Raw genomic sequence first — 72,089 nt, 5'->3', positions numbered from 1 at the left:
AAAATCTAAAGATGTAACTCTTCAAAAAGGTTTTGACTTTTTCAAATGGGTTTTAAGTTTTTCTAAAAGTTATAACTCTTCTGAATGGCCTTCTTGACCAGACATGAAGAGTCTATAAAAGCAAGGCTTTGTTTTGAATTTTCAAATTAATTCATTCTATCAATCAATCTTTTCCAATTCATTCTTTACACAAGCAAGTTTTCCACATTAATTTCTGAGTCTCTTTGAACTTCTTCTTCTTCTTCTTCTTCTTCTTCCTTTTTCCAAAAGCTTTCCAAAGTTTTCTGGTTTTTCTAAACCTTGAAAACTTGTGCTATTCATCCTTTTCATTCTCTTCTCCCTTTGCCAAAAAGAATTCGCCAAGGACTAACCGCCTGAATTCTTTTTGTGTCTCTCTTCTCTCTTTTCCAAAAGAACAAGGGACTAACCGCCTGAATTCTTTTGTGTCTCCCTTCTCCCTTGTCAAAGAATTCAAAACGACACAGTCTGAGAATTCTTTTGATTCTTCCCATTCCCTAATACAAAAGCGTTCAAAGGTTTAACCGCCTGAGAATTCTTTTGTATCCCCATTCACAAAGTATCAAAGGTTTAACAGCCTGAGATCTTTGTCTTAACACATTGGAGGGTACATCCTTTGTGATACAAGTAGAGGGTACATCTACTTGGGTTTGACTGAGAACAAGAGAGGGTACATCTCTTGTGGATTAGTTCTAGTGGAGGGTACATCCACTAGGGTTTCAAAGAGAACAAGGGAGGGTACATCCCTTGTGGATCTTTGCTTGTAAAAGGATTTTTACAAGGTTGAAAGAAATCCCAAGGACCGCAGGTCGCTTGGGGACTGGAGGTAGGCACGGGTTGTTGCCGAACAAGTATAAAAACTCTTGTGTGTTTGTTTCCTTCTTCCCTACTCTTTTACTTTCCGCTGTGCATTTAATTTTCGCTTTTACTTTCTGTTAAGTTTCTCTTCTATTCCATATTCTCTTAACAACAAAAGTAAAAGCCTTAAAAGAGTAATTTTTAATTGGTAAAGTTTTAGGAATAATTAATTCAACCCCCCCTTCTTAATTATTATGAGGCCACTCGATCCAACACATAAGAATCCATATAAAATACGCTCAATTTGAATGGGGAATAAAATTTCTATAATTTCTACAAAATGTCCTTTTTGTTGGATGTTTTATTTCAACCTTTGATGCTTGTTTTGTGAACTGGGAATGGTATGTGATTTTGAGGAACATCTATGAAAACTAGACATGATAAGCTTTGAAAGTTGGGTCACTCATTTTAATTCACTATTATGATTAGGAAGCTAATTAAATTATGGACAAGTATGTGCAAGGGATTCTTTTTGTTGTCTAGTTTGAACATGTGTTAGTAAATTGATTAGTTCTCTTTGTTTTGTGATCTTCTAATAATGGGTGATACCATTTTCAAAACTAGACACATAAGTCTTTCTATGGTGATAATGTTTATGAAATTCCATTGAGGTATGATTAAGATATTGATTTTATAAGATGGTGGTACTGCATTGTGATAAAGCACAATATATGCTACTTTTTTTTATTTATTATGAATTGTGTGGATTTTTACTTGGGCTTTGGGATACAATTTCATGAACTAGATTCATATTTCTAATTGGGTGATCTTAATTGATAATTTAATTATGAGAAAAAATTGATATGATAATTCATTAAGATAAGTGATAAATTATAGAGTATTAATGAATAAAAACCAATTAGTGAAATAATTGCTTCCACACTTTATGACTTGGTTTAAAGTGATAACTTTGATGGCATGTGACACTAGGTATGGTAACTTGAATGTAGAATGTTGTGATGTTATGAACATGATATGGATATGAATTTACTCTCATGTTTTATGTTTATATATTGATTAGTTGTGATGGTATATTAATATATTATATTATGTTATCATCTGCGCTTTGGTTTCACTTTAGGGTGTCTAATGCTTAGCATGTAGAAAGCTGAGGTTCATGAATTCATTGTATTTATGGTAATGATGTTATAGGTTTGCTTGTGTGAGAAGTGGACTTATCCACTTGAGGGACCATAGTAATGGTACCCAAATGGAGTGAAAAAGTTAATGCTCCTTCCTCTCGTTGTATGTGCGGTGAAGACTTGTGAAGTCGGCGACTCAATGAGGGCAGCATATGCAACATAGGAAGATGAAAGGAAAGGGAAAAGGAATGAGGAAATTGATGTGATGCGGGGTTGGAGAGATGGAAGTGCCTAAGGAAAAGGATTTATGTATACTCGGTAAAGGCATAGTCCTCCAAACACTAAGGGATGATTAGAAACAACAGATGACTTACAGTGGGTACACTAGGGGATGGTTCGAATGGTTTAGAGGAACCTAAGGCAATGAAGAATGGTGATAACTCGACTAAGGATGTTAGATCCATTTAGCATAGAGGACTCATGGGCCTTACTCAATATCCCTGACTGGAATGGATTCTTATCCATGGTTGAGAGAAGTGTATTGCTATTGAGCAGAATGTGAACTTCAATCATCATCAATTATAGTTTATAAGACCATTAGAGTGAACAAAGCTTAATGGCAAGTTGGGCCTGGGATAAATAAAAAATGTGATAGACATGTGGACTAAGTTACCATGATATATTTGTTGTTAATGAACCACAAATGGTGGTTATGCAGGTGGGTGTGTATTAACTCTTTGTTTGTGGCTGCTAAGACTCCTTACACCAACATTTTCATGTTTGAATGATGAGCATCAGGACAGATCTTCACTTGTGGGCTAACATCTTTGGGTTTTCTTCATTGGGTTCTCATTGGTAGGTTCACTTTCATCTGGCATGTACCTTCTCGATGGTGTGGTTATTTTGTAGGGCTTGGATAAGTGACTACTCTAAGACTTTGGTTTGTCCACTTTTGTGTATTGATTTGAATATACCTAGGTTTCAACAACTTTATGTGTTCGATCATATTATTTACTTACTACTTGTGTTGGATACTTATTTGCTAATGTCTGAAGGTCATAGAGGCTCATCTCATACCTTTATATATATATATATATATATATATATGTATGTATGTATGTATACATGCATGATGTTATTTCAAAGATGCAAGATTTTATATGTGAAGTTTAACTATTTACTATGTATATCAACTCATGCATGGTTTAAATGAAACAATGTCTAGTAAATATGTATGTTGCATACGATTTCAAAATAGACCGCTTTCTTTTCAAGATGATAAAGTTCATTAAAAAGAAAAGGGTTGACGAGCCTTCGTGAAAAGTTTTACTTCAATAAAAAATGTACCATATCTCTCCCTTATTTGTTACAACATTTATGAAACCAATTAGAACTCACTTATTTATAAAGATGAATAAAAGGTATTTGAAGTGTATTGGTAAACCCAAATTTTAGGGTGTTACATTAGTGGTATCAAAAAAATTTGTCCTATCAACACTGGGTGTGGACTGTCCATGTTTGTGTTGTGCGCTTTTACATTTTTGTCGAGACAAGAATATGAGATCAATGATTGTGTACACACTTGAATTTTTGAGTAATGAACTGTTTGAATTGTTTTTGTTTATTGGTGTGTGTACACCTTAAATGGTGAATGATAACAAGTGTTTGTAAAAGTATATTCTCACAATGGTTACTATGGTAGCAATGTGGTATTAGTTAATCAATGTATGGATTTGAGATGTAATGTCATTAAAAGATATACTGACACCTTAAGGATGTGTTAGTATAGAAAAAGCCAATAGTAGTGTGAGATTAGCTAGATATTAATAAGCTAAAAGGTAAAATCATTTCCTTAGACTACTACTTATCTTGAGGAATTCTCAAGATTTCATCACCTATAAAGGTGATAAGGGGTTGAGTGTAATGGAATGGTCCATAGTTGGTGATAAAATCATTTTGTGATATGTGGTCATCTCGATCTACTGAAGGTGAATATATATTTCGTGTTGTCTTTTTATTCACATCATGTGTTCATGAAAGGTGTTTTCTATCACTTTTTTCGTGTGAACATGAGTCAATCGAACGTATTCAGAGTACTCTACTTTTAGTAGGTCATTACCCTTGAAAGTATTCTATCCTTGTTCTTATAAGAGTCAATGATCTCGTACAGAAGTGTATCCTAAGTGTTGATGTTCTTTTAGAAATCATGTGGTGACATGGGCTTTTACAAGTGGATATGCTTCTTGTGAAGATGAATTGATTGAACATGTTTTGTTAGTTATTGTGACTTTGAAAAGTTGTCATAAGTACATGTTCTCATTTATAGGAATACTTTTGACACAAAAGATCCTTACATTGTCACACCATTAGCCTCGATACCCTTTCTTAGGAAATACAATGGGTAAAATATCTAGAAGACCCATTTATTAGTCACTAAACAAAAAAAAAATATCAAAGAGGAATTACGTTACATTGATTTCAATTCCTTGAGATACAAAAATGTAGCTCACTCTAAAATTAATTAATGAAATCAAAATAATTAAAGAATAAAGAAGCTCAATCATTCCTTATTAATTAATTTATATTTCTTGCTTTCACAACTCATCACTTTTATTACCAATTAAGCCTTGTCTTTTTGTGCCTATGGTGTGCGGGAATGTCACGAAAGCAAGGAATCCCAGTAACTTCAATCCAGTCAGTTCCGTGAAAAAACTTAGATGCTGAGAACCAACGTGCAGCTTTTGAATTGAGATTCCAAATCCCAGCCCATTTCACACGTTTAGATTTGTCTGAACCCGGGCCACTGTCGTGGTACTCGGCATAGAAGCAAGTATTCATACCAGAAGGACCCTCTAGTCCTTGCCATGGCAAATACCCATCAACATTAATCAAATCATCAATGTAAGTGTCCATGATGATGGTCCTAGAGTAATTCTTCCATGGACGAGCTAGGTAAGCCTTGTTCTCAAATCTCACAGAGTAGAACTCAGGATCAGACACAATGGATCCCCCTTGGATTACTATTCCAGATGGTTGTTGTATCTCTTTTCTACCTTGTGCAGTCACAATGCATTGTTGGTTCTCCAATGGCTTTCGGACCACGAAAGTGCAATTTTGGAAAATAGCAAGTGCATTACCAAACACAAAGTCAATGGTACCTGAAATCGTGCAATCTCTATAGAATTGACGCATGGTGTGTACATAAAGAGTGTCCTGATACCCATCCATTGAGCAATTGTAGAAAATGGACTTATCTGCTTGGACTCTTAATGCTACTGCTTGATGCTTTTGTGGTCCAGCAGAATTCTCAAACCCCATATTGATGGCCACAAAGTAATCTCCTTGAATAGCTGCATGCTTAAAGTAATTAATTTATTTATTCAAATAATAAAAATTCTTTGAATTACTAATGGTTTATATTTCAATTTTAAAAAAAAATTGTTTAATTAAATTTTATAAATGTCTCATTTATTAATTTAATCATTTTGGGGTGACTTAAAGGTGTTTTCAAATAAGAACTATGGACCTAAAATTGTTAAGTAGGAAAAGGACGTTTAATTTCAAAGACTTTATTTAAGTTTATGAATGTGACATATGATATTCCTATATAAACTTAAAGAGTTTTATGGAGAAACTTATCAAATTTATTTTTTTTAATCTCATTTTATCAACATTCATTACTTAGCTTCTGAATAAGGTTTCGTTTAATAAATTTATTTAATAAGTTTTTAATTAAGTATTTTTTACCCAAATTCATAGGTACTATAAATGTAGCATTTTTTTAATCTCATTTAGGTAAGCTTCACCATGTGGCTCATGAGTAAGGTTTCATTTAACAAATTTATTGAATAAATTCTTAGTTAAGTTTTTTTTACTCAAATGCACAGGAGTAATAAGTTAATTAAGTCGATAATCATGAAAAGAGACATACCAACAGTGGCAGTTCTGTAAGTGTTTGTTCCATCTATGAAGTTTTTGTTACCAGTTATTCGTGTCTTTTTTCCACCTTCACCAATAAACACCACATGGGTCATTTTCTTTGTAACCTCAACATACTCTTGGTAAACGCCTTCCTTGATGTAGATCACAAATGGCTTTCGGTTTTCCTTAGGCACTTGCTTCAATGCCTCATTGATGCTTTCGAAATCCCCACTACCATCAATGGCTACAGTAACATTAGGCTTGTGTCTTAATAGACTTTCATTTTCATTAAGGAGTCTATGTTGATCAACCCACACGGGAAGCTTAGAATCTTGAAGGAGGCGACGCCTAGATAATTCTGTGACATTCCAATCATCAACAGTGTCAGCCAAATTCGTTACAATGGCAAGGGCATTGCTGCTCATATGCATGCCTGCCGTCAACAAATCCTTCATCTTTTTACCAGCGTCACTAGTGGTGTTCTCAAACCCATCCAAGCAAGTATCTTGGTATGTAACTGCACCACTAAGCCAAACTTTTAAATTCATGAGGATTTTGTCGATATTTTTCAGGTCAAACTCACCTATTCCATCAAGTGACCTTGTTAACTCCTCAATAGAAAGATCCATGAGTTGCTTGCATGTGTCAAGTGCCATCTTGGCTCTGGGATCCTCCTCAACCTCATGCAAAAGATTAGTTTTTTTGAGTTTATCGCCAATTTTTGTAATGGTGATGTTGAAGACAATTTTGATAAGTTCTTTTGGATCAGTGGTATTTCCAGCCCTGGCTATGAGGCTTTCCTCACATTCTTTCTTATAATTTGTGGGATGGCAAAGGGTTTGGACGGCTTTTACAGAAGAAGCAATTTTTGTGTCCTCATTGTTGGAACCATTCTCACTAACATTGACACCAACTGTGACAGCCACAACCATCGCCACCAACAATAAGGTTGAGACACCAATAATGGCAATTCTCTTTCCTCTCTCCGCATTTCCCTCCGACATTTTAAGTAGCTCCTGTCATAAATGAATATTAATGTAAAATTAGTTAATGTGACAAGTAACATGATCATAATATTATTTTGCACTAATTAAGAATGATCATGATTTTAAACTCTAAACATGAACTTATAAATCAAAATCTAATAATAATAATAAAGTCACAGTTACATAAAATATAAATATATTGTATTCCTCAAATTAACTTGTATGTTAATTTATGCACGCACTATGCAAAACAAGGGGCTTTGCGTAGAGAAGTGAAGGGAAACGGGATCGTTGGGGCGATGGCTACTCTTTGACAAATTCCTTCGAAGAATGTGTTTCTGCAGTTAGGGGATGCAAAGTAAACTTATTTATATACACGAAAAAATGGCATTTAATAGCTAATAGAGTTGAATCATTCAAATGCAATTTGTGTTTTGTTAAAATGTCAAAAATCATATTTTCTAAAAAAAGAATGGGGGAGAGAGAGAACACACGTAAAGGCCACATTGTGTATATAGTTAGCCTTATGACTTATTTCTAACAAATTTTATGCTAATCCATCAACTTATACCCTTGAAAGTAAATAGTTATTTATATACACGAAAAAAACGGTAGTTAACACCTAATGCAATTGAATCATTCAAATGCAATTTGTGTTTTGTTAAAACACCGAAAATTATTTTTTCTAAACTAAGAGAGAGAGAGCATGTAAAGGCCACATTGTGTATATAGTTACCCTTTATGACTTATTTCAAACAAATTTTATGCTAACCCATCAACTTATACCCTTGAAAGTAAATAGTTATTTATATACACAAAAAAATGGTATTTCACACCTAATACAATTGAATCATTCAAATGCAATTTGTGTTTTGTTAAAATGCCAAAACTTATCTTTTCTAAAATAAGAAAGAGAGAGAGAAGAAGATAAAGGCCACATTGTGTTTATAGTTAGCCTTTATGACTTGTTTCTAAAAAAAATTATGCTAACCCATCAAGTTCCATGAGTTACATTCTATTAGCAATGAATGCGATAAGAGGAAAGGTCTATAGTTAATACTACTATATGCAGTGTCTCAAACACGGGTTTTACAAATTGATCTTTTTTTTTTTTAACTTTGGTTCTCTCTTACACGTCTGCAATAAGAAAATGATCAAACAAACAATTTTTTATTTGAATATGAAACAATTAATTTAATAATTTTATTATATATCATTATTATCTTTATATAAAAATAATTTATCTTTTTCATATGCATACACTTTGAAAATGACCTCAAAAGTTTAAAATTAAGGAAAAACTTTTGTTTGTACACAAACATTTCCTTAAAACAAATTAGCTGGCACTCCATAAATATCTAACTATAATTTTAAACTATAGTAAAATACACTAACAATCCATGAGATTTCGTGAAATTACATTTAATTATCCTAATCTTTTTTTAATATTTATAATAACCTCCCTTACAGGGGAAGATGGTGCAATGTTCTTCGAGCAATTAAGGGAGTTAGTGTAATGTATAAGGTGTATCAATATATACTTTCAAAAACTTAGAGAGTTAGCATAGGAATAGATAAAATTAGGGAAAATTTGTTTAATTTCACAAAACTTAAGGGACAAATAGTGTAAATTACTTTTTAAACTGAGATGTTTATTTAACATGTGTCTTTTTAAACTTTAGGTGTATCAGTATGAATATTCATATTGTTGATATTAATATTTTCAACAATATGAATATTAGATATAACATTTTTTTATTTTTCAAAATAAGTTTTATTAGATGTATGATTCAGGCTAAGGTGAATCACCTTATGAGTGGTGTATGACAAAATATTAAAATTGATTTGATATAGAAGGTAATTTTAACAGGTAAAATATGGATAAAATTGACCTGAAATAAAAAAATTTATTTTTTTTATTTGACCCTTGCCACTCTGTGATTTTTTTTATTATAAGTAAAATATTTTTTTAGCCTCTCAAATTTCTAAAGTTCAGTTTTAGTCCCTCTAAAAAATTGTTCATTTTTTTTCCTTCTAATGTTGAAATGTATCATTTTTTATCTTTGATGTGGATTGGATAGTACTTTATAGAGAGATGAAAAGTGGTTTAAATAATACTTGAGGGGATAAAAAATGATGCATTACAAAATTAGAAGGACAAAAAACAAACAAAAACATTTTAGATAAACTAGAACTAAACTTCAAAAATTTTAGAGAGAACAAAAACATGTCTTGCCCTATTATCACTTTGTCTCTTTCACAATGAAAAACTAACACTCTGAAGCACACAAATTCAAACTCAGATTCAGGTTTCATTTCTTCTATTAATAATGATTGATTAACAAATTTCAAACAAGTTCCAAATTTGTATCTACTAATAAAAGAAAAATACTGAGATTCTTCACCAAATTATTCATCAACGAAGTTCCTCCACTAGGGATTGATGTGAGAAAACCGTGAGTGCATAGAAGTCTAATCAAGTAATAATATTGAATCTGCAGGGATTGCGTTTTTAGACTTAACAATTAACACAATTAAATAGAAATCAAATAATTGAGAAGAGATATAGAGTTGATTTGGAAAAGATTTAGAGATTTAATTATAAAAGTATAAGTATAAGATAAAGATAAAAGTAAAAATAAGATAATATTTGGTTTAAATAAAATTCAGATTTAAAAAATTCTACGATCTGGGTTTCACACAAAGACTCTTGTTTAGTTAATATATTAATCTAATGTGATCTCCATTCTCTTTCAAGAAACAGAGATGTGTCTATTTGAATTAACTTCAACAGTCATGGTATTATGTTAATCTAAAATCATGCAAAATGGAAATCAGGTGTTTAACATGTATAAATTGCAATAAGAGAAGAATTAGAAGATAAAGTTAAAGAAAACTTCAAAGAAATTAAATTGACAATAAACAATTTTCAAGGGTTAGAAAAGTGAAGAAAAATCAAAACTCTCCTAAGTCGCCAATGTTCAAGTCAAAACCCTTCTACAAAGTTTTCCTAAGCTATTAAAGAAATGGCTAAAATTTGTTCAGGCCCAATTACACTAAAAACACACAAAATAAGAAAATAAAGTCGCCCACTAAATGGTATGTCTGTGTCTGGATGCGTCACCAACTTGATCAAGAAATAAGGGACTTTGCACGCCTGTGCTAGATTCATCAGCCTAGATTTTTTCTTTTTCTGTCAAGAAGAATCCCTGACAGCCAAGTTTGATCCTGAAAGTACAACATGTACTAGAAAAGCTCCATTTACCACCAAAGGTCAAGTCAATATGGCCCCTGTACACATGAAAACACCCACAACATAACAAGTTCGACAAAAAGTATAAAATACAATGAATTGAATAGAAACAAATACCTAAACAACAAATAATGCAAATAATCCTAACTAAAAAGCTTCATAAATAAGGACTAAAAGCAATTCATCATGGCTATGTGAAATAGCAACAAGTTTACTAGACAAAGATAGGATTTTTAAAAGCAAGCATGAACATCAATATGTTACATCTAAAACTATTTGAAATCTGTTTTTTTTTTACAATTTTATAAATAAAATCATGACTAGAGTGTTGGGGAAAAACACACACCTCTTCATTATACACAAGGATGAGAAACAATACATAAAAGGAAAACACCATAAGAAAAAAATAATAGATCACACATTAATTTAATGTGGTTCAGTCTCTTATGTCTACATTCACACATATTATTTTGTTAACGTGATTCAACCTTAATGCCTAAATTCACACATATTATTTTGTTAACGTCATTCAACTCCTAATGCCTACATTCACAACTTTTTTTAAGGTGATTTAGGCTTTCATCCATACATTCACAATCTAATAAAAAAAATTAAGGATAAATTTGTAAACTCTCTTTTCACACGACACCCCCCACCCCCGATCAATTTTGCTAGGGAAAGTTTATCTCCCTCTTGTGAAGTAAAAGTCTCTTTGGGGGGAAGGGGTTGAGGTTACCTAAATTAACTTTTATTAGGGATTTTGATGGAAGCCCATCATTTTTTCTTGTCACTATATTTAGCTTTTAATTACTTTTTTTTCTCAATGCTTGATTAGGTTTTCATAGTTGAAAATCATTGCCTTCATTCCATTAGGACTCTTAACTAAGATTTAATTAATTGTTTTCCCCCCCATTTCTGCAATTAGTATACTGCAATTGTTCAGGAGAAAAAAATTGTTGATCTAGGTCTTAAAAACTTGAAATACTTTTTATGAGATGATATAAAATGTATATGATGTTAATTTTGAATTTCACATAGAATTGGGTTTGGTATCTGGACTAAATTTCCAAAACAGACGATGTAAGGGGTTTGCTTGTAGCCTATGATACAAGTTCTACTTTTGTTTGTTTCTTTTCTTGTTTCCCTTCTGCATTTCCAGCTTTATAGTTTATTATGGATATACACCCCTGATTTGTTACTGAACATATTCTTGTGCAAGCTGAGAGGAAAAAATGAGAGGTTCAAGTATGTGCTGATTTGTTATTAAAACTTGGTTTGCATTGGACCTTTTGATAAAAATATTTATGATGATAATTTGCATATATTGATTTGAACAAATTCTTTCTCAGTTGATACTCTAGCCAAAGGGTTCAATTACTTGCTAGTTGTTATTGACAGAATAGGTTTTCGGTAAATATTTATTCTTGAAATTTTTCCTATCACAACATGACTAAATCGATGTAATGTTCCATGTTGTTTCCTTTCTTAGGTTGTAATGAATACAAATGACTATAGTCTTCCTGTTAATAATAAACTAAAGGTGTCGTCTAAGGTGAAGTAGCTAATTAGGTAACTCCAACCAACATCAGAAAACTAAATTCCGTTTAGATTCATTTTCAAAGGTTTAACAGTCAAATAAACACATTTTCTAAGGTTCAACAGTTTGATCAAACACTCCACCGAATCACCCTTAGTCTAAATTAACCTTACCTTGGGTTTTAATGTTTACTTAGGCCTATTCAAGGTGGTTTCTTGTTTTTAGTTTTGAAATTCTTAAAAAACAAAATCAATTTTAGTTTTGAGTTTTGAGTTATGGTTTATTCTTTGCTTCTAGTCTCTAAAAAGATGTTACGAATTGAAGATATATAAAATGAGTCAATCGTTTTATCTTAACTTGTTCTAATATGAAATAATGACAGTGGTTGAGGTAGCAGGTGGGAGTGGGGACGGTGATAATGATGGTGTCGATGGAATGGTGGTGGTGGTAGTGGTGATGGTGGTGGGGGTGGAGGCAACAACGGTGGGGTGCGATGGTGGTGGAGGTGGTGGCAACGGCTATGGCGGGGGTAGGGTGATAACAGCGACAATGGCAAGGATGATGGTGGTGGTGGTATGGTGATGGTGGTTAGAATGTAATTTTTAAAATTAAAAATCAAAATCAGTTTTAGTTTTGAGTTGAGTTTTAGTTTATTTTTTGTTTTTAGTTTTTAAAAAGATATTATGATTTGAAGATAAATAAAATAAGTCAATTGTTTTATATTATATCGTGTTGTTATAAAATCATGACGGTGACAGAGGTAGCAGGTGGGAGTGACGGCGGCGGCCGATAGTGGCGCTAATGGCATGTTGATGGTGGTGACGACAGTGGTGGGGCTGAAATCGTGGTGGTAATGCAATGGTGATTGTGATAGTAGTGGTGGAATGATAATTGTGATGGTAGTAGCAGTGGAATGGTAATGAGTGTTTTAAAATTCGAACCGACTTAATCGATCGAACTAATTCGACCACGACCCTAAGGTATGGTTGGGTCGAATTGCCTATCAGATCAACTATGCATTGAACTCGGTGTAACCCAATACGACCCGATCAGGTTTGCGATTAAACTGGTGACACACTGACCTAAGTCAAGTCACACCCAAGGGAGGAAACACATCAAGTCATGTGGGTCAATTAAGGTTGGTATAAAATTTTAAATTTTTTTAATAAAGGTCAAGTCATGCTGGTTTATTAGTAACTCATTGGTTCGATCATTGACCCAATCACCCAATGCCTTGGCCGGGTCAATCATTGATTCAGTTTTTAAAATTATGGGTGGTGGTGGGTGGAATAGTTGCAATAACGACGACAATAATGATGGAGGTGATTAAATGGTGACGATAGTAACGAGGGAATAGTAATGGTGGCAGCATTAGCGATGGTAGTCACGATAGCATGGTAGAATGGTAGTGATGACGGCGACGACAATGATGGAGGTGGAAAAATGATGGTGGCGACAATTATGGTGGTGGTAGTGAAAGCGAAAAAGACGAGGTGCAGTAATAGTGGCGATGACAATGTCGATGGTGGTAGAATGGTGAAGACGATAATGGTGTTGTCAATGTGGTGGTGAGACAGTTAGACAGGGTGTGATGGTTGTAACGGTGGTGATGATTAGACTATGTTTTTTTAAACTAAAAATCAAATTCACAATATATTTTCTCTTGATTTTCATAATAAATGTAAAGCTGTTTTGAGATTAAATTAAAAATCAATTCAACTCCATTTTTGTCAATACATTTGGTTTTGAACATTATATTTGAAAACCAAAAACCAAAAAACTCAACCACCCCAGGTGAACCTAATCCTCCTTTGAAGAAAATACCAAAAACAGCCAAGAAACCACGTCAATATAATTAAGTATAGATTATTGTCCCAAAATAAGTTGTTCATAATCGCGTGACATCTAGAGGTTTTTTTTCCATACTTGTTTTCAAATAGTTCAACTTTAATATTAGCATAAAAAAAATCTACTTTAATAAATATTAAATGAGAAAAATGTTTTTATAGTAAATTGTTCATTTGAGTTCACTCAAAATGCAATTACCAAGTTAATAAAAAACAAGTATTGAACATTTTATTCGATCATTTCCACATCAGAACTGAGCCTTTAACAATTCGGCATACACAACATACAAAAACTGGAAAAGGGCAAACGCGGAGAGAACTGTGTATTAATTATAAATATCTATTCTGTTTCAATTATGGAAAAAAGTATATGTAACTCAGTAAAACATTACAGTATCGGATTAACTACACTACAACATTTAAGGGCAAAATCCCGACATTAAGGTGCCGTTCACTCTGTTGCAATCTTCGACTATCTCTAAAGTAACCTCAACTTTATCTGAACTAATTCTTCAGCTTGTAAAAGATTGTTTCAACTCCGTGATCAAGGTTCACCGCAGCACCCAAGGCAGACACCATAGCAGATTCTACTCAATTTGGCATGAAAATATTCACATTTTCTGAACTGAATGATGCCTAATGTATGAAACAAAGTAATCATCGTTAATCAATGTTCCTTGAAAAAGATGGCAATGGCATTGAGCCTTGTGGGTGAAGGATCACAAGCACACCAAACATCCCAAGCATTGGAAGAACAAGAAGCCACTTCAACAGTTTATAGTAGTGCATATGGAATGTGAGAGAGAAATCATCAGAGAAATACAGTCCATTTCTGTCAACCATCTCAACCAAAACTGTTCCTGTGGTCCTTACCGACACTGTTGGCAGCTTAATCCGATATTTACCAGGTTGATCATAGGTATTGTTCAACTTTATCGTTCTCTCTCCTTGGTAATTACCAGGTACTAGCAAGGAAGTCTGGTGAATTTACATGGCATGAAAGAAGAATGGCACATAAATTGAGTGCTTCCCAAATAAATCTAAAGAAATTAATTTGGTTAGGAACTTACAGTGACTTTGTATGGTCCTTGATGCCCAGATGGGTATCTGTAATTATCTACAATCTCAATTTCCACCCAAAAGCTTTTGCCTTCCTCATCGTGGAATGCCCTAGAAGGATGAGTAACATAGATACCTTCACGATTGTAACGATTTGCAACATTGTTTCTTCCTTGACTAGGCAACCTCCATGCCTGAAACAACGTATAAAGCCATTCAGTAACAACCAAAGTTGTTTCAATGATCAAATTACAAACATATCCTGCCTTTAGGGGATGATGAGGAGACGGGGTTGAGAAGCAGAAGACATTGCCATTCATAGTTGTGACAATTAGATCAAGATCATCCCCACCATCAACGTTGTCTGCCAAGACCATGCTATAACTGTAGAAAGAATGGCACATAACTTCAAGAAAGTAGGACAGAAAGCATATTCAAGAGACAGGTTAAAGAATCTCTTACGAAGTTTCACCAATGTCAACAACATCAGCACATCCAGTAGGTCCATCAATGAGGTACAAATAACCATCAAATGATGTGGTAACAATAGTTAATCCCTTCCTTTTCTCCTTGTGTTTACTTAAATCGACTAGAAGAACTTGATTCATTATTCTTCCATGAGTTGGATATGGATACCGCCCAATAGATGACCCATCCCTGCCATCAAGAACATGAATCTTCCCAGATAGTGTAGGCACAACAAGTTCAGTATGGCCATCTCCATCAACATCACCAACAGTAGGACCCTAAGGAAAGTGAGAGACATTCTCAATCAAACATTAGACAAATGAACCGCCTAAACGGTTTCTACTGCAATGCAAATGTGTGGAAGGAGTGAGATAAATATGATCAAATTAAGCAAACCTAAAAAACATTAATTGGTTCAGACGAACACATTGTCTAAATTAAATCTAATGTACCTACATAAAGTGATATTCGCGAGTATTCTATAATCTATCATCAGCAACACATTTGTCTAACAACTTGGAAGCAAAGTAACAGAATTCAAAAAGTAAAACCGATAGCTCTTGAGGAATACTGTGAAGACCTAGACTAAAAATGTTTCATTGACTTTGTTCACTTGTCTTCTAATAAGATAAAAGGACTTGCTCTATTGACCCTTTGGAAGTCCAAAGATCCCTTCAAGATCAAGTCTAGTGTTGAAGAGAATAATATATGATGAAATTAGTAGTCAGCAGCACCTCTTATTTATAATCATTTCAGATTGATTTACATTAAAGAGAAACAACAATAACAAGAAATGTAACTCCACATAATACTAATAGCCACTATGCCATACATATTTCCTAGGAATATAAAGCTTTCAACTTGTTGGGATAGAAGACTAGAAGTTTTGAACTTTTGTTTTTAAAAACTTGTTTTACACTTACTTTCTTTTTAGTTGGAACTTCATCATTTGTTTATGTCAGCTGGTGCCTGTATTATTAGTATTTTTTTTTAACGGTCTTGTTGAAGAACGGTAGCTTTCAGGTTTGAGGAAGAGTAAATTTGTCAATGTTTTCTGAGAGTGGATGGTTTCGTTGGAGGCCAAGTCTTGGCATTCTGAATCTGCAGATTCAGAAACAAAATGTTATTCCAATAGTGATTGAACCTGTGAAACAATACTATGTGATATTTGTTCAAGGCTTTATGGGAAGAAGTAGCAAGAGCACCATGGGTTGTATAAGAAACTTCAAAGAAAATCTTGATTATTTCCAAAGAAGCTTTCTTAGCCTAATATTGAGGTTGATGCTCTAATAATACCACGATGCAAGAAATACTTTGAACAGTGTAGAGCAGTAATTCTGGGTTTGGGCATCATCACTTGTTCTTCCGTTCCCACATCCCACATCAAAACAGTCGAAACCTCTCCTTTCTTCTATTTTTCCATGTTGAACAGGGCACGTGGATGAACAATACAACAGTAAACAAAGCATGCAGATGAATAGTTTGCTATTAACAGCACCATGAACAGTTTGCTATTCATACACTATTTGCAGTGTTGTTCATAGCAATTGTTCATCCGCATGCATTGTTTAGTGTGGTACTATTCATCCACACCATTGTTCATTGTGGTATTGTTCCTCCGTATGCACTATTTAACATGGCCAACCTAGAAGAAAGAATAGGTTTATACTATTTTTATGTGGAAACAGAAGAATTGGCAATGAACCCCAAATCTAGAGATTCATGTAGACCATATGACTGTTTTCAACACTGTTCAAATTATTTCTCATATCAAGGTATTATTAGAGCATCAACCATATTTGAAACCTCAACACTCATAATCCGTAAAAGCTTCTTTGAAAATGATCAAGAATTTCTACAAAGTTTCATATCCAACCCTCAGTGCTCTCGCAAATGCTTCCCATCAAGCCTTGATCAAATATCACATAGTATCATTTCTCAGGTTCAACAACTCTTCGAATTACCTTCTGATCCTGAATTTGCAGATACTACGTGCCAAGAGTTCCCTTTCACTTTAGTCATTCTTGTGGATGTGATGGAAGATGAAGATAGTGTGCAATAATAGAAGAATCCATGCAGCAATGTGTCATAATGATTCCAGCCTCCAACGAAGCTGTTGAAAGAGCCGCCTTATTTGCAGACACCCCTTAGCCTGCCGGCCTCTTTGGGTGTCGCCTAAAGTGCAAACTTGAGGGTGGTGGTTCAGTGGTATATTCCCACAAACTAGAAATATGACCAAATTAAAATATTCAAGTGGGGGCAACCCTCGTCTTACAAGTCAGTTTTATAGGGTTGAGTTAAGCTCATAACCCACATTCTAAGAGAAGCCATCCACTCTAAACACATTCACAGATTTACCTTCCTCAAACCAAAAACCTACAGTTCTTCTTCATCATTCGTCAACAAGGCTGTTTAAAAATACTAATAATAAACACAAGGAAAGAAAGAGAGAGAAAGCATTCACAGATTTCCTCTTCCTCAAACCAAAAAACTACGATTCTTCTCCATCATTCGTCAACATGACAGAGAAAGAGAGAAAGAAGTTTTTAAAAATAAAAGTTTCATACTTCTAGTCTTCTATCTCGACCAACTCCCATGTCGCACTTGAAAATTATAAGTAAGCTTATAACGATTTACAATTTTCACAAAAGGAAGTGAACCAAACATAGAAGTGGAGTGATACATCCACTTCCCCTTATTTATTTTTCTCTACCTTTCATCTTTAAAATTCAATATTCATCATTTTGACATGTATAACTACAGTCTACGTTCATTCTGTAATTATTTATCCCATCAATCCAAACAATTCTAAAAAAATCCTATATCATATATATTGATTGCTATGTAAACAAGAATAATTATTGACCACATACTATAATACTCCATTTTTTTAAAATAAATTAAAAAAAAATAAAAATAAATAGATTTTTAGAAAAATAATAAGATTTTTGTAATTAAATAAATAAGGAGAAATAATTTTATTAATTAAAATAATAATTCTAAGGTAAATAAAATAAATATATATTCTTAGAAAATAAAAAAAAATGTTTTATTTATTCATTTGATAGGGAGTAAAATAGAGTTCTTTTTTATAAAATAATAAAATAAAATAAAAGAGTAAATAATAGGCTGAGAATACCCTAGTTATAAGTAGAGACATATTAAGTCAATTTTTATATTTACGATATGTTTCTACGCTCTCTCTTCTCAAATTCGTTTTTCTTTTTTTCTCTTCCAAAACTCTCTCTTTTTCCTGCATACACCCAATCCCGTCTTAGCAAAACTACGATCCCATATTTGTTAACCGTTGGATCATTATGAAATTTGAACATCAGGTTCGAAACTCATTTTTGCACATCCCCACCTTTGGGATATGCGAAATAATGTATGTGGTGAGAGAAATATCTCTCGCATAGAACTCTCTTTTTCGCACATACATTCAAACTTATCCCAGTAAAACTACGATCCTGGACTCATTAATCATTGGATCGTCGTAAAATTTGAACACCAGGTTTGGAACTCTCTTTTTCGCACATACATTCAAACCTATCCTAGTAAAACTATGATCTTTGACTCGTTAACCATTGGATCGTCGTGAAATTTGAACACCAGGTTTGGAACTCATTCTTGCACATCCCCACCGATGGAATTTGCAAAATAATGTATGTGGTGAGAAAAATGTCCCACGCACAAAGACAGTGAAATGGAGGTTCCAATCTCTTCTCTCTCTCTAACGCTTGGAAATCCTAACAGAGCAACCAAGGGAAAAGCTTGAGGAATCTTAGGAAACCACTGAAGACGTCATTATCGCTATCGGACTACACACGTGAGTCTTCTTGGAAGTAACGGATGAGTTTATGGCAATTAGGTTTATTTTGAGATGTTTATTGTATTGTAATTATTCTTTTATGATTATAATTAGGAGATTGTTGTGTTTGACAGACCAATTGATGTCCTGATGCGAATTGGTTGATAAAATTGAGTGTTCTTGGTGTTTTTGTGTTTTTAACTTATGATTTTGATTCCTTTAATTTTGATATGATTATGTAAAATTGTTTGAGGTTCCATGTTGTGAGAAATATTGTTGTATAATTTATTTGTGTTTTGGACAAGATTTACTAAATTAGCATGATAAGTTGTTATATTAGGATCATGAAATTGTGATTGCAATTATGTGTAAGGGATAAATTGAAGATGTAATGAATTGTGAGATACATGTGTATTGAGATATTGTATTTATTGAGTTGTGAGCTATGAACTATGTAATCACACAATTGTAAAATCCTTTAAGAACAATGAGTATTGTGATGGGATCCAGTGTAGGAACTCGACGAGTTGAATCACTTTAAGGCGTGACAAGTTAAAATGATTTTGAAAACAATTGAGTAGTTGTATGTATTGCATAGTTCATAGGTAAAGTCTATGTTTATACCATATATATATTAATATTATGTGGTGTGTATATGATTCATGAGGTGTGATAACATGTTACTTTGGAATTATACCATTGTGATTGAGATTGATTATATCTGATAAATTGAGTATGTATTGAATTGTAATATACATGTGTATTGAGATGTTGTGTGGATTGAGTTGTGAGGTATGAATCATACAATCACACGACTGTAAGAGCCTTTAAAAGCGACGAGTTAATGCGTGATGAGTATTGTGATGGGAACCACTGTGAGAACCCAACGAATTTAATCACTTTGAGGTGCGACAAGATAAAATCATTTTGAGAATAATTGAGGAGTCGTATGTTTTGTATAGTTCATAGATAGAGTCTACGTGCTAAAATGTTTTCTATGTTGGACCTGAATCAGAAGGGAGAAACCCTGACAAACTCTTCAGAGTCTAGGCCTTGGAATAAATACACCTGGTTTGAGTGTTCCTTTAAGTATATATCGATCCCACATGGTTGGAGTATTCTCGCAAAACAACATGACTCTGACCGATTTTCTTATGATTTTACCTAGTAAGAGTTATCTGATTTACAAGTATGTGGTTTGTCTTGTCATATATTCCTAGGCGCCCAACGAGATTTCTCACTAACATGGTATCACATTTCATATAGGATTGAGTCTTAGTGTATCTGTTGCATAACGCTTGTGTAATGACTATTGTAACTTGTTACGCGATGGTGGGTAATGAATTATGTGAGTGAGACATTATGTTGTATTTGAGATGTGTTGTTCTGAACATGTGATTAATGTGAAAGTGTGGAATGTGATTTTGTGATTAAATCTTTAGAACAAGTAATGTTACACCATGAGTAGTAAAATGATCTGAAATATGCTAAGTTGAGCTTATTATACTTAGATATATGTGATTTTGTTTATCTCTACCTGTTTAGGAATGTGATAACTCACTTCCTGTGTGTTGTGTGTATTTAGATCCTGTGATGATCTCGAACCTTATGTTCGCGGGAACAGATGATTAAGTAGATGGCTTTAAAGAACTTCGGTTTAACGGTCGCTGGGACACGACACTCTGATAGGATGTGACATTAAGATATGGATTTCTATATTATTGGCATAATATTCTGAACATGTTATTTTATTTTATTCTACTATTTAATTTGTTTCCTTTTGTAAACTTAAACGATCTTGTTTTGAATCGGAGATGTTTTTAATAAGTTTTATTTGATAAGAATGAAACGAATGTAACCCTTTTACCCTCATAGATTTGTTTACGTGATTTGAATAAAATTGGTTTAATAAAATTTCATATTTTTATGATTTTCTTATTTATATATCTGTCGGGGTTGAGGGTGTCACACATTCAATGCATAAAATCATGCAACATTCATTCAAATGCTAAGAAAGATTGTGATAGCAAGTTACCTGAGGAATAAGACTCTTTAGATGTTTTTCCCATATTAAATCTCCTTTTGGAGTCCATACAGCAACATTTCCATGTGTATCAGCTGTAACTAGTTCAATTTTCCCGTCATCATTAACATCAGCCGCAACAACAGCTCCTTGAATCTCAGCCATTTCAAGAGGAAACTTTTGTCTAACCTTACCTATTTGAGAAAAACAACAACTAGCATTTAATTTACCAATGTATAGATACATGGAACCAAAAACCCTTGATTTGAAATATCAAGTTTTGACAAACAAATAATGACACTGCTAAGAGAATAACTTGCGATCAACGAAATTGAAAGCCAAAAATTAAATACATTTTCAGTCCCCAATCTTACAATTTCAGAGCAAAACATGTCCAAATCCAACTTTGCAATGCTATGCATCATTCAGTAGGGAAACAGCAATAAAACAAAGCAGAAAAGGGAGGGAAAACAAAGGTTCGCTAAAATGATAGACATCTTTCAAGGGAGGAACAAAGACATGACTACCAGAAATGTTTAGAGAGGAAAATCAAAACATAAGGTAACATTAACATCAATAATTATTAACGAAATAAAATCTGAGAGAAAATCAATGAAGGCAACATAGAACCTGAACATTTTTAAAACAACAGAAATAGTAAGGAAGCAGTCTCTAGACATTACCATGATGATCCAACACATAAAACAGGCCATACGAAGTTCCAACAAGAATGTCAAGATTCCCGTCACCATCCAAATCTACGACAGTTGGGGAAGAATATATGTAGGCTCGGAAATTTGAAGTATCTGTACTCAGATCAAGTTCTGCAGTCCATTTAACTTGTTTTGTATCCAGATTAAAAACAACAATACCACCAGCAACATATTTCCCAATGTCAATATCACCCAGTTCTTTCCGATGCTCCTGGTTGTCATAATACCTGACAGCTTAAAAGGTGGATAATTACTGACAGATCACTAAATCAACAAATACTCATTTGTAGATGCAGACTATAACAATATAAGAACCACATGTTGTATTGGTAGTCAAAAAGAATAATGCTTCAAAACTTCTCAAAAACTGGTTTAATAAAAAAATAACAAGCATTCCCAGTCTAGCAAACAAATAAATGAAGCAGAGATGATTGAATAGTAAAATAAAATAATAGTATGGCTTGATCTCTCAATAAAATAAGTAAAGAACAAGAAATAAGTTTCATGGATGTTCTATTTCGCAGAAAATCATTATCTGTCAACACATTACATCTTAAGAGCTAAAATACATGTGACTTTTCATATCTAAAGTAATAAGTTTATTAAGAACGCAAAACAAGATAATCTTTATCATAGTAGCTTTCTTTTGTTTTGCATCATTCCATTGCCTACAACTTCATCTTGTAGCTAATTCTTGATAGACAAAATCAGAAAGGCATTCTTAATAATTATATTAATCTTTCTATCAAGAACAATAATGATACATTTTTCATTTTTAGCTATCTGATAATGTAAAAAGTCACCAGGGGTGCCAGAAGCGCAGAACACCCTTCACAGAATTGGGTTCCGTCCCCAATACTGTCTATTCATACAGATTGAGTTGAAGTCATTTATACTATATCTTTTTTATTTTGGTGAACTTTATACTAAATCTATTTGTCTGCAAGTAAGACTGAAGTGTGTTGGGAGCTTTTTTTTCATCTATTTGTTTTATGATGATACTAATTTGGCTCTTATAGGTGTCAAGAAACAAAGTAAGCGACAAAGGACTCTAAACAACTAAAGAACTATTAGATGATCATTCACCTTCCTCAATAATAAAAGGTTAACCAGGATGCACATATTGAATGACAACAAAAAAGCTGTACAGCTAGCAACTTATTTAACCATGAAATTTGAATCACATAATTGTCACAACAGAAAAACCAAATAAAGGTATAATTGAAATTTAAAAACTGTGTACAGATGGACTCACTCATGATCAAAGAAATAAGAAACGGCAACAATCATTTCTGAAACACCATCATTGTCGATATCTGCAATGACCTGGCAAAGGCAAGAAGATGACTAAATAGACAACAAGTTTTTATACTTTTTTCTTAGAACTAAGCAGAATGAAGATTTAATAATTTTTATAATAATAAAAAGATAAAGCAGGAACTCACAGGAGTGCACAAGATGTGGGAGTCAACATTCACAAAATCCTCTAATTTTTCATGTTTAACTTCAGTCCATTCTTCATCACCCCACATTGATTCATCAACATAATCATCATAATCATAGCTATACTCATCAGCCAGATCTTCACTATTACGGAATAACTCAAAAGATGAATCAGCATCTGCTTCCAGGCCTTCATCATTTTCCACAGTTGCAGCATGAATACCCTCTTTATCTTTGGATTCAGAACCACCTTGCTCTGCTCCTTTGGAGTTGTTATCTTCCAGAAGACGTCTCCCAGTGCTGGTTTTATTATCTGCATGAACAGTTTCCAGAGACCCAGCATTCACAGAGGAGTTATCCACAATCGTTGGCACCTTAATACTCTCGTCTACTTGACTTCCATTTATTTTCTTTTCTGGCTCAGGATTTGGCACCTTAATACTCTCATCTACTTGACTTCCATTTATTTTCTTTTCTGGCTCAGGATTTGGCACCTTAATACTTTCATCTGCTTGACTACCATTTATTTTCTTTTCTGGCTCAGGATTAGGCAATTTTTTTGAGTCAAGGTGGTTTTCTGTTGATATGGCAGCTGAAGATCTGGCTTCATGTCTACTTCCATTCATTTCTACAAGGAGAATCATTACACAGATAAAATTAATTAATTAATTAAATGTAAATTTTACAATACATGAAGCCCAAAATTGTATGCAATTGTTGAACCCTGTGATTAAAGCTATTTTATTAGGTTGATAATGAAAATAGGAGAATCTCTAGACCATACACTTACACAACATTGATCTGAGTAGTAAGTACAGCAGAAACTTACGAGACATAGAATTCTTGATAGTAGCATCTTGGATAAGTTGGTCATCATGAACATCTGGATGAGAACGGTCCACTGGGTCAGGATCCAAGCCCACAAACCATTTTTTTAGCACCCTCCTACGGGGGACTTCAAGCTTATCTGACATCATATATCCCGAAACCCTAAAATTGGTAACTTATTACAACCTTGATAAAAGCACCACAAGTAATGGGTAATCGTTAATGGAAGCAAAATTTTGAAAATATGGAAAAGGAAAGAAAGTCACCTGAAAAACAGCACTTCACCATTGTAGGTTGCCAAAGCTATTTCTCTCACTCCATCTTTGTCAATGTCATATAGAAGAGGACTAGAATGCACAGTTGATTGGTGGAATGCTGGCCAGCCTAAGAACCATTCAGAAGATTATTTTTTATAAAACTCAAATTCAAACCCAAGTTAATCAATCAATCACAACTAGGACAAGTCTTGATCCTAAGCATTAACAATCAGTTTATACAAGTCTGAACAGCACATTAACATTGATCCCTTTTCAGTATTCCCTCCCCACCACCACCTTACATAGCTATAGTAATTTACTATTGTTCCTCAAGGAGCCATGAAGAATTCTAGGCCTTATGAACAAGTTACAAGTGCTGGGGACATGCAAGGTCAAATCTGCTTTCAGTACAAAGAACAACTAAGCCTATGTGGCTAAATCATACTTTATTGTCAACTTTTACATATCTCAAGCCCAGACAAAAGTTGAGGGATGTGTTACACAACTGGCAACCAAAACAAAACTTTACCAAATTTCACGATATGAATAAATCAACATCTAGGTCATCACCCATGCGTAATGCACCATGTAGCTCAAGTAAGGTGTTCCATAAGCTACAGCTATTACATTAGCTTCCAGAAGTGATGCAAAATAGGCACAGACCAATTGCAGTGATCAGAATAAGCTTTTAAATCTTTTGCCTCTCTCTGGTTACATAAGATCTGTAAGTACTCACCTTAGCTACTCATTACTTCTCATATAACTTGAAAAATTTATGCTGAGACTAAGCCTCTTTTAATCACAAGCCTACAGCATACCTTCATATTATAAAATACAACCAACCTTAATTTATTTACAATAAAACCATTGTAAAATAAAATTGATCAAGGGAAGGCGCACATAGTTCATCCTCTATAAATATCCCAAGCTCATGGACCCAAGCCTATCACAATAAGAAAAATACTAAAACCCCACATTCTTTTACCTGGCATTTTGTCCCCATCAGCACCTTCTAGAACCTCAAGGTAGTGAACAAAAGACGGAACCACAATCTCAAGCTTCCCATCACTGCAAAACAAAAAGGCAGACATTCAACAAAATGAAAATTACACAAACACAAATCACTCAAAAAGCAAAGCACATAAACAACTTACCTGTTAATATCAGCAATCAAGGGGTTTGCATAGATGCTGGAACTAACTTCTGTTTGCCATCGGAGCTCCAAATTCTTGGGACACTTCGAATTCACAAGTGCATCCTCATCTCTAACCACACCCATAACAGAAAAAAAAAAAAATATTCAAGAACAGAGTAATAAGAAGCACAAAATTTGCATACAGTTTTATAAATACTTTAGGACCTGTTTGGTTTCCTTCTCAGTTTTTGGTTATAGAAACTGTTTTCTAAAACAATTTCACACTACTAGTCAATTTATCATCCAACTATTAAATTTAAAAAAAAATGATTCTAAAACAATATTTAAAAAAAAACAAAAATAGCTAGGAGATTTTTCTCATTTTCTTTTTTCAGTTTTGATTTTGTTCAACTTCTCCCTCAATTCCACACTCTACTTTGTGCCTTGCAATACTCTTCATCAGTTATCTGAGAAACCTTGTTTAGGTGCATTTTGAAAACTAAAAATAGTTTTCGAAAATGGAAATCAAACACCCTAATAGGATTATTCTCTAATTAGAATTAGAGTTTCAACTCGATAACCTACATTAACCTTTAACACAAACCTTTGTTACACAGATTATCAGAGTCAAACTCCAATTCAATTAGAGAACAACACTAAAACCACCTAAGCAATCACATCTAATTTTTATCCTAATCAAAACATGTGATTGGTTCAGCAAATTTTAAATAAATAATTATTATTTTCTCTAGCTTGGTACAAAAAGGAATCAGTTCCCGAACTAAACAGGCTACCAAACAAGCCTTATAACCGAAAGCCATTAAGCTAATGTATGAGACGAAATGAATGAATGAATTGGTGTTCCATTCTCTAAGTAGAATTAGAATTTCTACTCGATGCCCTATGTTAACCTTTAACACAAATCTTTATTACGCAAATTATCAGAGACAAACACCAATTCTGATCGAAGAACAACAAAAAAACAACCTAAGCAATTACATCTAAGTTTCACTCTAATCAAAAAGTGTGATTGTTTCAGCACATTTTAAAGAAACAACAATTACTTTCTCTAGCTCGGTAGAAAAAGCGATCAGTTCCCGAATTAAACAGGTTAACAAACAAGCCTTAAAATTGAAATTCGAAAGCTACTAAGCAAATTGTACGAGATGAAAGTAACGAATGAATGAGAGTGTTACATTTCGGGGTATCCGAGGGAGTCGTCAGAGGCTTCGCGCTCGCGGAAGGTGTTTTTCTTGTCGGAATCATCGGAGAGAACGAAGGTGGCGTGGTGGAGAAGTAGCAGAGAGAGCAGAAGAAGAAGAAGAGGCTTTGTCCGCAAGCACGGTTTCATGTCATCTACTGTGGAATCGGCTCCACCGGATTGGTCAACGATGAGATTTGGAAGCGATAATCAGCAATTTGCTTTCAGCGTAGTGAGTTTGTTGGGAGTGGATGGAATGAAACCCTAGCTAGCGCGGTGGCAGTAGCAGGGTTTCTTTGGGTGCGTTCGATCTACAAGAGTGAGTGAGACAGAGTTGACGGTCGGTGATGCACAGAGAGGGGTTTAAAGTTACAGCGCAGTTTATCAAGAAGTAGGTACATCAATTCAATCGGACTCAATTTGGGACATGGGGTTCTTTCAAAAATAAAAGAATAAAAGAATTATATATAATGATGTTGGTTGTTAATGCACTTTAACTAAAATAGACATTAGCAAATCCCAATATATATTTACAACAAAAATACTCCTTTAAGTTTTTGTTTTTTTCATTTATTATAAGGATATTTAATTAAAAAATAAATCATTTATCTCTCCTATCACAACTTATATTATTTCTATTTTTTCCCACTTCACATTTATGTTTACATTAACAATCCATTATCATTTTCTAACAAAAAATTTAAAAGGAATAAGTAGGTCCTAACCTAGAACAATTATATGTTCTTGATTTATATGTTCTTCTTAAGATCCCCTATGAATTGTTATAGAGACAACAAATAACCCAGCTAATAACATAATTGGGCTTTATAGTGGTTCTTCTTCTATTCATAAACCTTAACCTCTCGTGTATGAGGAGAAAAGAGAATGAATTTTTTTTATTCATTCAGTATATTAAGGACCATAGTCTTCTTATAATATGTGGTTCACATTAACTCCTAATAGGATAACATTAACATCTACTCATTTAAATTCATATAATCTTCTTTGATAATCTAACAAGCTCACTTAATTTCATCACAAAACATAAAACCCACTAATAATAAATTAATAATATAATTATTTTATAATATTAGTCCATATTAATTATCAAAATATAAAATTCCAACAATGTCTTCATGTTCTCTTACTTTCTTAAAAAAATAATTTAGTTCTTTTTTCTTACCGTGCTATTGGTGCAAAATATTTAGTGTTTTTTTTTAATTAATCTTCATAAATAATATAAAAAAAGTGGCATTTGTCCACATTGTTGATAAGGGGTATTTAGAATTAGGTAAAGTAATATTTATTAATTATTATTTATTAAAAGGAGAGTATAATTATAATTATTAGAATTGAATCTAAATGTTTTATAAAATAATAATATATTAAATATTTACAAAATTCATAAATAATGTCTATAATTCTTTAAATAGAGATTATTAATAGCAAATTTATTTAGTTGCTAATTTTAAATGAGTATAAGAATAATTTTTATAATTTGTAAATTTGAAAACACCATAATTATAAATATTATTTCATAAAATTTTTTAAATCTCGTGGTGATAATGAATATTTAGAATTGGGTAAAATAATATCTATTAATTATTTATAATTCTTAGAATTTGTAAATTTCCTATTAATAACTAATTACAAAGCATAATTTGTAAATCCACATTATATTTGTAAATATTTATTGTGATTGGTTTATAATAGAATCACGTATATATTTAGTTGATAAAATAATTAAATTTATGATTAATTAAATATTTATTTATTGTGATTGGTTTATGATAGAATTATTTGTACAGAAGAAATATGTGTTATTTTTTAAAAGATAAATATATGATTTAATTTCATTTAATATTTTTTGGACAAAATGAATATGAAAATACCACATGACATTATCCCATAGAACAAAATAATAATAATAATAATAATATTAATATATAGTAGATAAATAACTTTTTGTATTTTAATTTTTTTTATCTAAATTGTTTCTACTTTAATGTTATGTGATCATTTCAAGTCATGTGATTTTTAATATTAAATATTAATCTTTTATGTTTGATTATACTATCCAGATTTAATCTTCAGACTCTCATATAAAATGTTTTTTAGTAAGAGCATGTTGCTGCATGACTATGGTGTTCTCATCAGAGCAAGAGATCATCTCCACAACTGCTACACAGTCAGACTTGCATTCCACAGATTTATAGACTCGGTCCCAAGTATAATTGAGACCATGCTCAATTGCAAGGAGTTTAGCCAGCAAGGGGTCGCCCTCATTCCTGTGGCAATAGAAACCACCTAGCCAACATCTCACTTGGTTACATATCACACCACCAAAACCCATAACCATGGCATTCATCTTATAGCTACCATCCACGTTGACTTTGACAAAAAGATGAAAAGGGGGGTCCACCTAGTGCTAACTAGTATTTTCGTATCCTTAGGGCTAAACTGTTTGTACTCAGCAGAGGAAGGATGGATCATTCAAATAACATAAGAATGATGTTAGTGTTGGGATTCGAAAATACTATTACATTTCCACTTCCAAGCCCACCAATCAAGGCTAGAATCATTGTTGGATCAAGCAAATTAAAAATATCTAGCAACCATTGGGAGAGGTTCCATTACGTAATAAGGGCTTGATTAAAGACATTCATTTGAAGCCACAACTCATAAGAGTAGGGACAATCTTGAAGGACACAGAGAAGGCTTTCATTATCACATGAACATCTGGGACAGGAAGCCAAGGTTACTAGATTGCAACTATCGCATTCTGAAACAATTTCCAGATAAAGAAACAAATATTTTCTGGGACAAGGAGATGCTAGATCTTTTTCTGGTGGCATTGTTCTTGACCTAGAAGTAAATTTATTCACCATTTGCACGATGATGTTGGCTTGTATTGCCTTGAAGGGTCGCCTAACCAAACCATTGAATCTCTCCTTTCCAGACCTAATAGGACATTAAGGCTCTTGATATAATCTTATATATCTATGGGAAGAGGAACATTAAGTTCGTTCAAGTCCCATACTCCATTGGGTTTGGGACACAGATCGATCAATCACCTTTAAGTGTGAGTCATTCATATGGACATAAGAAACTGATGGCAAAGAGGACCATGTGCTACCCAATCTGAAAACCATAAAGAAGACTAGTCAGCCCCTAGCCTTGGCTTGAAGCCATCATGGAGGACCTGAATAGCGTTCAAAATTCTTTGCTACATATATGAATCATCTATGGAGTGAGTAACATTAAGAATACCATTCACTTGTAGATATTTATAGGACAAAACCTAGAAGGTTTGTCCATCTCATGCAAAAGGCTTCATATTAGTGTGCCTAGCAGTGCAACGTTCATGGTACGAGCAAGCTTCATGCCCAGACCACCCATGCCCTTTGGTTTGATAATCTTCTCCAATTTCACCAAATTCCAACTCCTAGTGTTACAGTTCTTGGGCCACAAGAAGTTTCTACAAGTTCTATCAATATCCTCACACACCCCTTGTGGAAACCAAAGGGGTTGCATGTTATATATTGTTATTGAGCTAAGCACTAACTTTGCAAAGCACATCTTACCAGCTTTGTTAAGGAGTCATCCCTTCCATGATGCCAGTCGATTGAATTTTGTCCAGCACATGGCTAAAGTCCTCCTCGGTAACTCCCCTCATCAACATTTTGAAGCCAATATAATTACCTATGTCATTAGTGACAAAAATCCCCATGCCCCTATTGAGTTGGGCTTGTCTTGTCTCACTCACTCCTTTAGAAAAATTCATACGAGACTTTTGAATATTAATTCTCAGCCTCGACATAACACATAATCTTTAGAGAGTTGTGGACACCATCTTACTTGTTCCTCTGTTGCCCTACAAAACAGAAGAATGTCATCTGCAAAAAAAAAAAAAAAGTAGGACAAAGGAGGTCCTCCTCATAATACATAGATGGATTGCAAAGCATTATTGGTTGTCAAATCATGAATCATCCACACCATCCATTCCGATCACAAAAAGATAAGGCGAAACAGGATCCCTTTGACGGAGCCTTCTTGAATGGTGGAAGCTATCCCAGCTAGGAACCATTCCAAAGCATTAAGAGATTAGATCCTTGAACACCCCCCCCACATGATGAGCCCTATCATGCGTCTGGGGATGCCAAAAAGATTGAACATGTCTTCAAGGAAATTCCAATTAATGTGATCATAAGCTTTCTCGAGATCAATTTTAATTACAATGCTTCCCTCCTTCGTCTTAGAGTGAGAAATGTGGTTGAGTACTTCTTGAGCCAATATGGCATTATTCATGGTTCCTTTACCAGGGATGAAACTACCCTGAAAGGACCCACCAAATCATTTAAGAAAGGACAAAGCCTGGACACCATGATCTTAGTAATAACTTTATAAGCCATGTTGCACAAGCTAATGGGATGCAAATCCTTTAGTGAGTTGGTTGATCAACCTTCGAGATCAACACTATGAGAGTATCCAAGAGTGATTGATCTAAAGTTCCATTTCGAAAAGCTTCTGATACCATCTTCCAAAGCTCTTCCTCAACCGTAAGCCAATACTGCTTGTGAAAGAAGACCTGGAAACCGTTTGGACTAGTAGCTTTAAACAATTTCATCTTCATCATAACTTTCCTTACCTCTTCCTTGGTGATAGGAGCCAAGAGAGCACAACAATCCTCGTTAGGGAGATAAGGGTGGGGGATCATGTCCGGCTGAGGAACACAAATGGAATCACCAGTGGATAAGGTTTTAAAATACCTATTGGCTTCTTACTGGAGAGTTTCTAGATTTGTGTACCAGGTACCATCATGCAAGAACAGGCTATGAATCTTGTTGCATTTTCGATGGATCAAAGCATGGGTGTGGAAGAAATGGGTATTTCTATCACCAAACTAAACCCATTTCTCATGCGACTTTTGACCACAAGAATTCTTCCTGAGAAGAACTTCATTATACTCCTCATGTAATTCCTTTTCAAGTCTTTTAAGACTTTCAAAATCTTGCTTCTCAAGGCTTCTCTGAACACCTTTCAGTCGGGCTTCAATGTCTTGTTTTCTCCAAAATATGTTCCCAAAAACCTTTTTGTTAAATACCAAAGCGTTCTCTTTGACATTATCAAGCTTCCCTTGGATATTGAATGCTTGCTTTGCCCAAGCCTTCTTGACAATGAGTTCAAAACCCTTGTGACTAGAACAAGTAGCCTGAAAGCGGAAGAGGCACTTTGGTTTGTTAGGTTGTTTTCCCCCACATCTCATAAGGAGCAGACTATGATCAAAATAGACTAAACAGAGATACTCATTATAAGCCTCCATAAAAGCCATCCTTCAGTTCACATCGGCTAGGGCTCGATCGAGCCTTTTGGTAATATTGGAACCTGCCTTGCCTTTAAACCAAGTCAATTTATTGCCAGTTGCACCTAAATCTAGGAGGCTACACTCATCTAACATGTTCCTAAAAATAGAGGAATGGGAAAAGGAGAAGTTACACCTATGAACATCTAAGGGACTCAAGATATCATTGAAGTCACCCAGGAGCATCCATAAGATATCAATGTTACAATGCAAATTATTCTAGTAATCCTAAAGTGGATATCTTTTGTCAAACTGGGGCTTGGGGTAGACTAGTGTGCACACCCACTTATGTGAAGCCCTTACTATAGAGAAAGATACATCTTGGTCACACATATCTATAACTTGAAGAGTCAAGTTATAGTTGTTGGCTTGAAGAATCCAAATGCCACCAAAATGCCCTCTTGCTTCAGACAAGAAACATAAATTGTGACATTGATTGGACTATAATTGACTAGCTGAACTAAAAGCACAATGAGTCTCTAGAAGAATGACAAAATCAGGGTGATGATCCCTGAAAATTTTCTTTGTATGTCGCCTGCCTTTGGCATTAACCACCCCACACATGTACCCGAAAAGAATAGTGGTATCTTTGAACATATTCATGGGAAACCATATGGCAGAAAAAGTGGGGGTCACATGACCATATCCATGTTCGTTGTAGGGGCAACAATCTCCAATTGAGAACTCCCTTGAGAGAAGGAATCATTGTCCTTTGAATGTCTAGGTCCCGGGTCTTGTGGGTGATAATTAAAACATAGGATCTTAACTGGAGCATTACCCTTGGAAGGGCATGAATTGGTAACCCCAACTGGATTAAGGCTCATTGCCAAAATAGCAATAACCTATGTATTATGGCTCGTGCTAACTGCATGGGGCACCATTTGTTGGGATCCCTCCTTAATTGGAGAGGTTCTAGAAAATTATAGAGTTTTCTAGAAAAGTGTAAAATTTTCTAAAACGTCTTGGAGAACTCTAGAGTAATGTAGAACTCTCTAAGGTGGAAACCTGTAGAATATTCTGGAGATGTGTGGAACCTTCTGAAACCTTATGGAAGAGTATGGAGGGGAGTAGAAGAGTGTAGAGACTCCTAGAATGTGTGGAGCATTCTAGAGAATTAATCTTCACCCTAGAATACAAGTAATCTCCACCATTCATTGTGGAGGTGGAGTAGTATAAATAAGGGTAGGAGCCTTCATACCTAACCATCCAAGACAAAGAGTGAATCCACTTCTTAGAGTGAGAAAGAGCCTCTTTGAGAGAGAAGATAAATAGCTTGGGAAGTCTCTATCCTCAAGCTTGAGTGAGCCACCATAGAGTGAGTCAATTTTGTAAATACATCCTTGTAACCCTACTATCATTTTGTATAGTGGAAGAATCTTCATATTGGAGAATTATAATCGTGTGCTCCCATTACTACATTTAATTACTAAATGTCTATCTTAACTTCACGAAGCGGGAAAGTCCAAGTTTTCCCAACACCATTATCTCTTTGTTCTTGGTAGTTTTAGGAGTGGTCAAAGCATTTGACCCCAAGGTGGGCTTTAATTGACCATTAGTGATAACACAAACTCTTTTTTTTTTCATTATTGTGTGTGACTTTAGTGTCTTTGTCCAAAGAAAAGTAACTTTGTGCCTTGGCCTTACTTGTAGTTATTGTTGCATTATATCCCAAGAAAATAAAGGACACTTCTTGATTAAGAGGAGAGAACTTATTTCAATTATTATTGACAAATTGCATTTGTTCCCTCCCCCCTGATTGCATTGAATCCAAACGAATCCTAGCCAATCCCTATGTAGAATAGACGGATCATTTCGTTGCTGAGATTGCAACCTTTCAGACGGAATGGCTGCTAGAGTAGGCTAGGTCATGGGAGGCATTCATGCATCAAGTTTTCCGAGGATCCCCGTCGCAGATGATCCCCAGAGTTTGGACAGGTTCTTGTCACATTCCCATATTTCCACACTGTGCACATATGATATTTAGACCTTTATATCCTATATTGTACCAAACCCCATTTAAGCAATGCTTACCAACAATCGGCTAGGACAAATCAAGTTCCACACGGAGCCTAGCAAAATGACCCCTCGTCATATCTATTGTTCTATGATCAACCTTTATTGGATTGCATATTGTAGAAGGAATGGATAAGAGGACACTTTCATCATAAAATATCATTCCATATTAGGAAAACAGACCCAAGGAAATCTTTTCTCCACTGTTGCATCTGTTGTAGAGAATTATGGTGTCCATGGTCTAACTATGAGGTAATCTAGTTGGTCAAGATATTTGACACTCTTATAAGATGTTTCCTCTCATAAGATGTCATATATATAACACGACTCCTATGAGAGCACTTCCTTATGTGGGAACATGAGAATAATTAATAGCAATCATTAGATCATGATTAAAAATAATAGACAATAGAAATTAAAATATTTAAAATTCAAATTAAAATCTAATATAATCACTAAATCTCTAAAAGATTCACTAAACAAATCATGTCCTAAAGTATATCAATTATCATTAACTCACCACCATCACCATGATCATTACCACCTCCGCTACCATGACCATCATTGTCGTCATCGGTAGTGGTGATGGCGGCAACAATGGTGACGATGATCATGGTGACAAAGGTTGTGGTGGTGGTTGATGACGATGGTGGCTACAGTGATGATCATGGTGGTGGAAGCAATAGTAGTGGTCATGGTGGTGGTAGTGACGACAACGACAAAGGTCATGACAGTTGACGACGATGATGATGGTTGCAGCGGTGGTCATGATGGTGATGGTGATGAGTTAATTAAGATATTTTTGGAAATGATAATTGAAATGTTTATATATTTGTTTGTTGTTTGGTTAATCTTAAGGAAATTTGATGGTATATTATATTTTTTTATTTATAATTATTTAATCTCAACCCTCTATTATTTATAATCTTCACTCCTGTGAGAACATTTTCTTAATGTTGTTATTAGTTGTTCTCATAGGAGTCAAGATTAAAAATAATAAATGGTTGAGATTAAAAAATTATAAATTAAAATTAAAATCTAATATAATAATCAAATCTCTAAAAGATTCAACAAACAAAAATTAAAATCACAATTATCAATTCCTAAAATATATCAATCAACCCATCATCATCATCACATGATTGGCGCTACCATCATCATCATCACTGCTGCAACCACTATCATGATTGCCACGACCACCATCGTCAATTGCCACCACCTCCACCACAACCACCAACTGTCATGATTGTTGTCATCGTTGCTTCCGCCACCACCATGATTATCATTGCCACCATTGTGACTACCGTGGTAGTGGTGTCATGGCGAGAGAGGTAGTGATAGTCATAGTGATAGTGATGATGATGGATTAATAATAATTGAGATATTTTAGGATGTGACAATTGATATCTTTTATATATTTAATTTGTTTTGTTTGGAGATTATGGTTATATTAGATTCTAATTTGAATTTTCAAATATTTTAATTTCAACTATCTATTGTTTTTAATCTTGATCTAATGTATACCGATGTAACTTTGATTAATTATTATATTATTTAATAACTTTTAATTGAATAATAGTTTGTTTTCTTAAAATCCATTGTTATTGATATGAAGTATTTATCCTAAAAAATAAGAGTCTTAGAAATATTTTATTTTGAAAAGTTTAAAGAGTGTCACTCCTCCATTTTGAACACCCCCCAACCAATGTTGAACAATCCTCACAGTATGCTCCCCACACAAATTAGCACAATTAAAAATGTTTACCGTCCAGGTAATGTGCAACTTACATGACTTTTAGTGAATTTTATTTCCTAAAACACTTTTTCTTCAACCTTAGAAACACTACCGGTCTGCTGAAAAAAGAAATAAAAAACAGGCTCATGGGAAATGTTATTGTTCAAATAAAAATTGTCAACCATTTTTTTTCACCATTCCCACACATCATCGTCAATGTCATCTTCCGATTTGCCAAAACCCAAACATAATGTAGTTCAAAATCAAAGCCAGATATGTATATGTACATTTACTCACACTTATCACCAAGACAAATTTAATAAGTATACAACAATTTACAAATGCAAAACATATTGCTACATTTAATCTCAAATTTCAATTTACAAGTTCAAAAAAAGGAAAATTGAATAAATATTTTAAGAATAAAAGAAAATAAAATATAGAAAGTTAAAATTAGCGATTTTAAAAATTTTCAAAAACGTTAAAAGCTACTTAAAAAAACTTATTTATCAAACAATCAAACAAGTTTTTTAGCTGGTAAAAAAGCTAGAAACTAGCTAAAATGGCTTGTCGAATTTGACCTTGCCTTAGGCTATGTCCGGTAAAACTAGTTGAAAAACTATTTGGTAACTGAAATTTAAAAGCTATCTTATTAAATCATAAGTATTTGCTAAAATTATCAGTTGAAATTGTAACTCCCTGAAATTTTGATAACTGAAAATTGATGTTTGATGCATTTCTTGTGTTATTTGATTAATTTGGATGAGTTGAGGTGTTGTGTGAATTATATATATGTGATTTCTTGGTGTGGATATCAGGTTATGTGGAATTCAATTGACCTATGTTAGAATTGTGAGATTTCAAGTTTTACCCAAATCTGTTTCGGTAAAACCGTGATCCCAAACTCATTAATCGTTGAATTGCCTTCAAACACAAATAGTAGGTTCTTGACTCATGTTTGTATGTTTTGACCATTGGGATTTTTCAGATAACATCTTCGGATAGAGCGCTAATCGCAATTGCCAACCCGAGAGAGAAATTCGCTTAGCGAGACAAGTGCGCTAAGCATAATCCCAACCCGAGGAAGTAATTCGCCGATAACAGAACACTTAGGATCATCTTGAAAACATGTATAAACAAAAAGGAACTTGACCCTAACTACAACCTACCGATAGAACCAAATTTATCAAAAAGAGGGTGACCCTAACCTCGACCTGCCGGTAGAACCAATACTATCACTTCTTAACCCAAGAACAAAGGAAAAACTCTCACAATAGAAGAACTCTCAAATTTTACTAATCTTCCCATTCTTCAACAAAGTGTTTAAGGAGTCTATTTATACTCCTACTAGTAACCCTAATTTAGGCCCAAGGTCCAATAACTAATTTAATAATTAAAAGACTTTAAAATAACAATAAAAGGTCGTGACAACCTACTACAAGTTCAAAAATAGACCCAAAGTATAATTAAAAATGCAAATAAATCATATTCTAAATTTTGGCTAAAATTTATGAGTATGTTGGGCTTAATTATTATCTAATCAACCAAATATTAACAGTCCACCAAAATTGATCAACTCAACCCATGAATGATTCTTGTCTTGTAAATTAGGCTTCCCAAAGTGATTCTTCAAGTTGACCTCAAAGCATCTTCATCAATTTGTAGGAGAGTAACCCAATTAGGTGCCGCCCTTAATTCCACATTGGTCTTCTTTCTCTTTGATTTTTAAAATCAGGCCTTGCAATGCTTGCTTCATCCTCTCAGTCTTGGACCTTGTCATAGGAACTCCAATCCCCTGTAAAGGATCATTAGATGAGCTGGTTGCACCTCCATCATTCACTCAGAGCGAAAGGTGGTGCTTAGCGCCAAAATTAGAGTTTTACTTAGTGAGACGAGCTCACTAAGCAAGATCTATAGATTATAAATATATTTTCCAATGTGAAAAATATGGTTAGTAACAAGCCACTATTGCTTGCCGTCGGACCACCGTGCAAAGAAGAACACTTTAATCGGAGTAGAATCTTCAAAATCCACCTCAAGGATTCGGTAGAGAAATAGAGCTCTCAGCCCTTCTTTCATAGTTTCTTCAAGGTAACCTTGATTTTATGTCTTCTCCTAGTTAGTTTGGGCTTATCTTAGTATCTCTTATGATTTGGGTACCTTAATAAGATGTTCTCATACTACCTTTGAGAAACCCTTCAAAATGAGTCGTTATAAAAGTTACCCTTTTGTAAAATTGATGTTGTTTTTGTGACTTTCGTTGAACCCCGGTCACATTGGCGTGATCGAAATTTCAAAATGAGTTCTCTTTTATGTAGACTCCAAAACACCCCTTAGCCCTTTTTTTTTTTTAAATTTGGATGGGTATTTGACCCCAAATGTTGATATTATCATTGTCCTTGAAGTCTATACTAAATTATCTTCGATTTGGTATATAAAACTATGTGTCTAGACCGACGGATGTGAACGCGAGAGACCTCTGAGCGACGTAGAGATGAGCTGATGGAGAGATATCGATACGTGAGGGGAGTTTATTTTTGGTTTACAACTTTGATATTGTAGCTGGGGTCAGGGATCCCAGCTATGGGAATGTATGTATGTTCCTGTGCATGTTGGTTTTCAAGAAAATTATGTTTTTGACTAATGGGATGTAATATATTTATTATTGATGAATTGAAATTGTGAATGATATTGTTGTTTTATGAGATTTGTGTTGTCGAAAGACCTGGAGAATGTGAATCCCAGGTATGAATTAAATGCATATATATCTGTAATGTGATTACATATGATATTAATGTTGATGATAATGTTAATATGAGATGATGTTGATGTTGATGAGGATATTGAGATGAGATAATGTTGATGTTGATAAGGATATTGAGATGAGATGATGTTGATGTTGATGCTGATAATGACATTGAAATGAGATGATGTTGATGTTGATGATGTCATTGTGATGTGTATTGTGTATGTACATGGGAAGTGCAATGACCATGTTGGATATCCCTGGAGGGGGAAATAAAGTGGTTAAAGAGATTTGAGCAACCCTAGAGAAAGAAGGGGATGACTTATAATCTTTAACTATCTACGGTCAGTGCATTGATGATACTCATGTTTCATACTTCATATTGCATGAATATAGTATAAATTTTATCAATAAGTACTTGTAGTTTTTCATGAGAAAAAATATTTGTACTTGGGGGCATGTCACTTGATTTGGGACTTCTCAGCCTGATCACCATGGGGGGAGGGGGAGTTATCTATGCACGACATGGTGACCTCGACACTTGTTACCTAGCTTTCATAAGTGAAAGTGTCGTGTGGACATGCTTAGGCTATTTCCTGACGAATGGTATCACATTGCATTTTGAGAGTTGAGTTAGGTGCATGCATCATTCTAAGCATGATTGATTTGAATCGTCTTTGTTAAGTGTATGTTGAACTAACGAATTATTGAAAATGATTATGGTTTTTGTTAGTGTTTCTTGCTAATCAATGTCATCTAATACTTGTGTATTCTTTTTATAATAAACTCACCCTTGCAATTTTGTACCGTGTGGTTGGTACCTGTGATGATCATGACCCTTTCTTTGTAGGAGCAAATGAACAACAATAGATGATGTGGAGGGAGATTCTTTTGCTGGAGCCGACAGACCAACATAATAACGTTGAGATTATTTTGGGATAGAGTTATGTTTTGTTATCAACTTCTCTGTAGTTGGTTCCTTAATTCTTTTGATTTGGACATGTAAATATCATACTTGTATAAACTAAATTACTCTTTGTCATGTAAATGATGTATAATGGTTAATGTGTGTGTGTGTGTGTGTGTGTTCAGTTAATTATTTGTGCGTTGTTTGGTGAAAATATTGCAAAAAATTTATCCTTGTTTTCGAAATCAAATTAATTGAGTTTTCACTTAAAAATTGAAATGTTACGTCTTACAGTTAGTGATATCATAGCGACGAGACAAGTCGTTATAGAAATAACTGAACATATTTATGTAATCTTTTTATGCAAAAATTAATTTGATTTTCTTGATAAAAAAATATTTTGTAGAATTCTTTATTTTAGTATTAAATTAATTTTAAGCAGTTATAGATTTTTATTTATATAATATCCACACAAAAAATCGCATAAACTTATTATATATCACTATCAATATCATATATAATAAAAGAAAAGATAAAAACTAGAAACTTCTATCACATGTAAAAAAAAGGGGTAAAAATAATTAAACTTTATCATAAATAGAAATGCTTAAAAAAGTAAATCTAATAAATGTAAGGACAAAAAGAAAATAAATATAAAAAGTTAGAAGTTAGTGTTTTAAAAAACGCTATGTTTGACAAAACTATTTGAAAGCCGAAAAGTTAATTAGTAGCTGAAAGCAGAAAAATTATGTTATTGAATCACAAGTATTTGGTAAAATTATCTGCTAAAATAATTGAAAATGTAAAATTACATAAATGAAAATATATGTAATATTTTTATTAAAAAATTATGATTTTTTGGATAAAAATATATTTTGTAGTGTTTTTTTATCTGTAAGAATTGAAGACATGTCAAGTGGTTTACAATAACTCATACGTCATGTTCAACCAATTGAGTCAGACCCCTTTGCCTTTCTAATTTTAGTATTAAATTAATTTTAAACACTTCTAGCTTTTTATTTATAAAATTTTTTTAAAAAAAAGCTAAAAGTTGACACTTTAAAAAATATTATTTCAAGTAATGTTTTAAAAAACGTTAGAAGTTACTAAAAAACTTATTTACCAAAAAGTCAAATAAGTTTTTTAGCTAATGAAAAAAGTTAAAAACTAACTAATATGTCTTGCCAAACAAACATAAGAAACATATAAAAAACGTTAGAAATTACTAAAAAAACTCGTTTACCAAACAATCAAACAAGTTTTTTAACTATTAAAAAAAATTAAAAGTGAACTGAAATACCTTATCCATTAAGCATTGGAGTACCTTGTTGATGTTCTTCTCATTTTCCAAGGTGTATCAATATAAACGACAAGTTTATTTAAACTTAAAAAAATAGCTTTAAAATAAGCATTTTTATATAATCATTTTTTTAATTTTTAAAATAAACATAAAACTAATTTATTTTGACCGTAACAATTTAGATAAACACACTAAAAAACAAAAAAATTACTTATTTTATTAAAATAAACCCTTATTTCAACAAATAAGTTTAAACAAATCTTTCTCATTTACTACTTTTAATTACTCATAAGACAAAATTAACTATATTTTCACATATAATTATGTGACAATCATTAACCTCATCACTATTAATCAATTGGTAAACAAAAAATAACCATCATTCGACATTTCAATGACCTAATAACACTATTAACTACACGAATAATTACATACAATTACCATGTATTTGGATGGGGGATTTAGAAATTTCTAGAAAATTCAAATGCACAACATTTTAATTGTCTTGATTTAAATTCCTTTCATTTTGTAAATATTTTGTTTGGATGAGGCAATTCAATTGCTTGTCTTTTAATTTCCTTGTTTCGATAAAATAATTCAATTTCAATGAAATTCAAATTTTTATTTTTAAATATTTATTTAAAAATTAAAATTTCAATATTGAATGAAAATAAATATGAGTCATTTTTTAAATAGTTAAATATTAAAAATAAATTTAATGCTATACAATATTTAATAATCAATTTTTTTAATATTTAATAATTAAATAATCAAAATAATTTTAATGCTAAACAATTTTGAATCTTACATAATATTCTTGTAGTAACACAAAAAAAAACTTGGATTAAACAATACTCTGTAAAATATTAAAGATGAATGATATATAACCCAAATTTTTAATTTAAATTAAATTATACCATTTCGACTAAAATCCCCATATATGTAAACAAAACTTATAACACTTTGCATGTGAGTTCACGCACCACAACACTATTTCACTTGAGAAACAGAACCAATGTGTTAACCACGGCTAATCGATAAGTTTGGAGACTATGGATAGCTTGGATAGACAGAGAAATCCCCAAAATGCAACAACAACAAAAAATAAAATGATAAAAGTTAAAAAATTTGTGATGAAGGTTCAGAAGACCTTGGAAGAGAGCCTGGTTTTTAATCTGCCATCAGAATTCCAACTAGCCTAAACAAAATTTCCAGATGTTACTGAAAAAACTATTCTTTATATTTTAACTTACTATTTCCTGTGATTATTGTTTTAAAATTGTGGTATAGGTCAATATTCTAGGTTCAATTTCACCTTCAAGGTCATGCATCTATAAGAGAAGAGCATTGCATATTAAGATTACAAACAATATCCATGCAAATTAACCCTTAAAAAGTTACTGCTCATCAATGACAACATTTTATCAAGGTAATTTGTGAATAAAGCAGAAGCAAGAATAAATAGGATTGAAGAACACCCCCCCCCCCCCCCCCCCCCCCCCCCAAAAGAAAAAAACATAGATAATGATGATGGAATAAATGTCTCAGTATCTTATTGCAAGCAATGTCTGCACATAGTGTTCATCTGGAATACAATTGTGCTGCTTCTGAAGTTTCTGCACTTGCACCAAAACCATAGCAAGCAATTATCAGTATTGAAAAAGAAAAGAAAAGAAAGCTATATTATGAAATGAGTACTGAGTAGCATCACAATATTATCACTGTAAACAACATTAGGGTCTCAGCATACTTCATAAAATTATATTGTTGAAGATAACAAAAAAGAAAAAAGACACATTCAACAGTTGTTCTATGGGATTGAACAGTAACTACCAGAACATACTTTGCAAATCAGATTTAAATAAAAGGCAGAATAATAGAGGGGAGCAAAGGGAGAAATTTTAAATAGCAATTTCCAACAACAATTAAATAATCACTCGTCAAATCTCACATCTAGATCTTTAACGACTATTACTTGAAAAAAATCAGATGCCATTGGGTAAACAGAACCTACAAACTCCTAATCCTAAAAATCAAATTTCCTGATGTGTTTTGAAATACAATTAATCAGAAGAATTTCACTAACTAGTGAATTACAGACATTTCCTCACTCCATATCAAGGTTTTGAAGACCATACCAGTCATTGAACCAATAAAGGGAAGTCTCCCCAGTTTACTGCTTTCAAAGCCAGTTTTAAGTATTGTGGTTCTTAGTTAATCTGGAAGCATGACTGTCTGGCCATTGATCCACTTTTCCAGTTCAGACCAGCTTGTCCAGTTTTCAGAATCAGAACTATTCTACTTTTATAGCACTTAATGATTGAGATAGAAAATTGATAAGACTCGGACTAAATGTTTATTATTACTCAGTCAGAAAACATGCCCCAAGAACACTGTTTTCCCAAATATATATGATTTTGAGCTCTCAATTCAAAGTCTTTTTCGAATGTTACATCAGTATTAAACCCACTATTGCTTGAGCATGTTTACCAAGATTCCATTAGACGGTTACAATTATTTGGAACTATAAGCACAATTAACACAACTTCCAAGTACCTAGCCTGCCTTGAATTAATAATTTTCACTCAAAAGCAAAGAACGTGTGTCACTATTATGTATAACAGATTAGGATAACAGTAACAACATAAAAATAGAAAACTAAAATTAGAAAACTTACCAGATTCAGCTTTCCCTTGCCTGTATCAATTGGTGGACGTCTCTGTCAAGTTAGAAGAATATTAGATAGCTTTTTATTTATTATTAACACATTACAGACTTACAGGTATTTAGTACAGTATTGTATTCTAATTCAATTTTGAATTGTATGACAGCTTTCATATAAATATAATACCAACCAACTTTAGTAAATAAAACCAATACAGGAGTAGAGTAGAGTATCAGAGTCTGAAATTGTAGTTAAACTAACTTGTGATCGATTACATATTTTACAATATTTCTTAAAGACAAAAAAGATAACATCATCATCTACAACCACTTCTGCGTGCTTACGAACAACAGTGATCCAATTGAGAACCCAAAAAAACAAACCCAACTGCTTCCTCTGAACCGATATTAATTAACCTTATAAAACACTGCCCTCCCCAAAATTTATTAAGAACAGAACACAAACCAAAAACCCCAATCATAAAAAAAAACCAGCTCGATGACGTTCAATTGCATGAACCCCAAAAATTGAAAACTCCTTGATCAAAATAAAAAAAATGGCACAATAAACAATTAAGAAAAAAACAAAGAAAAGGATTGAAGAGAAAGAAGTGTGGAAAAGGAAGAGGTGATGGCATGGATCAATGAGGTGCAGACGAACCTAGAATCAAAGAGCAGAGAAAGAGGGAGGTGATATCTCGTGATGCCGCTGAGAGAGGGAGAGAGAGCTGGTGTGCAATGAGGAATTTTAATTCCTTTGTTTTTTGTGAAAATTTGAAATACTCTTAAGTTAGTATATTAAAATGCTTTTAAAAAATGACAATATTTTAAAATATATCATCCAAACAAATTACATGATAGGAAGGCATTTTAATATCCATGTTGAAATACTTTACCTATCTTAATTTTCCCATCCAAACACATTGTTAATGTTCATTCACTCTTAATCACCTATAAAACAAAAACCATTAGTTCAAGTGAACACCAGGTGTACAAAACCATTGGTGCGTTTCTATTTTTCCTTTCCTCTTAGCAATTACTAGGTGATCAATTTCTTCCGTTTGCGAAACAGACAATTTGTTTAGAAATATAAATACGAAAGTAATGGAACTGTAGGAAGCAACGTTCAACTGTATAAAGAATCGTTGAAAAAAAATGAAATTTCACTGTTACATGGGGTTTGGTGTTTGTACATATTCTTAACTTAGTCGTTCATCATGAAAATGAGGCTAGCAAATTAACACTGGTTTCTTTTCCACACCCATTTATCTAAACCTTAAACATTTTCACCACTGTCAAACAGTTCACACAATTGCCTCCCTTCACATCCTTCCAGAACAACAACATGGTAGATTTCCAGAGCTACTAATAGAACGAGTAGCAGTGACTGGGCTACCATCAAACGTGCTAAGTAACAAATCTGATTCAGGCACTGATGACACAGCCTAAACGCATGATAACACTTCCACATCCACAAAACATTAGAGAGAATGGAAGGCTTGTTACTACTAAAATTAATATTCACATACAGGGGAAATTCTACCCATGTAATGGAACTTGACTATAAGAAACGGCTACCCTTTGAACAACTTAGAATCACTAAAAGAAAATTGATAATATACATTGAGATTTGAGATTCTAAACCTAACTCTCTTGATCTGGACAACCATAGTAAATGGATTCAAGCCGGAATTTGAGCCGTACTAACTGCACCATACAGCTCAGCAGCACAGCAATACTTACCGCAAGGACTAACTAACTACATAATATAAGCAACTTTTGGATGATGGCCAAAATACATAGCCAAAACCAATACAATTTCATTCAAATCCCAGAGACAAGTATCGGGGTATACACGAAATCTTGTTTTCACTTGATGTCACCCACTACCACCAATGTAAAGATTGAAGGCATAAAAGTCCCTGATCTGATCTAAACCACCACCAAATCACCTTCGCCTTGCGACATTAGCATGCTGATTCGCTTTGCTATCAATTCTGATCCTGTCAGCATACATGGGAAGGCGAATTATCTCACTTATTTCATTCAACAAATCTTCCTCGGTGATGTTGTCTCTTATGCTTCGCATGACCTACAATGAACAGAGAAAATGGCTAAAGCCAAGCACAGATTAGAAGAGGGGAAATTAGAAAATAGGAGTTGGGATTACACCTTCCTGTAAGTATTAAACTCATTCGGAGTTGATTTGTCTGTTCTGATTCGCATAAACTTCCATTCCAGTTTGTCAAAATCCCAAGAACATTCAATTATCTTTCCAGAATAAAGTGAGGGATCTGAACCATCTGCAGAGTTCAAGTTTTCAGTAAGCAATTGCAACGTGTGAAACAAACAAAATATAGACTAGAAAATACAAACTCTAAAACAAGACAATAAAAAACTTATCAGAAAAGTGAACAAAGTCATTCACTGAATAATATTACTAAAGCACTATTCCATAAAAAAAAATATAACTTCTTATTGGGAAAAACCTTAGTCCCATATCGGCTAAAAATAAAGCCAAGATAACGTATATAAGTGAGGAGCAACCCTCACCCCATGAGAATAAAAATTGTATCTATCAAATAAAAAGTTTGTCTGACCTGTGAATTCAACCCTATTCCCTTCCAAGAGTTTCTTCTTTCCCCGTTCATAGAGAAAAAGTAGCTCACGATCACCATCAACCTGTCAACATAAGCCAACTACAAATTAGTTGGCTGCATCAAACAACAAACTATAACTGACCAAGAGACATCACAAGTGATATCCCAACACCATATGAAATAAGGTGATGATTGATGATACTACCTCGAAAAGAAAATCAACTGAATTCAGATAAGCATATTTCCACTTCAATAGTCCTTCATGAGTACGAGGTATATAAGGATCATCCCAACCCTGGTAATCAATATTGTCAGTAACAACCTCCATTGGGTTCAATATCAAAAGAAAGCAGAAAAAAACACTATGTTCATTAACAAGGATTTGGAAGAAGGAATGAACCATGTGCCTGACCTATGAGGTATTGAAAGGGATCATTGATCACAACCCACCTGAAATATGAGACCATCTGCCTCATGTGAGAGTCTTTTAATGAATTCCTTTAAAAGCTTTGTGACAGTAGAGAGCAACCAAAAGTCTTTCCTCCTCACCTAAACAACATTGCAAGCATATTAATAATGAAGCCCCAAGGGTAAAATGAAGTGAAGTATTTTATGACCAATTAAGGTTAGAGATCCATGCCCTGAATGGTTCCAGATCATATCTATAGTAAGGATTTCTGCTCTGATATATATGGTGTCGTTCGTGATTCCTAGGTTCAATCACTTCTTTCTCAAGCATCTTCCACCGTTCATAGAAGGGACGCTGCACCAAGTTTGAGCTATAAATCAATAATCATTCACGGTTACAAAAACTTCATATCAAAGACTCAAAGGATGACAAGAAATAAAACCGAGAAAATATAAAAATAAAAAATGAAAAACTATTCAAGCATTTCAAATTATAATTCATCAAACCAAGATTTTCCACAAAAGCCTCCCTCAAAATTTCACCAAAGCATTTCTTAGATAAAGTTATTTGACAAATGAAAATGTGAATTCAATACTACAACCAATACATATTGACTATTCAAACTTTATTGACCTTATTCAGAGGTTTCAAATATTTCATAAACGAAATTGTGAATTCAATACTACAACCAATACATATTGACCATTTCAACCTTGATTGACCTTATTCAGAGGTTTCAAATGAGTCACTCAATTGATGAACCTAAAAGGAACTAGACGTCCTAGCAAATAAAACAATAACAACAATAGCCTTATCTCATCCCACAAGGCAAAGTCAACTACATGGATCACATGCCATTAAGCTTGATTAAAAACCAAATTCTCAGGGATATTACTCACCATGACATCCCTTTTAATAACTTCCTCTAATGTCCTTCTTGGTCTCCCTCTAACCATTTTCACAGGAATAAAAAACATGTGGTCTACTCTCCTCATCGATGACTCTAGCGGCCTTCTTTGTCCATGCCCAAACCACTTTAATTGATTTTTTGTCACCCTTTCCTCCATAGGTTTCACACACCAATACCTCCTTGTGTATAATCATCTTGTATGTTGTCCCTTTTTATGTGACTATACATCCATCCTAGCATGCTCATTTCTGCTACACCCACTTTTTGTTCTTGTTATCACTTAAGAGCCCAACATTCACTATTATAAAGTATAGTTGGTCGTATATGATTAAACTTTCCTTTGAGCTTCATAGTCACAAACAACCCCCAATACCTTTCTCCATTTTAAACACTCAGCTTGTATCCTCTATGAGACATCTTCATTAATTTCACCATCAATTTGTAATATTGATTCCATATACTTAAAAACTGGTGGTATGACTTCCACCCAACAGTCACAAATAATGTTTTTTTACAAAGAACTCAGTCAAAATGATATGAGCATTTTTTTTATTAGAATAGACCTTGACTCTACTATTATAGCAAAATTTCTGTAGTTTCTTGTCAAAATATGAACCTAAATTAAAAAGAGAAAGAAAAAATAAACAATATACTCACATTACAGACAAAAGGAGGTGTAGTTTATCTCGCTACAATAAGTACAAAGTCAGACAATCTAGTGGGACATTAGTTTAAATTCATCTGCCAGTTTTTCAAAAGACTGAGAAATTATATAGACAGGCACAAGATCTTGACATTAAGAAAAGAATTGGGCTGCAATACAATTTTTAGTATTTTTCAACAGTGTAATACAAGTTACAGATAATCGCAACCACAAACAAGTGATTTCTCTATCCCCAATGTTGGTTCATGTATTAGTTTAAAACAGAAAAGAGATCATCCAGTATTAATTTGTGCAATTAGCCAATTACATATAAACCAAACCTCTATTACTGATACTTGGTTGATTGCCATCAGATCATATATAAGGTATCTTCTCTCCTGCTTCTGTGAATCTGGCAATGTATCAATAACCATCTCACCATCAAGTAATGTGAAGTGGTGGGTCTTCTCGCCCAAACCCTTAGAACCCAAAGATAACAATATTAGTTTGTGCATCATTAATGTAAAAAGAGATCTTGAGAGAATTTGTATATCTCTCTAGGTTGATCACTGATTTCTTATTTATAGTATAACTACAATTAATCAAGGAGCTCATTAAGAGCCAATAGATAGCTATCTTACAGCCTAATCCCAGGCTAACTTAAATCATTCATCATAACTATTGTTGGTGAAGGTATTTGCCTATGTGCTACATATAGCACTCCCACTTTATGACCAGTCTAGATCATAAGCATGAAGCTTGATACAAATGACGAATTTCTAAAGTCATAGGAAAATGCTCGGCCCAAATGAAGGAGAACACCAATGGTAAACAAATAATGCTTGGGCAGCAAAGTTCACAAAATCAGGTAGGGTGTGGAGTTTTCAGATGGTGGTGGCATTGTTGGTTATGACCAGTAATACCTTTCCATTTCTGGTGACAGTTACTGGTCATCCAAGGTAGCTCATAACTCTTGAAAACCAATAACAAAAGGAGGAGGGAGGCAGGGCAATGGGGAATAGAGTGAGAAATGCACAATCCAAATGAAGAAAGTGATTGCACACTGATCTCTTTTTTATACTTTATAGTATATAGTATATAATTATTACAACCAATTAAGGAGCCAATTAGGAACTAATCATTAACTAAGTTACAGCCTTATTAGATAACTTTTAGTGACTGCCACAATTTATAGCTGACAATGGTATTAAGAGCATCTCCAGCAGTAGTTCTTACCAGGTTCTTAAGCACAAGTTCAAGTTCTTATCCAGGTCCACCGTTGGAAGAGACTGAGAAGCCATGTTGTAAGACTGGCTCTTATATAAGAATCGGTTTTAAATATTAAAACGTTTTTTTAGAACAAAGCATGTAGGTTTTTTTAGCAGAAATTCTATTTTGAGTTCTTAGGTGGTTTCATTATTGGAGTAAAAAGTATTTGAAGCTGTTAAATCTGATGTCATAATACGACCCACCAAAATGAGTTAAGAACCAAAGAAAGGGTCCAGCTTTGGAGATGCTCTAACACGTAAAATCTATGAATTAAATTAAATCAGCTCTAACTAACATTATCAGAAATTTCAAATATAAAGTAGCACACGCACATCATTTGTACTTCTGCAAGGAAACCTCATTTGGACCCTTCGAAAATTAAAACTTCTATCAATCAAGTAACATCCATCCATTGTTATTAGCATCATATATCTTGTACCATCTGCTTTCCATGTTGCATAATAATAGCGTTGTCGTAACAATTGCAAATTATCCCTGCATGGCAACATAACCAGATTTTATCAAATTATGGAAAAATATCAGATTATTAAGGAACAGTGTTGTGAAATCAATACAACTAGTAATTTGCAAATCTTCAATAGTGCCTAAATAAATTACAATTTAAGCAACATATTTAGTTGTTGATACAATAACAAAAACAAAGAGATTTAGTTTTCGGGCACATATTAAGGAATAAAAAATAATCAAATATAATGTAAAACCAATTAAGGTCTTGAAACTCAAATTATTAAATTAACAGGGTGATAGAGAGTAAGTAATTGATAGAGTGATAAACATTATTTTTATGGCATTTACACGGTGTATTTTATGGTCATGGATTCAAATCTAGAAACAGCCTCTTTGCATACACAAGGAAAAGGTTGTGTACAATGACCCTCCCACATAGGCCTATACATTCACAACAACAAGGAGCCTTTTGGAACTAGGATACGTTAGTTTTTATAGGGTGTATGCAATGCTTTTTTAAATTATTAGAAGCATTTATAGGGCGTACTTAATGCCCTTAACCAATTCTCTTAGAGCACTTGTTAGCAAAACCCTATTTTTATTTCTTACTCACGTTGACAAAAACACTTGTCTTTTAGTAATGGCAAAAAAAGTAAAAAACTAAAAGCTTCTCACCAATTACAGTTATAAAAAAATAAGCAACAAAAATTGGGCGATAAATTGACGTCTGTCAACTATCTAAACCTCCTATGCCAAATCTGATATATTTGAAAAGAGATTACAAATGATGAAATGCCCCTTACTGCCACCCTCTTCCCACAAATGATGATACAAAAAAGTTATATAAAGATGATGGCTTCAATTTTCTGGTAGAATATGGAGGCATTTAAGAAACCATTCCCTTACCTATTTTATATGCAACTGATAGATAGGGTATAAACTAGTTAGTTATATTAAATCTTTAAACAAGATAAATGCCAGGATATAATTAAAGGTCCCATGAAAATTAACCACCAGACAAAACTATGAAAAGAAATATTTTTTTATATTATCCCAATGTCATGCATTAATCATTTTTCTAGACAAAGTAAAAAGAATGCACATTAGGAATATAATGCAAAGCACTACAAGCATATAATGGGTCAAAGGCAACAAATACAAGTACAGTAGCAAAAGAAAAAGCAGCCTACAAGTTTAACGTATAATTAAATTAACATATCAAATCACAATAAGTTTCAGATAAACAGAACCTGTTGAGAGAAACTGGGTGTGAACCTGGAAATTGTGTGTGTCCCCTGGCCTGCATACCAATAATTAGTGAAATAGCTATGCCAAGCATGGGGGATACATGAAGTAGAAAATCATTAAAAATGAAAGGAGAAAATAAAGTCAGCTTAATTATAAAATTGATCCCTTAATTATAATTAAAAGTTCAACTGAGTCTCTCGATTATTAAAAAGTTCAATCAACTCCTTTAATTGTTTAAAATACTACAATTGAGTCCCTCAATAATTTAAAAATTCAATTAGGTCCTTTAATTATTTAAAACACTACAATCAGGTCCTTTTTGTGTAATGAAATATAGAAATTTTCAAAGGGATTTCTTAGACTCAATTGTAGTGTTTCAAACAATTAAAGGATCTGATTGAATTTTTTAATAATTGAGGGGACCAATTGAACTTTTTTAAAACAATTAAAGAACCTAACTGAGCATTTTAATAATTGAGGAATCCAATTGAATTTTTTTAAATAACTAAAGGAGCTGATTGAACTTTTTAATAATTGAGGGACCCGATAGAACTTTTAATTATAATCAAGGGACCAAATATATAATTAAGCCAATGAAGTCACATAAACAGCTTTTGAAAGAATACTACCAATAAAGCCAGTGTGACAAACAAAAAGACATAGGATCACATGATAACAAAACAACTAGCACTGGAATACTTACCATCAATTCCTTTTATTATAATGTAATTGAACAAAAAATGGAAAGACACAATGAAATCATAAAACTGAAACGTTTTAATTTTAAAACAGTCCTCAAATATAAGCAATATACTCGTGCATGAAAGACAGCCATTTAAAAAGGCTTACCCCAACACCCAATTTAAGCGTTTGATAACAGAACTGACGCAATGCATCCTGCTGATCAGTAGGTATCTCATCTCCTAAAACATCATCATTTGTCATTCGTGTGTCTGTCTCATGGTTCTCCTGAGAGAACAAGAAATATGTCAAGTTTAAAACAAGTTAAATGACCAGGTCCAATATTTCTACATGAATATTGTTGACATGGAAAGAAATGAGACATAAAATGAAACCGTCTGTTTGAAAAACATAGCAGATATATACACATACACACACTAATTACATAATAACATACAACATAAATCAGCCCATACTTATTCTATTTACATTCGTTCTAACAAATACAATAGGAACTATATATTTTATATTTTATTACAGACAAATAGAGATAAAACTCAATTACAGAGATCAGAATCACTCACAAAAAAAGGGGGGAAAAAAGATAGCATACTGCGGAACTTTGAGGATCTGAACCTCCTAACCCAAAGACCTAATCTTAATCAATAACTGGATGTGCTCTCCCCAACCTTTCCATCCCCCTTGCTTCTAACCTTTGCTGCCTACTCTCCGTGCCATGTAGGGAAGGATCTTATGACCCAAATCCCTCTTCCACCCCCATATTCATATTTCCAACAAGATATAGCAATAGCAAAGGAATGAGCAGAATATTGTATATTACCATCAGACGAAAAATAATGTATCAAACTACCTAACAAGTGGGTTGTTAAGGAATGTAATTAGACAATCTGGACAGACCCAAATTTAGGACAGACTTCACAATCAAACTCTCATTGTCAGACATAAAATGGATTACTGCATTAGTTTTCTTCAATTAACATATCCAACTGCTACAGTTATGGTGCACTTGGTAGGAAAAAAAGGGACTTGAAGAATTGAATGCATGGAAACAGGCAAATGAACTTTTTTGTAAATTACAAGAAATTTTAAGACAATTTTTTATTCATAGAAAATAATTATTAGAGAAAGAGAAAAGTACAACTACAAGGATGAGAAGACATCCTCAAAAGAAAAAAGAGGAAAAATAAGTAAAGAATGTAACAAGGCTGTACAATATATCAGAAATTATAGCCCCCTTGAAACAATCATGACAAAAGTCAGAGAGAAGCCTCAAGCAGAACCCTCAGCCAAAAGAAATCTAGCGCAAGGGGGTTCTTAAAACACACAGCTATTCAACTCCAACCATATAAACCAAACAACAAACAGCATGCAGACACCAAATTTTTAGTCTCCTTGTTTCTACCTAAACCTTCAAAACAAACCAGCACATCAAACAGCATATTGGTTACTCGGAAACAGTGTCAAAGTAAAGGAGCACGTCCAAGATTCATCCAGCAAGAGAAAATAGAAAAACCCAAAATATCAAAATTCCTCATGTAAATGATCCATACGTGCAAATCAGGGCCTGGTACTCCATCATCATCATCATCTGGAACAGCTTCACCATTGAGATCAAATTCAGAAGATCTCTTCCACTCCGGAGTAGGAGGACAAACTACCATTTCAGGTTTTTTCTCATGATAAAATGAGTACAATGCATCAATGTAATCAGGTTTGTAGATTCCTGGAGGGCGAGCTTCAGAAAATATTTTTATTGCCTACAAAACGGGCCAATCAAGTATATATATTGAACTTAAGTAACATCTTAAACAGACAGAGAGAGGCAGACAGTAACAAGGTAACTCCCTAACTGACCTGAGTAACAGACATTGACATAGCACGCATTAGATAGTGGATGATCATGTATCCTGTACGATTATGCCCATGTGTACAATGAACAAGTATATACTTTTTTGAGTGCTTTTGACGTGACAAAAATTGTGTAACCTGGAAATGTAATTGCATGGTTAAAAACTAATAATTACTTAGTATGATATTATGGATAACTTCCACTGTTGTAAAGCACATGTTCTATTTAAAAGAGATAAAGGGACTGGGTAGCTTTCTTTCATTGATGTTCGCTTCGCTCTCTGTTGTTTGTTTTCTTTTTTTCATTTAGGAGGACCTCTTATCCTCCTAACTCACTTATTCTGTTATTCATGATTTCTTTCGTGTCTTAATGAATGTCTTTTATAAAAAATAAAAATAAAAAGCTAAATTTGTTGCTCTAATGAGACAGGAGAAAGCATAACTTTTTTCATCACAAAGGACAATACATCCATGGATTTATATTTATTTAGGTGTTTCAAAAGTTTTCTGGCACCAAGCAGAGAAAAGAGAGGCATAATACAAATATCAAGTGTATATAATATGAATATAAATAAATAAACAATTGAAGAAATTTTTTTTACTATATATATAAAATTAACCAACAATTATCTAGTTAAAATATTAAACTATAATGATACGTAAAAACTAAAGAGAAGTCCATATGTTACACAATGAATCTACAAAAAAAAAATCTTACAAAACTTTATTTAAAGGAAAGATGATATTTGAATACAACATGTCAAATAGTTTAGAAAGTATCAAGTACCCCATTTCTGAGGTAATAAAGAAGTTCCTACAGCTACAAGTAAACAACGTATTCCTTTTCAATCCAAGGAACATAAATAATATAAGCTAAATTCTTCTAACTAAATAATTATTGAGTAGTACAAAAATATAATATAGAAAGAAGAGACCTCATAGACAAACTGGTTCACAGATAAATTATCAGGTACAGAATCTCGCCCCCTGCATTGAATCTAAACCACAACAATGATATTCAAACGTAAGGACAAGAAAAAGGTGTCACAGTTTTAAAGACAAAAATAGCACAACGTTGAATTTGTGAGTAAAATTTAGCTACTGCAAACCTTAACATGCTTGATGCACTCTTTTTTTAAATCTGACACAGGATAGTATCGAGTGGTATTTGTCAAATCAATCACCAGACCAAGCTGCAAACCAAGAGAACAAAATGTAAAAAGCAGTAAAGTTTATGCAAAAAAGTCTTTTTTGTATGAAACAGAACATTTAAATTCTCTAAATTGTTCTGCTAAGAACAAGCAGCAGAAATTCTAACGGGTAAACAACAAGAAATATGGATCCTTTTTATTATTTTTCCTTGTTTGCTAAAAATCTAGAAATTCCTTTCATTTAGATTACTCCTGTTCTTAAAATAAAAGTTGAAGAAAATTCAATGACAAAGAAGAACAAAAAACAGAAACAAAAATTTAAATGGAGTATTACATTTTCTGAATAAATTCTACTTACTTTTCTCCCTAAAACTCTCTGTTGATGTATCACTTGTTTAAATGAGTATCTTTTACCAGGAGGAATGCAGTCATTGAACGATTCACCAAGTGGAACCTTAGAAGGTATCATGCAACAAATTTCCTGGCCAGATGAAGGGCAATCCAACCACCCTACATGTACATGTACAACCATTGTAATTTGTGACACAAAATGTACTTCAATAATCTTATATATGACTGAAGCAAATAAAAAATAGGTATCCACCCGCATTTTATAAATAAAAAACATTCATTTGAACCATTTAATCCAAAGCCTGCTTGCCCTCCCACCCAGGGCAAAAAAAAAAATGCTCAAAGTGCATAAAACATAAATTAATATATAGCCAAATTTACTCCCCAAAAAACAAAAGGTTATATAGCCAAATACTATGTGTTATCGAGTGCAGATTATGGACATTTGAAAACCATAGTAAGTATTGAATGCGTTTTATATTTTCAAGGCATTAAATGAATTATTTTTTCATTTAATAGTTTCTTTATAAGGTAGTAGGAGGAGATAGCATTACTCATATAAATATTAAAAAAATTGCAGAAATAAAATTGTAATGTAGAAAAAATAGGCATAAAGCCTCAAATAACAAGATTTAGACCTCAAATAACAATAAAATGACATCAAAACACCAATTTCAAGAGTTCAAATAATTACAAAATCAGCGGCCATGGTGATTGGGTGGAACAGTCACAGAGATCAAAGTAAAAGATAAATAGCCAGAAAGGTTGACAGATGGTCATTGCAGTTGCTGGGTGTTGGATTCAGTCACTATATGTTCTGTCTCACAAAAATCAAACACTCGTTTTTTTCGGGTATGGACTCTTTTATAAAACATTTTGACAGAGATTTGGGTCGGGTCACAGCCCCAACCCCTTTTCTTTTTCTTGATTTTAAAGGCTTTAGGGCTGGGTTCAGGTCAGGCAACAAGATACAACCCATTTCTATTCTTTTTTGGGTTTCTAACAATTTTTTGGACAGGGTAAGGATAAGGTCACATAACCCAACCCCTTTGCCTCTTTCTTCTCAAGAGAGATTCCACCATGGCCATTGCAGATGCCATGAACTCCCCATGTCTCACGGCTGCCATAGCCTGCATTAAAGAACCCACCATGCCACCGAATGGCAAGCCACTTTTCGACAACACTTACCATCCACAATACAAAATAAATCCACAAAAATAATTTGTAACAAGGATACAATCATATTGAGAAATATCTGAATTTAGCATCACTGGTTACCAGAGGCAAGCCAGCAAGTGGATCATGGAAAGAAACTCTTACCAGGAGGAAGCCTGCTTTTATCATATGATCTTTGATTCTTGGTATGAAATAGCTGATCATATCCAGGTGATTGTGACACATGTACAGGTCTATCATCCGGTCGTTCTCTCTTCAACCGTCTCTTTCTTTCTTCACGCTCCTAAAAAATAAGCAGCAACTCAGGAATTGTGTTAATGAAAAGACAGGTAAAAATAAAATAAAAAATAACTTGAAACTTATTAACATACCACAAACAATTGTATGATTGGACTCTCAAAAAGAATTATTGTTCAGGAATCCAACCAGCTCTAACTATAAATTAACATACCACAAACAATTTCAGGGGTTATGGTTTTTTTCAGTTTTAAAAAGATCTATCAAACTCTATCTGCCTATTAAGCACCTTTTTTATTTTGCTTAATTTATACACCCAAAAGAATCAGCTAAAAGCTCTCTGTAGAGAATTTTGATTATACTCTTTTTTAAACACACCCAAAAATGGCCAATATGTGAAGGAATGCCAAGATAGAAGGAAAACAATTTTTAATATTCAAAGCCTAAATTTGCTTGACTCGGATGCTCTGTTTTTTTTTTGGAAGGCAAACATAGATATATATTATTAATAATATCAAATCAGTACCAGAAGTACTGATGAATTACACATAAAGACAAGACACTAAGAGTGTCGCCTCCCAAACAAAGCAAGCCCCCCAAAAATCCACTACAAAGGATAAAATATCCATCCCAATACAGATATACAATAACCCAGCCCAATTCAACTAAAATAAGCCACAAGATTAGAAGACCATTGGTTGAAAGAAATGCTGAAGTGTTTGTCTCTGGTTTTTAACCATGTCCAGTTGAGGAATAAAGCATCCTCCATCACTTTAGATGGTTGAAAGTGATTACCCTCGAAAACCAACTGATTTCTATGCTTCCATATAGAGTTAGTCAGAGCTACCCACCAACCATATCGACAAGATTGATTTTGCCCTACTGCGAAGCCCTCACAGAATTGAATAAAGTGTGCTCTGTATTATTTAACATTTGGCAAATAAATTTGAATTACCCTAAATTCATCTCATAAATCATAGTTTCTTTATTGCAACTAGCAAGACAGCGAAATGAAGTATTTAAAGCAATTACCACCATCACTCATTAAAATAACAAGCCAGAAACAGGCTCAACTACTAACAAACTTATGCTATCAAGTCGCAAGTAACAAAAATACAAAATGTATTCCTGCTCCTGCATATGTGCAACCACATGGATTCATAGTGTTTGGATATCATACAAGAATTAATTTTATCTCACAAAATAATGGCGACACCACGAGAAAGTAGAAGCAACTCTTTGTTGCTTTGACTTCACCATGAAAAATTAATTGATTATTTTTCACCATGAATTTAATCAAAACACCCTATCACATGAATATATGAATATTTCAAAAAATGGCAGAATATTTGAGGCAATTGCTGACGCTGCTGTACTATCGACGTAGTTCCTTAGGAAGTGTTTGGCCTGACTTTTTTGGAACTTAGAAGTTACTTCAAATTTTTAAAATTGAAGTTAAAAAAAGAGCTTTAAAATTAAAGATATTTTCAAGTTAAAATTTCTTGGGTAACATGTCAATGGATTTTAGGATTTAAAAATAAAGAAAAAGGAGAAATAAAAGCCATAAGCCCCAGAAACTAACCTTTCAAAAGCTCCTTTTGTTAAAAATTTCCTCATAAAAAAAACTTTTTCAAAACCTCATTTTCTTAAAATTTTATTTCGTCCAATTTCTCCTTTTAAACTAAGCTGGGACAAATACTACCTTGACATGACAGGGTATGTGGATTTTAGCCTTTTCCAACAGCTCTAGAAAAATATATATAATTTGATATTGCGCCATGTCAGATTATAACAGAGGAGTCTACATTACAATTTGTATCCAGTGTTCACAATATCAGGGTTTGTATCCATATTAGGAAGAACTATATGTTTCAAGCTATATTCAGAAACAGACATGCTAAGTACTAACTTGGCCGGGGGAGATTTCAGAACTTTCAATTTTGGAACCTTTTGGAAAGGACACATTTCAAGATTACCACACCCTAGAAGTTCACAATAGCACCCAGTACTTTATCCTCTTCATTGTTAGTTTAACGAAGAATCTTATGATCAGAATGGCAATTATTCACAACCCAAAATAACAAACAAGACAATTAAATGAAATTTTCTCATTAAACCAGGAAAGTGTAGGTAGACATTACACAAACAACAGCACAAAAAGTGACTTTAGTGGACCAAGTCAATCTATATAAAAGATTTCACATAGCAAGCAATGAAGGTGACAAAAGAAAGAGATTTCTTAATTTATAGGACTGGGAGTATGGGCCTGGACTTAAATTGGAAGCCCAAGATTTGGGGGGTGTATGCTAGGAGGAAACAAGGTGTGGAGAGAGGAAGTGAGGTGCCTCTCCTTCTTCTCCATACAGGACACAGCGAGCTAGTTGTTCAATGCCTGCAGGTTCTCCTTATTCATTTCCTTCGCCATTAGCTTCCCATATGACGGATCCTTCGTCCACATCACATCCTAGTGAACCAAGTTCTGATTGGCTCATTGCTATTAGGAAAGGTATTCGATCTACTCAAAATTCTCGCCCTATTTACAATTTTTTGAGTTATCATCGCATTTCTCCTTCGTTCTTTCCTTGTCTTCTATTACTATTCCTAAAAATGTTTAAGAGGCACTTGATCATCCTGGTTGGTGACAAGCCATGATTGTTGAAATGCAAGCTCTTGAGAATAGTGGCACATGGGAATTAGTTCCTTTTCCCCCTGTGAAGAAGATAGTTGGCTGCAAATGGGCTAATGCTGTTAAAGTCGGGCCTAATGGTGAGTTTGATCGACTTAAGGCTCGGTTGGTTGCCGAAGGCTACACTCAGATTCATGGCCTTGATTACTATGACACCTTCTCTCCTGTGGACAGGACCACAACTATTTAGTTCTTCCTAGCTATGGCTGATATTCGTCATTGGCCTCTTTATCAACTAGACATAAAAAATGTCTTTCTTCATGGTGATTTAGAGGAGAAAATCTATATGGAGCAACCTCCTGGTTTTGTTGCTCAGGGGGAATATGGTTTCGTGTGTAAATTGTGTCGATCTCTCTATGGGCTCAAACAGTCACCACGTGCTTGGTTTGGGAAATTTAGCCATATTGTTCAGAATTTTGGAATGAAGCAGATCACTCTGTTTTTTATTGTCATACTTCACCCAGGAAGTGTGTTTACCTAATTGTCTATGTTGATGACATTGTTATTGCAAGGAATGATGCTGCCAAAATTTTCCAACCAACGCAACACTTATTCAATCATTTTTCAGAACAAAGACCCTGGCTGCCTAAAGTACTTCCTTGGTATTGAAGTGGCTCAATCAAAGGAAGGTGTTGTCATTTCACAGAGGAAATATGCTCTGGACATTTTGGAGGAGACAAGTGTGACTAATTGTAGGCCTATTGATAGTCCTAAGGATCCAAATCAGAAGTTAATGTCAGATGAAGGTGAACCTTTTCCAAATCCAGAGAGGTATACAAGGCTGGTTGGGAAACTCATTTATCTCACAATTACAAGGCCTGATCTATCATTTGTAGTCGGAGCTGTCAGTCAATTTATACAGGATCCTCACATTGACCATTGGAATGTTGTGATTCGCATTCTTAGATACATCAAAAAGACTCCAGGACAGGGATTATTGCATAAGGATAATGAAAATACCCAAAATTTGTGGGTACTGTGGTGTTAATTGGTTAGGTTGTCCCATAGATAGGCGATTCACCACTAGATATTGTGTATCCTTTGGAGGAAAAATTGTCTCTTGGAAAAGCAAGAAACAGAGTGTTGTTGCCCGATCAAGTGCAGAAGCAGAATATAAAGCTATGGCTCCTTTTACTTGTGAATTGGTGTGGATTAAACAACTTCTTCAAGAATTAAAATTTTGGGATGTTCAGCAGATGAAGTTGTATTGTGATAATCAGGCAACTCTTCACATAGCTTCTAATCTTGTATTTCATGAGAGAACTAAACATATAGAGATTGATTGTCATTTTGTTGGGGAAAAGTTGCAGTCCTATTTTGTACTATCTGTTCATTTTTCATATATATATATATATATATATATATATATATATATATATATATATATATATATATATATATATATCAGCCAAGTGGTTGGTGAGGCTCCTTTTTTGTGCATATTTTTTCATACTTCAAATATTTCAAGTATGTACAAGTAGAGAACACTGTTTTATGAGGGAAGGTTGGTGTTATCATCGAATTCAGATTGGATACCCAAGATGCTCAAGGAATTCCATGAGACTCCCCAAGGAGGGCATTCTGGCTACTATAGGACTTATAGCAGGTCGGCAGCAAATTTATTCTGGTTTGGAAAGGAGTGTTCAGCAGTTTGTGATGGAATGCTATACATGTCAGCGGAAAAAATATCTTGCTGCAGCACCAGCGGATTGTTACAAGCATTGAATATTCCAGAACAAGTATGGGAAGAAATTTCGATGGATTTTATCACGGGACTCCCAAAATCGAAGGGGTATCAGACCATCCTGGTGGTGGTGGACAGGCTGTCCAAATATAACCACTTGATTCCTTTGAAACATCCTTATTCAGCAAGGGTGTTGGCTGAAATATTTACCAGAGAAGTGGTTTGTTTGCAAGGCGTTCCAACATCCATTCTCAATGATAGGGACCCCATCTTTATCATCTCTTTAAGGCAGGAATTGTTCAAGCTCCAAGGCACTTTTCTGTGAAATGAGTACAACATATCACCCACAAACGGATGATCAAACCGAGGTGGTTAATCACTGTGCGGAGACATTTTTGAGGTGCTTTGAGGCTGATCAACCCAAGTTGTGGGTGCATTGGTTATCATGAGCCGAATATTGGTACAATACCAATCTTCATGCCTCAAGTGAAAAGTCTCCGTTTGAGATTGTTTATGGAAGGAAGCCTCCGGTGCTCAATAGGTTCCTTCCAGGTGAGGTGCGAGTGGAGGCAGTGAGAAGGGAATTGAAGGATAGGGATGAAGCCATCACAGTTAAAATACCAGTTACAACGAGCTCAAAAACAAAATGAAGACTCAAGCAGACAAAAAGAGGACTGAAAGGCAGTTTGAGGTAGGTGAATGGGTTTTTTTGAAGCTCAGACCCCACAGGCAGCTAACTTTAGGAGCCAGAATCAATCCTAAATTAGCCCCTCAATATTATAGACCCTTCAAGGTGTTGGCAAGGGTAGAGGTGATGGCTTACAAACTGCAGTTGCCTGAGACAGCTAAAATACACCCGATTTTTCATGGGTCATTGTTAAAGAAGGCTGTCGAAGATTACGGTGTGGAGGAGTCACTTCCCTCGGAGTTGGCCTGTGATGATGCTACAAGTTTGGAACCAAAGGCTGTCTAGGCCAGAAGAGTCATCGCGAAAGAGGAGGAGTCTATTGGCCAGGTGCTAGTTCAATGGATGGGCCAAGGAATAGAGGAAGCGACATGGGAGGACAAGTTTAACATCAGAAGTCAAATTCCTCAATTGAGACAAGAGAACAAGTCTCCTTTTGAAGGACCGGGTATTGATAGGACTGAGAGTATGGGTCTGGACTTAAATGGGAAGCCCAAGATTTGGAGGGTGTATGCTAGGAGGAACGGGGGTGTGGAGAGAAGAAGGGAGGTGGCAATTGGTGTAACCAAATTGTCTAAGGCATGATTCAGGTATTGGGGTATATAGAGAATGTTTAGGAGAGAGAGAGAGAGGATCATCAGGGGAATTTGAGAATTCTGTCATGGACAGAGGGCAACAGCCTCTCTGTAGGAGCTGAGCTCTGTGGCAGTAGGATTGTTTTCCTACTGTATTGCTTGTTTGTCAGAGAACAATACAAATATTCCCTTGCTTACATTTCATTTTCCCTATTTGCTTGGTCTCTAACATTAATTAACTAAATTAACCAGGACCTAATTCCATTAGATGTGATGGTAGCTGTTCTGTTCAGCATTAATATCAAATGTTCAAATCATTATACCAGAAAAAACTAGAGGGATCATGAGATCGGGCAAATAATAGTGTATGGATAGTCTATGATATATTCATGTATCTGCTATTCAAGCATTAAATGTTCATATCAGGAAGCATCAATTTATTTTACACCAAAACAAAGAAAGTATAGGGAGTTTTTTATACTGTCTGGTCATATAAGAATTTTTGAAGCATCAGTTTATCCCTGGTAAAATTTAAAATAAAAAAATGGGTCCCACCATCATGCAGGTTGCAGGCTGACGTCACAATCTGCCCTAATGAAACAACGTAATGAAAAGAATTTCACCAGTTTATCCCATAGTTTGGGAAACAACCGTCACAGTAGTCCTAGCCCAAGGCACCAAGCACATGGCCAACAAACACTGTCACTGTCATGATGCTAAAGAGGGATAAAAAAGACAAAAAAATATGAAGGGTACCCGGCGTGCTATATCAGCTCCAGTTTCTATGCGTTCTTCAGGTTCATGAAACTCTTCAACATGTATCTTCTCCTCAAAGATATCTTCATCTTCCTCTGGAACTGGCGAGGCATTCAAGTCCATAGAAACTATCATCAAGCATCAAGCAACAACATTCACCCACCACGGTATAAACCTCAACACCCTACAGCAACATTTGGTTTGTGTGTCAGTGATTACAACAATCCTTTAGCCTGCACCATTCAAAATCAACAATCCCATTAAACCAGCAAGCCACAATTTCCACCATTCAAAACTTTACCAGCTTATAGTCTACAACAAAAAATGCAAAATGGCATCAACTAAGAAATGCTCAAGCAATCATGAAAATCAACAAAATTAATAAAAATAACCCAAAATTCAAGCTTCTTCCAAAAAACACTAATTACCCAAACACCAATTTTCACAGTTTAAAAAAAAACACGAAAATCCCACCTTGCTTCGTTTTCTCTCACATCCTCCAAGCTCCTAGGAGCAACAACACTAAAGCAGAATCAAAACTCTCACACATCAAAATTCTCGGAAGCGTCAACTTTAAAAAAGCAAGGGCGGGGAAGAGTCAAAATTCACTAACCCGAGGAAGCAATCGACGAGGAAGGAGAAGACTCAAAACTCGGTTGATCACAGACTGTGATGCAATTCGCGCGAGGATTGGAACCCTACAATCGTGGTTAGCAGAGGAGCGAGAGTGAGAGTTCGCGACGAAACCCTAGAGAGAGAAAGTAGAGGTGGTGGAGAGAGGAGGGGTTTGTTTGTTGGTGTTAGATAGAGAGAGAGAGAAAGTGAGGTTTGTTTGCTTGTTGCTTTGTGTTATTAATTGACGAATGAGATGAACGGAGACATGGAGAGAGAGAGAAAGAGCGTTTAGCACTTAAGCAGGAAGAGGGCCGCAGACGAAGAATACGCGATTCGTACCTACCTAGGTAGCAAATAGGAGTGTAGGTGGTCTCATTGGGTCAGTTTAGTTTTTTATTTTTCAATTTAATCTAATTAATTTAATTTGATTAACAAAATAAAAAAATTAAATTTAATTAAACTGGATTAGTTATTAAATTGGTCAATAATTTTGAAATCCGAACCGATAATAATAGGTTATTAATTGAATCATATGACTCGATAATATAATGTTATATGTTATTATTATATATATTTATAAAATATAAATGTTATAAATATAACATTTGTCAATAATATTTTAAAAAGTGACCTCTAACCTAGTAGTAAGGTGTCTTTGTGCCAACTACTGATTATGAGATAAGTCTTGTTTTGTTCTGTTTTGTTAATTTATTATATTAAATATGAATATGTAAATATAAATATCACATTTGTTAATATAATAACAATACATTGGCTCCAAGCTAGTGGTAAGGCTTGCTTATCTATAACGTAGGTTGCAGGTCCAATCCTTGTTATGGCACTTTCCTTCATTTCTTGTATTGAAATGAGTAACTTGTAACCCATGATTAATTTGGGAATCCGATCGGATTGCATCGGGTTATACAGGTTCATGTTGGATTTCATCAAATGGATTATGTGTCTAATCCAATTTCTTAATTAATCCAGTTGGATCAGTTTGATTGGTTTTAAAATAATGGATTGGTCTATTAAAAAATTACCACTTTTTTAAAGTCTTGGAAAAAAATTAAAAAATATTAATGATACTTTTTTTTGCAGAATAGTAAGAATATTTTTAAAAAATCAATATTCATAAAAAATATATTATTCATATGATAAAAAAACATAAATATATACTCATAATATCATTTATATAATAATGCATTACCTTAAAAAAAAGAAAAAGATAAAGTCCAAAATAAGATATTACCTTAAGATAAACAATATATTACCTTAAGGTTGAGGTGTGTTTAGTTTAGTATTTCTATATTAGTAATTTAAGTGTATGTAGGTTGAGTTGAGTTTTGGTCACGTCCAACATTTCAAACTCATTACCTAATTCAATTTTAATTGAGTTTATATAACTAAAATCAATTCAAACTAGTGACTCAATTTAACCCATAGAAATCTAGTTGGATTGGGCGAGTTTGGGATTGGATCTAATCTACTTACACCCCTAGTAGCAAATATAAATATAAATAAATAAATAAGTTATAAACTAATCAATGAATTAGGGCTAAAAATGTGGTTTGAGTTTGTTTTTTTCTTAATTTTGATGACCATATAGCACATAATGTTAATTTATTTCATTAACTAATAATCTACACTTTTTTTACTACAATTGTTTTTTATAAAAGGGAAAAAGGAGAACTACAACCTATTCAATCGAGGAAGGGAGGCTCCCCTAGCATCAATAGCAATCAAAGAATATAACAAAGGATGTATAGCCTCACTAAAATGCAACTAAAAATCAACATAATGGCCTATCCCAATGAGGTAATCTACACATGTATTGGCTTCACAATGGGTGTGGATAACCTTGGTTAACCAGTGTGGGAGCTTGAGGAGGTGAACAATGCCATTCACCATAGGCTTAACTAGTTGAGACGTCAACTGCTAACTAATGATAATGTGGATGGCAACCAAAGAATCCATTTAAAAATGAAATTGAAACCCAAATTGTTAGCAACCTATATACTATAATACATTCCCCAAAGCTCAACCCACAAAGAGTGACAAGTGCCAAGATTAGTGTAAATTCCCTTGATCATTCTGCCTTCATAATCTCGAACAGGACCACCACAAACAGCTTTGGCCATGGTTGATATATAAGAACCATCCACATTGATATATAAGATAAACATCTTTAGTAGACAGATTACCATCATTAAACACAAGCCAAATAAGAGAGTCCTCTGCACTAGCGTTACTAAGGTCTCTACTAATGTGTGGTTTAACAATTGCCATGAATTGAAGATCATGTGCTTTGATAAGATCTTTCATCAAACCTACAAAAGATCATTTTCTACCCCCCTCTGCAATTCTATATAAAAGACTTTATGGATAAATAACAAAGAGGAAAAAATTAAGGGCAAGATTAGTCTTACTGGTGATGGCTATCATCCACCACTTTGAAGCATGCAACTTCACTATCTGAGGGGTTCGATTGACCAAAAATGGTTGTAGATGCCTGAGAGGTCTCATGAAAACTCCTATTATCAAATTTTTGGGCTCTTGGTTCAAGGGCAATGTGTTTTTGGGAAGGGTGTTGGTGGATTCAAAATCCATGGCATTACTTGTGGGATGGCTCAGAAGGGGTTGAGTCTTGGAGGGATTAAGAGAGACAACATAGGGTACTTCACTATATTTGAAAGGGATATTTGTTACGATAGAGGATTGAGAAACATTTTTCAAAGGCTTATTGGTATTATCTATTTGGTAATGATTAGGTTTTGTTGGGATCTGTTTTTTACTCAATCCTAGGTGGGTTTCTTTAACTAGTTTAAATAATGACCAATGGCAAGTGTTGAGGGTGACGTTTTTGTGGGCAAGGTGGGGTCAATTTCTATGGAGGAGTTGTCACTACCAAGGGCACCAAACCTCGATCCTAAGGCATTTGCATTAACTACAGGATCCCTTTTATTGTCTTTAACATTTTCTTTTTGTGTCCCTTTGTTAGTTTTACTCTAGTTATTTCGATGCCTAATAGGCTTTTTGGCAAGCATCCAAGGGCCAAAGGATGTATGATCATCACCTTTTTTTCTTCCTCGACGTGGATGTCACAATCAATTGAGGTATACCCATCTATATTGCTACTCTTCCCACTATTAGCAACAAATTCAGTAGACACTGAATCCTTAATTGTCAGGGGTTTCTTAGGACACTGATGTTCTCTATGACCATATTTCCCACACACAAAAAAACAAACGAGGTATAAACCCTTGAATTTGAGCTTGAATTCACGTCTAAGTACCACTAAAGAAGGAATAAAATCTCATTTTAAATCTATTTCCACACAAATATGGACAAACCTGCCATAACTTTAAACAAAGGTATTTTTGTTGACACTAGGCATAGTTCTAAATGGTTTCCCACCCTTCCAGAGAAAGTCCCTATTGTAAAGTTCAACAAGAAGATTTGGGATCCTAACTCATGTAGTCACCTTACGAACATAGTGCTCTGTCAAGTTAAAGAGGGGCATCCACCTTTGAATCGAAAGGTAATGGTCCAACATCCAAGGGCCTTCAAATAAGGAAAACTTGTAATCCTCTTCAAAAATAAAATGGATAAAAAAGAAGTATTCATGAAGATCATTTAGATGAAACCAACCCTAGCCCATAACTTTTAGAGCCTAACAAATAAGAATTGGCGGCTAACTCTCTTGCCGAGGAGTTTAACAATGAGAGAACAATGTCATGTGTTACACCACAAGTTATACTTGTAGCCAGTAACAAGGATGTTAGGGCAAAGGTTTAGAGGTGTTTTTCCAAAAGTTGATTCTATTTCACCATTACTCACAAAAGGACAAAGTTTTGCCATGGTCTCTACAATGATGTTAGAAGGTTTTAGGATAAGAGTATGAGGTGTGTTAATGTTGATACCTATAAAAGAGGCATTGTTAGAGCAAAAAAATCAAGGGATTTACATGGGATGTAACGACAACCTTAGGGTTCATAAGAAACTCTCAAAGATGTTGCATGGGAAAGGCGGAGGGGGGCCCTACCGAGAGAAAAAAAACAATTTTTCTTATACTGGAATTAATTAATAATTGACATACATACTTAAATATATATATATATATATATAGACCAAATGACCTTTTTGGTCCTTTATCTTATTTTTTTATTCACTTTGGTCATTTATCTTTTAAAAAGTTCATTCCAGTCCTTTATCTTTTTTAAAATGATTCAAAATAGTCCTTCTATCAATTTAAAGTTAACACCGTTAAGCAGTATGCAAATATTGGGGCCTTTTAGCCATTACCTCCCTCTATTCCTCTCTTCCCCTTTCTATCTCTTTCCTTACCACCGCTACCTCCCTTTATTCCCTTATTCCCAATGATGTTGGATTCATCGTGACTCTACTACTAGGCCAACACCATTTCAATTGCATAAAAAATCAGCTCTACCGAAACCTCTCAACCCCCTTTGATGCCTCCATTACAAATCTCGAGGCCTTCTATTATGAGATTTGGGGCTTTTAATTTTCTTTTGTTTTTTAGATCCACAACATTCACAGATCTAGGGCATCTTGTGCATTTGAATCTTTGTCTAAAATTTGTTGTTCCCAAACCTAGTGTTGAGTTTTCGATAGATTTTGGTGTTAGGTTTCTAGTGTGGTAGGTTTTGGGTCAAGGTTGAGTAGACATGGCAAGAAAATCCGTACTCGTGGGTACCCACCCGAACCCATCCCGACTTTGACGGGTAATACCCGAGTTGACCGGGTATGGGTTAGGGTTTGGGTTTTCCCCCATGACCGAAAGTCAGGTACGGGTACGGGTATGGGACTCCTGTATCCGCCCCCCCCCCCCCCCAACCCCGACCCGTCACTGAAAATAACATAAATAAAAATAAATAAATAGGGTCCACACTCCACACGTGAAAGAATAGGGTCTGTACCCACGCGCCTTGAACAATGAATAATTAAAATTTGCACATTACACTAATTTATCATAGAATATAAGTAAAATATATATTTGAGGAAAAACAAATTTTTATTTAGATATAGTTTATTATATACGGTTACATTAAAAAAGCTAAAGCCACATTTAGAGAGAAAAGCCAATTAGCTAAAGTCGCATTATATCACCAAACAGCATCCTACGGTCCTACCCCCAACCTTAACCCTAACTTCAGACCTTGAATCTTTCTCTTCTTCTTTCTTCAGGTAATCAGGTATGGCTTCCTTCCTCTTCTTCTTTTAATGGTTTTCTTTACATTTCGCGTGAACAAGCCGTAAGGAAATCGGTGATCTTGCGCTGTTATGCTCTCTGTCTTATCAGTACATTGGTTTTATTTTATGTTCCTTGCTTAGGATTGAATGTGGATTTTCATTAGTGGTCTCTTGGATATAGGAGGATATAGCAAAGCTCTTAATAAAAACAATAACCCTAAGAGCTAAACACGACGTTGTGCTTTGTGTAGTTGCCCAACCGCGTCACCACAGATTTTTCATCTAAAGCTTTTTCTTCTTAAAATGTTTGCTTTTGTGCTTTTTGTGGTATGGTATATATTTATCTCGTTGTATGCTTTTTCATTCTGTTTTTGTTTTATATGAAAGGTGATGTTTGTGAAAATTTTGCATAAGTAAAATACTAATTATTTAAATTAACACAAAGTAATTAGGGGCGAGAGTAATATTTGAGGGACTAATTTGATGGTTTGTGTATTTGAATGGTTCCATCTATCTCACTAGTAAGTATAAATCCCTGTTTCCAACAACAAACTCATATCAAAATGCTTCAAAATTTTGCAACAGTATATGTATGGAAAAGGGAAGGAAGACATGATAACAGACATCATGAAAAAACCATAAAAAAAATGATCAAAATACTCACACTAGAGTTGAATGTAACACTTATTTTCTCAATTACATCAACAAAGATCTCATCCCTCTTCCTTCCACCGGGTTCATTAGCAACCACAGACTTTGTAATAGTTGTACCTGACATTCATTTGGTTCCTTGCTGCAAGTATAGGTAATAGGAGTCTAATTAGTCAATAGAATCATGCATGACAACCAATAATATGCCTGAAGCAAGTAACTGAATAAACCTACAAATAGTTAGCAACATACCATAAAAATGGAAGCAGGGCCAAGTGGAGGCATCCGTGCAGCATCAATCACTATTGGCTCATTGAAACATATGACTTCAAATCCTCAGTGGATGTTGTTTGCACATAACCAAAATCCTGCACAAAAGAACTTTAGTATAAACCTATCAAACAGAAAATGCTATAGTTAGAACCACAAAAAAAATGAACAAGCTGTAATTTGGTTTGCAGAAGCTATAATTACGTTAACCAAGTAACCAATTAAGTTTCAGTTTTCTCTTCAAATCAAATAAACAATTAAAAAATAAACTCATACAACATGGTTAGATTAAACATGCAGAGCATTTGTACAAATTGCAAAGTTTCCCTGCTTCTCATTCACGAGACTTTTATTTTTTAATGATCATGTGACTTTGAAAAGCTTTTAATCTTCATCATCCATATAATTATATTGCCAAAATTTATTTCTTACATTCTCATATAAAATGTTTTTCTCACTAAATATACCCCATCAATCCTCAAAAAAATAGTGTGACAATTTCTTGTCTTTTTCTTCCATAGCAACTTGCAGCATAGCTGTTGTAACTCAAGTGAAGGATCTGATGATGATATGGTTGAGAGTACAAACCTTGCTTGTAATAGTCCAACTGATATGTTTTCCAAAATTATATCTTCACTGGCCATAATTGATGTTATTAGCTTCGCACCTACCATTATTTCCTGTTGAACATTAAAAATGCATCAACATTGTACGACATTTTCTCACACGTCAAGAAAAAATAATATGGCTACACTCAGAAGAAAGCCATATCAGCTTATATATTTATCCACTTTTTACCAAGCTGTCATCCATAACCTTTCTCCCAACATTTGGATTGCCTTAATTCTATTGGTTACCTTCTTTTTAATTTAAAGAAATATTCTCCATATTGTCCACGAAGTCACTACATATATAGGAATAGAATAACAAAAACTTATTAAATGTTCAGATAAATGTTAATGCACAAGGTCAATGAAAATCTTATTAAATGACTTGGTAATTAGTTTCATGCCACAATTCAGACAGACAGACAGACAATCACCACCAATATGTTCAATACCAGGACCCCAAGATCTAGCAACTAACATACATAAGAGACTTGTGCAAAATTCTTTATTTTGATAACTTTACATATATGGTATTATTAATGTAGAGGAGCAAAGGTAATTTACCTTGTCTGACTCCTTCCTCAGGGCTTTTAGTGTCATTCTGAGAAGGTCAGATGCATAAGGAAGAACTGCAGATCTTAGATGATAGACTGCAGAAAATAGGACCTGGGTGCATGCTACTCTAATCTCTTACTTCGTTTCAAACTGTTGACCAAATATAGTTAGTTTCATAATTGTTGAAATAGGAGAAAACAAAGGGATAATATAGTTAGTTTCATAACTATTATTTAGATTCACTATCATATTTTGAAGAACAAATGTTATTAATATATTTTTTTAGTTAGTTAGATTCACTATCATATTTTGAAGAACAAATGTTATTAATATATCTTTTTTTTATTAGATTGTTTCTCATATTTGTATGATAATTTAAAACCTATTTCCATTCCTTTCCCACTTCTTTTTAAGATAGCTTCACACTATTCGGTAATCAGTTTACCACATAAAATCTATTAGGCAAACATAATGCTGGTCTCATTTGTCTTTTCTTGTTTACCATTAAGGTCCACTTTTACATCAGCTAGCTTTCTTTATGTTTGCTAATTCGATCACTTTTTCCTTTTTCTTATAATCATCCATTTTCTATCTTCATGTTCTTATTATTACTAGGATGCATAATGTATTTTTCATGTGCTTGTATTCACTTTAACATGCATAATATATTGAGACCTATATCTTTTTGCTACGAGGTTGAGATTAATTAAATTAAACCTTTCTATACCAATTAAATTAAACCTGTATCTTTTGCCGCAGTGCATAATTCAATTCATTTTCTTCTTTAATCATTGGCAAAGTGCACATCACATTTAAGCTCATTGCTTGGTCATTATTCATAACTTCCATAAATCTATGTACCTGAGATTTATTTTATAATTAGTTGCAAGTCCTACTAATTCTGCAAGCTCTATTTTCATGCACCATATCCCATAGCTTCTATATCTCTCTTAAAAATGACAACTTCCCGAATTCATTAGACTTGTCTAAGCAACAACTAGGTCCTAGATTTTGATGCCTATCAAAGTTCAAACAAACCAATCGTTTAAGTGTTATAGAAAGCAATTTTAAGGCAATTTATCTAGTGTCCCAAATAACCAAAATGACCATAAAACATATTAATGTAAAGCAACCTTATTACGGAAAAAAAATTAAGATCAAGATTTCAATCACTAAACATAAGTTGAAACCAGATTTATTTCTTGTCACATTTTTACTGCTATACAGGGTTTTGAAGTACTATTCTCTACACTAGTTGCCATGGATTACTATTTGATTCATGTTTGTTAATCTGTATTGTATTAATTGCTTTGGTTTTTAAAATAATAGCTTGTTGTTGAAGTCCATGGCAGAAAATATGCAAACTAAAGAACCTAGCTCACACCAACCAACTTCATAGTCTTCAGACCATCCTACTCCGCTATCTTCACACCAACCAACTCTAGTAGAAAGTTCTACCGGTACAACTGAAGGTCCTAATAATGAACCTATGCAACAACCACCTAGCGTGGAGGTGGATGTCCATGGTGTATCATCAACAAAAACTGGAGGAGGGAGGCTCAAAAGCATTGTGTGGAACCATTTTGATAAGATTAAAACTATTGATGGGCAAGACAA

At 34.0% G+C, this 72,089-nt stretch overlaps 3 protein-coding genes and 1 long non-coding RNA gene across 9 annotated transcripts; all 4 read right to left on the bottom strand.

Moving 5' to 3' along the window:
- Positions 1 to 4,255: 4,255 nt before the first annotated feature.
- On the bottom strand, positions 4,256 to 7,235 carry LOC100777691 (probable pectinesterase/pectinesterase inhibitor 21). Its single transcript, XM_003516889.4, has 3 exons — positions 7,108 to 7,235; positions 5,890 to 6,895; positions 4,256 to 5,308 (listed from the first exon to the last, which is right to left on the bottom strand). The coding sequence occupies exons 2-3, from the start codon at positions 6,881 to 6,883 to the stop codon at positions 4,572 to 4,574; spliced, it is 1,731 nt and encodes a 576-aa protein (XP_003516937.1). The 5' UTR covers positions 6,884 to 6,895; positions 7,108 to 7,235; the 3' UTR covers positions 4,256 to 4,571.
- Positions 7,236 to 13,828: 6,593 nt separating this feature from the next.
- LOC100500591 (protein DEFECTIVE IN EXINE FORMATION 1) lies at positions 13,829 to 26,874 on the bottom strand. 2 transcript variants are annotated; one of them, XM_006573274.4, is made up of 13 exons: positions 26,433 to 26,873; positions 25,256 to 25,366; positions 25,087 to 25,169; positions 24,111 to 24,228; positions 23,846 to 24,006; positions 23,019 to 23,644; positions 22,829 to 22,899; positions 21,544 to 21,800; positions 20,873 to 21,054; positions 15,024 to 15,307; positions 14,828 to 14,945; positions 14,573 to 14,755; positions 13,829 to 14,480 (listed from the first exon to the last, which is right to left on the bottom strand). In XM_006573274.4, the coding sequence occupies exons 1-13, from the start codon at positions 26,585 to 26,587 to the stop codon at positions 14,166 to 14,168; spliced, it is 2,664 nt and encodes an 887-aa protein (XP_006573337.1). In that variant the 5' UTR covers positions 26,588 to 26,873; the 3' UTR covers positions 13,829 to 14,165. The 2 variants fall into 2 exon arrangements, with proteins under 2 accessions (XP_006573337.1, XP_040873680.1); XM_041017746.1 differs by having other exon boundaries at positions 14,573 to 14,945; positions 26,433 to 26,874.
- Positions 26,875 to 42,031: 15,157 nt separating this feature from the next.
- LOC121175233 (uncharacterized) lies at positions 42,032 to 43,808 on the bottom strand. Its single transcript, XR_005892464.1, has 2 exons — positions 43,178 to 43,808; positions 42,032 to 42,116 (listed from the first exon to the last, which is right to left on the bottom strand). It is a non-coding gene; the product is annotated as an uncharacterized lncRNA (long non-coding RNA).
- An 837-nt stretch (positions 43,809 to 44,645) lies between these two features.
- LOC100776633 (mRNA-capping enzyme) lies at positions 44,646 to 63,524 on the bottom strand. Of its 5 annotated transcripts, none has more exons than XM_006573271.4 (19): positions 63,176 to 63,524; positions 63,037 to 63,084; positions 62,563 to 62,795; positions 56,084 to 56,222; positions 54,771 to 54,922; positions 54,371 to 54,454; positions 54,197 to 54,259; positions 53,268 to 53,399; positions 52,964 to 53,170; positions 51,561 to 51,680; positions 50,714 to 50,763; positions 49,328 to 49,490; positions 48,068 to 48,205; positions 46,405 to 46,527; positions 46,215 to 46,313; positions 45,970 to 46,059; positions 45,765 to 45,846; positions 45,337 to 45,467; positions 44,646 to 45,256 (listed from the first exon to the last, which is right to left on the bottom strand). In XM_006573271.4, exons 3-19 carry the CDS (start codon positions 62,695 to 62,697, stop codon positions 45,113 to 45,115), a joined length of 2,052 nt encoding a protein of 683 aa, XP_006573334.1. In that variant the 5' UTR covers positions 62,698 to 62,795; positions 63,037 to 63,084; positions 63,176 to 63,524; the 3' UTR covers positions 44,646 to 45,112. The 5 variants fall into 5 exon arrangements, with proteins under 5 accessions (XP_006573334.1, XP_006573336.1, XP_003516935.1 ...); XM_006573273.4 differs by having other exon boundaries at positions 62,563 to 62,746; XM_003516887.5 differs by lacking the exon at positions 63,037 to 63,084.
- Between the last annotated feature and the right edge of the window lie 8,565 nt (positions 63,525 to 72,089).

Source organism: Glycine max, chromosome 1, assembly GCF_000004515.6.
Source record: "Glycine max cultivar Williams 82 chromosome 1, Glycine_max_v4.0, whole genome shotgun sequence".
In the NCBI taxonomy this organism is placed as follows: domain Eukaryota; kingdom Viridiplantae; phylum Streptophyta; class Magnoliopsida; order Fabales; family Fabaceae; genus Glycine; species Glycine max.
The sequence above is the reverse complement of the archived record's forward strand: the minus strand, read 5'-3'. Positions and strand labels throughout refer to the sequence as shown.

Coding starts and splice junctions, on each gene's coding strand:
- LOC100500591 (XM_041017746.1), bottom strand. CDS start 26,587: ATGAAACCGTGCTTGCGGACAAAGCCTCTTCTTCTTCTTCTGCTCTCT. Junction 23,645..23,845: donor TATCAAGAATTCTATGTCTC/GTAAGTTTCTGC, acceptor TTCTCCTTGTAG/AAATGAATGGAAGTAGACAT. Junction 14,481..14,572: donor AAGGACCATACAAAGTCACT/GTAAGTTCCTAA, acceptor TAAATTCACCAG/ACTTCCTTGCTAGTACCTGG.
- LOC100776633 (XM_006573271.4), bottom strand. CDS start 62,697: ATGATAGTTTCTATGGACTTGAATGCCTCGCCAGTTCCAGAGGAAGAT. Junction 51,681..52,963: donor TACCAGGCCCTGATTTGCAC/GTATGGATCATT, acceptor TTGTTCTCTCAG/GAGAACCATGAGACAGACAC. Junction 48,206..49,327: donor CTTGCAGAAGTACAAATGAT/GTGCGTGTGCTA, acceptor TTGGGTTCTAAG/GGTTTGGGCGAGAAGACCCA.
- LOC100777691 (XM_003516889.4), bottom strand. CDS start 6,883: ATGTCGGAGGGAAATGCGGAGAGAGGAAAGAGAATTGCCATTATTGGT. Junction 5,309..5,889: donor TTACAGAACTGCCACTGTTG/GTATGTCTCTTT, acceptor TTAAGCATGCAG/CTATTCAAGGAGATTACTTT.